General features: G+C 49.7%; 3 protein-coding genes across 4 annotated transcripts; 2 read left to right on the top strand and 1 right to left on the bottom strand.

The window, feature by feature from the left end:
* The first annotated feature begins 4,066 nt into the window (after positions 1 to 4,066).
* On the top strand, positions 4,067 to 5,297 carry SPRY4 (sprouty RTK signaling antagonist 4). Its single transcript, XM_068409633.1, has one exon. The coding sequence runs from the start codon at positions 4,079 to 4,081 to the stop codon at positions 4,976 to 4,978; it is 900 nt and encodes a 299-aa protein (XP_068265734.1). The 5' UTR covers positions 4,067 to 4,078; the 3' UTR covers positions 4,979 to 5,297.
* Positions 5,298 to 30,001: 24,704 nt separating this feature from the next.
* NDFIP1 (Nedd4 family interacting protein 1) lies at positions 30,002 to 48,940 on the bottom strand. The gene is made up of 8 exons (XM_068408900.1): positions 48,752 to 48,940; positions 38,561 to 38,648; positions 37,305 to 37,435; positions 36,283 to 36,370; positions 35,984 to 36,108; positions 34,482 to 34,548; positions 33,780 to 33,885; positions 30,002 to 30,918 (listed from the first exon to the last, which is right to left on the bottom strand). Exons 1-7 carry the CDS (start codon positions 48,794 to 48,796, stop codon positions 33,782 to 33,784), a joined length of 648 nt encoding a protein of 215 aa, XP_068265001.1. The 5' UTR covers positions 48,797 to 48,940; the 3' UTR covers positions 30,002 to 30,918; positions 33,780 to 33,781.
* Positions 48,941 to 55,432: 6,492 nt separating this feature from the next.
* On the top strand, positions 55,433 to 60,577 carry GNPDA1 (glucosamine-6-phosphate deaminase 1). 2 transcript variants are annotated; one of them, XM_068408622.1, is made up of 7 exons: positions 55,433 to 55,488; positions 55,543 to 55,693; positions 55,771 to 55,872; positions 56,940 to 57,122; positions 57,773 to 57,957; positions 58,645 to 58,819; positions 59,102 to 60,577. In XM_068408622.1, exons 2-7 carry the CDS (start codon positions 55,570 to 55,572, stop codon positions 59,197 to 59,199), a joined length of 867 nt encoding a protein of 288 aa, XP_068264723.1. In that variant the 5' UTR covers positions 55,433 to 55,488; positions 55,543 to 55,569; the 3' UTR covers positions 59,200 to 60,577. The 2 variants fall into 2 exon arrangements, with proteins under 2 accessions (XP_068264723.1, XP_068264722.1); XM_068408621.1 differs by having other exon boundaries at positions 55,438 to 55,488; positions 55,562 to 55,693.
* The last annotated feature ends 371 nt before the right edge of the window (positions 60,578 to 60,948 follow it).

Here is a 60,948-nt window from a genome sequence, read left to right on the forward strand (position 1 = left end):
TTTGTGGGGGGTCTTCCAGGGAAGTCACCAGGATCCATCCACATACCCAGGCAGGCAAACCTCAGCCTCAGAACTTCACAGGAGCAGTCTGGCTTCTTGACTTGCTTCTGACCCAGCACAAGTCCTTAACCTGAGAACTTCCCTGGGTTCCTCTTCTTTGCCATGAGAGATGGAGTGCTGTGTGTGAACACAGCAACCTAGTGCCTTTTGCTGAAGTCTTTCTTCTCATGGGATGCAGACATAAAGCTTAAAGCAGGAACAGCTCAGGGGAAGAGGTGCTCAGGGCACACGCCCGTGCAAGCACACAGACACAAAAACTGAAGCAACCAAACCATCAGATATTGTCGTCATCGTCATCTGGGCAGATCCCAGTGGGGGAGAGCCTCCTTGCAGAACGAACACCACCCAGCTCACTCTCTAGTTCAGCACTCGAGATGTTTGACCTGGATCTGTCACCAGCAATCTTATTGCACTGCTGAAACTTCAGGCGACAGGGCCATCAGCAGCAATGTAGTCATGGTCCTTGGAAAATTCCATGAATATCAGAAATGTGTGTCTCTTAAGCGTAGCTCAAAAGGTGAGAGCAGTTAACTGTGGAAACCCTCTGCTCAGGAGTGAGAAGGCAGGGCAGACGTTGAAGGACCATGTGTAGCACCAAAAACCAGCTTGGGTGTGAATCTATGGTGGTTTAAAGGTGATCTTCAGCAAGAGAGACATTGTGCCTAGAGAGGGCTCTGGGAATTAGGAGAGCTGGGTCTTATTTGGCTGTCTTCACCCCAGAGGTTTTATCCAAGTAGATCCTGTGCCCAGATACCCGCAGGGTCTTTGGCTTCGCCATGTCAGGGCTTCCATCCCCCATCCCTGCAGACGTAGTTTGCCTGTTAGACAATTTGAAACAGTGTTATAATGAAAATAGATTATGAATAATTTTCAACATTAACTATCCTGAAGTGTGGTGTTTAGTCCAGGGTTCATCTACTTTCTGTGATAATTACCTCTGAAATCCCGATTAGCATTATCTCAGTTAAGCCATTTTTTAATGTCTGCCTGCATATGGCCGTGTCTGTGCACCAGGGCTTTGCGTGTTTTCAGGGTGCCTGTGGCTAGAATCCTTCTCCAAATTAATCTAATGACATAACTGCCATGTGATGTCATCACTCGTTCTGGACCATTGCAGATCGTGCGACTACAGAGTTAATCCAAAGCCTAAATGCCAGGTCCTGTGCGCTGCTCCTGCCCCGGGGGGCTGCCCTCCCGTGTAGAGCCAGCAATGCAGAACACCCTCAACGTGCCACCCTGGCTCGGAGCTGCCGTCTCGGGGCAATCAGCATCCGATGGGCCTCGCTGCACGCACAGAGGTGGCGGGTGCTGCCAAGGGCTAAACCACTCTCCTCGACACACGTGCTGGCACACGGTGCACCTTGAAATCAATAATGATCCACAGATCCATCCTAAATCTACTGTGGATGGACCAAACTCCCCAGACGTGATAACAAGCGGGACTGAGTTCAGAACACGGGTCCCGCGCTAGAACTTATTACGGAGAGGCGATGAAGGCGGCGCTGCCGGTGAGATGAGGGACCAGACAGGCTTGTAGCATCCTTCAGCGTGTCACCATTTCCTCCAGCTACCTTCCTTCTAATGCCAGCTCTGCTGCACTTACTCTTGGCCAGCCAAAACAGCTGCATCTCTCTCCTTAAAAAAAAAAACCCTGTGAAATCAAAGTCTTCCTGCAAACACACCACCTAGCCCATACAGAACTGACTCTTGCTCAACTCTGGCTTGCAGCAAGTGCTTTTTATATCATGACACTGGACTCTCATGTACAAAAGAAAATCTTTTTTTCCCTCTGCATGCCCCGTAGTTGTCAGAATCATTGCTGCTTTTTATTTTTTACGTACACTAAATAGAAATAGAGGCTTTAAAAACTCTCTTGTTTCTCAAGTCAGGATGTCAATGAGCTGTGAACGATGGAAATACAAATTTTGCATGAATGGCTGAGACCCAGCAGAGAATTTTAACTAGTGAAGAGTACCAGCATAAGGACTGCATTACAATACTCATCATTACTGCTAGATAAAGCACTTCTTCCTGCCCGCCCTGTGCAGCGGACAAAGGAGCCCGGCGGGCAGGATGCGGTGCCAGCGTCCCGAGGCGCATGTGCCGCCCTGACCACACGCTGCTGCCCTGGCCCCCGTCCCCGCCGCCAGCCCTCTCTCCTGTTCATCTCAGGAGAACTGGCAGATTTTCAGCCCCTCAGATGCCAAGTGATCCATCAAAGCAACGATTTACAAATGTAATAGTGGACTCCGGTAACATTTTTCAGTGGGTAATAATGCAATTCCCTTTCTCCTTCCAAAAATGCATAATTAGTTAATGTGCCAATTTTTGGAGCATTGTGTTAAATCAGGGGAGGATGGGCTCTCGCAGAAGCGTGTACATTTCCTCTCACACTTCTCATGGGTGACTTGATTGTAGTTGGATGCAGTTTTTTCCTGACTTCTTTCTTTCTTAAAATCTTTCATGCTGTTGGAAAAGGTTAATTTGTTTGTCTGAACACAACTGGTGATGCCTTAAGCTGTTCACTATTTCCTTTCTCTCAATACCAGCAGCTTTTCCCCTCCTGCAACTTGCTCTGAAGCTTTACTCACCGCTTCTTTAAACTGGTCTCCAACGTTATATTATTTATGAATAAAGGTCACCCCGTGAGGAAATGGCACATCTACTAGAAAACAATGTGCACTTTCTAAATTTGAACCGAGTCGTTTCCGTTCTTTGATTTAAGTTTAGTTACTTCCTGTGGTTTCTTGTCCTACGCCGCTGCTGAATCTTTGGATCGACTCCAGGATAAATTGCACTCTTTCAATGAAACTGGAAACCGCGGCAATAGGCGGCTTAGCTGGTGTAGCCAGTAAACAGCACTTAAACTAAATATTAGTCCACTTAGAGTTTGGAAGAAGAGAGCCCAATTACCTGCACGAGGTGACGTGTCGGGTCCGAGCCGTGTGCGTGCTCTCACAGAATCACAGAATCAATGAGGTTGGAAGAGCCCTCTGGGCTCATCGAGTCCAACCATTGCCCTGACACCACCATGGCAACTAGACCAGGGCACTAAGTGCCATGTCCAGGCTTTTCTTAAACCCCTCCAGAGATGGTGACTCCACCACCTCCCTGGGCAGCCCCTTCCAATGGCTAATGACCCTTGCTGAGAAGAAATGCTTCCTCATGTCCAACCTGACCCTCCCCTGGTGAAGCTTGAGGCTGTGTCCTCTTGTCCTATCGCTGGTTGCCTGGGAGAAGAGGCCGACTCCCACCCCGCTACAACCTCCCTCCAGGTAGTTGTAGACTGCTCCCCATGAGCTGCACCCCTCCGCTCACATGCTGGTTTTCAACCAGCCAAGCTGCTGAGCAAGAGCTTCCACCTCCCGCAGCGGGGCTGAAAGCAGCCTTTGAAACCCGCAGCTCCCGCTGGCCACGGGACGCTGCCCCGCTGCAGCCGAGCCACCCGCCCACAGGCAGATGCTGGGTTGGCAGGGACAAGCGCTCAGCCCCACTCTCCGAAGCATCTTTGTACCAGGCCAACGCTCCTGCGAGCCACAATTTTGTATCAGGATTTTTTAGGGATCGGGGTCAATTGGGGAAAATCCCCAGACCTTAGATAAGTCATTTCAGGCAGTTTACAGACAAAAATACACGTGAATATGCACCGGTAACCCCAAGATGCTCTTTCCCTCAGTAAAAATGATGAACGGGCACTTCAGGAGCCTGCAGTAATGGTAGCCCTCCCAGGACCGGAGGAGCTATAGATGGCCAAGGTTAGGGAGAGGAAAACAGCAGCAAAGGAAGAGTGATGCACTTTATACCAGGGCAAGTGCTCTGACTCCCTTGGACACAAGTTTACCTTGTAAGACCTTCTGCATAATAACCAGCCTCAGCAAAGAGCCCTCTTTGGGCTGGGGTTGCAGGGTAACTCAATAACGATGCACTCTTTCTCTCCCCCGCCCCTTGTCTTTCTCCTTTCCTTCCCCCCAGGATACTTAAGAGCAGATTTTTCACTGTTAATCAGACTGCTTTACCAATGGAGCCCCGGATTCCCCACAACATCACCGTTGTCCCCAACTCTGTGATGGTCCAGCCCTTGCTGGACAGTCGGATCCCCTATGGGCGGCTGCAGCATCCCCTCACCATCCTGCCGATCGACCAAATGAAGACAACTCACATAGAGAACGATTACACCGACAACCCCACCGCTTCCCAGCTGGCAGCCCAGAAGCGTCCCCGAGGCCCCCACGAACTGGTCTTGACCAACCAGCACCTGCAGCGCTGCGAGCAGGATGTCACCCACCCCTGGATTTCCTTCAGCGGGCGCCCCAGCTCCATCAGCAGCAGCAGCAGCACATCTTCAGACCAAAGGCTCTTGGACCACATGGCCCCAGTGCCTGTGGCAGAGCAGTCCTCCCCCAGAGCGGTTCGCATTCAGCCCAAGGTGATTAACTGCAAACCCCTGGACCTGAAGGGGCCCGTGTCTCAGGAACTGGACAAGCACTTTCTGCTGTGCGAAGCCTGTGGGAAATGCAAGTGTAAGGAGTGCGCGCTGCCCCGGACTCTGCCGTCGTGCTGGGTGTGCAACCAAGAGTGCCTCTGCTCGGCACAGAACCTGGTCAACTACTCCACCTGCATGTGTCTTGTCAAGGGCGTCTTCTACCACTGCACCAACGAGGACGACGAGGGCACGTGTGCCGACCACCCCTGCTCCTGCTCCCACTCAAACTGCTGTGCCCGCTGGTCCTTCATGAGTGCCCTCTCCCTGGTGCTCCCTTGCTTGCTCTGCTACCTGCCAGCCACCGGCTGCGTCAAGCTGTCCCAGAGATGCTACGACCAAGTGAGCCGGCCAGGATGCAGGTGCAAAAACACAAACAGTGTCATCTGCAAGGCGCTGCCGGAGAGCAAAGGAAGCAGGGCAGAAAAGCCCTTTTGATAGTTTGGGAGGACGGAGAGTGGGAGGATGCTCCACGGAGGGGGTGGCTTTGGCTCTTTTTAATAACCTGTGTTCTGAGGGTAGCGTTAGCCTTTTGCCTTCAGAGAAAGTAGAAGCAACTATTTCCATGAACTGAAGCACTTTGGGTTATTCAGGGTTTTGGAACTGGTCAGAATTTAAATAGATGGGGCCAAAGGAGGAATGTTAATAATGTAGAGCGAAGGCTGAAAACTTATGTGTATCGTGAAGTACAGCTGCTTAAAAACTCCTGGTTGGGACGGACGGCTGCTCACCATGCCTGCACACCACAGGAACCATTAACTGCTCGCTTGGCAGGCGCGGACGCACAAGCAATACCCGTTCCCGGCTGCAGAAAGCTGCATTGGATCCATCATGTTCAGGGTGGGCTTCTTGTTTTCGCTTTCCTTCCAACCTCTGGTTTGCTACCAGCAGCCTGTGAAGGTGACGGGTTAAGTCCCCCCTCCCTCCTTCCCCACCTGCACACCTCTAGAAGGGCCGGTTGTTTCTCAAAAGTTTCTGTGTCCCTCAAAGATTTTGAGCCAGAGGTAAAGATACAGTTGGTTTGTCGAAGGGTCTCTGAACATTTAGGCACGTTGCTTTCTCTGAACCCACCTGGCCACGTTGGTTTGGACCCTTTTGTTCAAAGCAGGATGGCAGCAGGGTTGCTCCCTCCCCGGGATGAATAGCAGCAGGATGTGTCCAGGCAGTTGTATCAACATCGTGGTGTCCTGCCTGGTCGCTGATCTGTGGCATTGGGTTTCAGTCAGTGGAATAGTAATTTTACATCAACAGTACGGACCCGCTCCAGAAGGATGTTGGGCGCATCCCGTTTCCCCCACGCACGCTCGCTCCCCCCGTGCTGGAGCAAAGGGGGTCTTAACTTACACCACAAAGTTAAGACGTTCAGTGTTTGTTTCTCTAAACCTCTTAAGCTCCATTAAGAAGTCACAAAAAAACGAAGTGTACGATACACGTAGGTGTATTTTTATAGGGATATCAATCCAGTACCTCCTCGCCTGGAACAAGCTCTTCTTTGCTCATTAAATATTAAGATTTTTTAATTGTTTTTGTCTTGGGGATGAATGGCATTGGCTTGAAGTACAGCCCATTCCCCTGTCTCTATTGCTGCTGTTTGACTTTTGCCTCCTCTGTGTAAAAGTGTCTTTTTAAATGTAGAGAATGCTTTTAATGTTTATTTTAGTGTGAAGAAATGCTAGGGAAAGCCAGGGGAGGGATGAGAGCGTATTTAAGAAATTTGCCCATGGTTTTCAGTAAGTGAATATCATCGGCTTTGTGCACTCATCCAGGGCCAGTTCTGCACTCCCTGAGGATGCAGTAACCCCTTTCTCCTGACAACTACAAGGTGCTAAATAAAAATCTTTGTCCAAACATGCAACACTGTAATAAGTAGGTAGGTACTTGTTGCATGCAGAAAACTGATCTAGTCTCTCTCTCTCTTTTTTTTTTTTTTAAATTAGAGGAAATTTCCTCAGTAAATGCACAGCAGTGACAGTGAAATGTCATCCCTAATTAGATAAGCAATAGGCAGAGCTCATGTAGCATTTCCAGGAAGCCCGTTTGCTCGGTTGCAATGCAGTTGCTGCGTAGGCGTTGGCAGGAGCGTACTGATGGGACTTCTGGTGTCTTTGGTTTTCAGAATTCATTTCACCTGGATGACTTGGGGTTTAGTTAAGCTTAATTGTAGATATTTATTGAATGAGGAGTTTAAAAAGAAAAAACCCACAACCTTTCTATATTTACATTTCCTAGCTTGTATATGATAAATCACAGAAAAAGGGATACTACATCTGTCACCAGATACCAACTCCTATAGTTTATTCTCATGTTGACCGTATGGGGACACCAGAAAGAAGGAAGCAGGTGGAGATCCAGAGCTGTAGTTATTATCTTGCACAAATTGGAGGGGAAAAGTTGAAAGGAATACCAACCCCAAACTAGCTGAGCTGTTAGTTGAATGTATAAGGTCTTGTATTTAATACGATAAATCATTTTCCTAAGGTGCAAACAGGCTAGAAAGCGCAGCAGCAGAGGTATTTACCTGCTGCCCTCTTCGGTTGGGACCATACCTATCCGAATGGCCTCCACCCGTGGTTGGTTTGCCTTTTTGACCCTCTGTCCCTGGCTGCTCCCGAGGGATCTGCGCTGAAAATCTGCCGTAGCAAAGCCCCCGGCTCAGCTGCACGGTCCTTGCGTGCGAACGCCTCTGTGCCAATCTACACTCATGTACATACACCCAGCGGTCCCCTGGGGATTGCCTTTTGTTGTACATAGCTGTAAACTACTCTCTGTTGGTTTCTTTTAACATATAAATCCCGCTATGGTGTCAGCCAACCCCGTGCCGGAAGGCTGTAAAGCGTTAGTGGCTGTGTTAGAGCAGTGGTAAATGTGGCAGAGCGACCCTCCCTCTCCCCTCGACCTCCTGGCACCACGCTGGGCTCTGCTCCACCAGCTCCTGCCCGAGGCACGGCCAGAAAGCGCCGAGCTCTGCAGAGCACTCGGGAAGGTTCAGGGTCAGGCGTCGCGGGGCTGGCGGAGGGTACGTCACCGGTCAGTAATGTCCTTGTTCCCCTCTCTCCCCCATCCCAACGCCTCTGTTCCCCCATCCCCTTGTAAGGTACTTGGGTCCCCCGCGACGCACCACGGGCACGGTGCCGCGTAACCCCAGCCCTGGCGCGGGTCGGGTCCCCCCTTGCGAACTGAGGAACGGCTGCGAATCAGCACAAACCGCGGGCACGACTTCACCCTCCGGCCGTGCCAGGGCGGTGGGGTGGGACCACGAAGGCAAGAGGGGTGGCGAGGGCAGGTCCCTGTGGGACCGGCGTGGTGGGCACCAAGGCTCTACCGCCCTGAACTGCTCATGGCCGTAGCAGGTTCCTTGCTGGGTTTTGCCCTCTGCCCACACGCAGGAGCAAGAAGGGGCGACCTTACGGCGTGCTGGCAATGCCACGCTGCCTCACCAGCTGGAGCTCACCATCAGCAGGGTGGCTTCAACAGACAAATACACCATCACCACACCCGCTGTCCCAGTGCCTGCCGGGTACGAGGAGCAGCTCCTAAATTCACGCCGTTGCTCCCCAGGCACCGGCTTTCCCACCCAGACGAGCCCTCACCCTTTCGCAGCACTGGGTATTCCCCCTCCCCTCCCACGCTTGGACACGCTGATAGAGGTTCCCCCTTCTCCTGTTACCACCCCCCCTCCCATATACACCCTGACAAGTTACCACAGAAGGTTTTCTTTGTATAGAATATTTATTTTGAAGCTCTATTTTAATAGTATTTATTTTAGAAAGTCTACTATTGTAAGAGTTCTTCTGTTTGTGAAGAAAAACAAGTACTGATGAATGTACTGATCTAGAAATTATATATATATATATATAAAAATATATATTGTTAAATATATAAGTGGCTGTTGTGGGTTTTTTTTAAAAAAAAAAAAATCCCAAAGAATGTTTGTAGCAATTATTCTAAAAATACAAGCAGAGAGCAGCCCAGCATCGGTTATTTGATACTACACACACCAGGAGCAATCAGTCCCACTGATTTATTCCGGCCGAGGAACTCGGGGCGATGCTGGGGTTGTTCTGGCCTGGCTCATGGGGGTGCACATCACTTAAATACCCCGCAGGTCACGTGCAGCGGGGCAGAGCTGGCTCCTCGGCGAGGAGGAATACACTACTCCGTCCAGCTGTAAGAGCAATTCTCTCCTTCTCTCTGCCTCTAAAATACGCCAGGGACACCTGCGTGGAAGTCAGGCTGCTGCTTCCACAGGGCTAAAGCTCAACCCTTAGTGTGAAAATTTGGATAGAGATTAAAAATAAACCCCAAACCCAAAGTCAGTGGTACCCACTGCACTGAGGGATTTTGCTGACAGGCACGTCCCACAGAGCCTCCCTGCACAGTTCAGACCCACTCCCTGCTGTGTGCTTCTCCTTTCCAGGAGCAGAGCCTGCGCTTTTTGTACCCTGAGCTGTTAGAGACGGGGTCTGCTCGGACGGCACAGCCACAGCGACGGGGTGAGCACGGACGGACCCCGCGGGACAGGGATGGGGGTCAGGGAAAAGGCCCTCCCCTCCCACCACCTTCTCCTGCGCTCGTCCGAATGTTAATGACACAATAAGGACATGCCCTCAGGCAGGTGTAATTCTCACAATTTATGAGTCTCCGGGACAGGAGGGCAGCTCCAGGCTTTGCCGTGTTTGCACGCGTTTCGGCTGCCTGCGTGGTGCTCTGCGGGGCTCCGCGTCCCGCAGCAGAGCATCCCCCCATCGCCCACCCAACCCTGCCACCCATGGTCGGGGCACCTCTGCACGCAGGGAGCAGGAGGGGACTGAAACCCCTCCTCATTCCCCCAAGTCATTAGAAACTCTTCTAACCAATATTAGCTCTCCGCAGCCACAGCCGTGACCCAGCCTCCTCCCAGGGGAGGGCAAGGAGGGGCAGGATGCGAACCCCAGCCCCGTGTAGCGGCGGCACGGGGCAGGACGTGGGGCAGGACGTGGGGCAGGACGTGGCAGCTGGCACCGAGAATCACAGAATCACGGCGTGGCTGGGGTTGGAAGGGAGATCATCCACTCCAACCCAACACCGAGGCGCTCCCGTGCAAATGCGAGTGGCCACTGGCTTCAGCCGCCTCGCCAAAGAGCGGGGCATTGTTTCCTCCACAGTTATATATTTTTAGAGATAAAAAGTCAGAGCTACGTCACGATATGCTGCCAACACCAGCAACAGGCAGCGCCGGGTCCCCGTGGATTCGTGGCACACACAGCTCCCACCCCCTGGCACACGCCACCCTGCCACCCCCAGCTTCGCCCGCTGCCTCCTGTGTCACCAGCATCCCATTAGACTGCTAAAAATAAAGTATCCGGCTTCTTTTCCACCATCCCTGTTATTTATTTGCAGGCACCATGGAGCTGTGACTCACTAAAAGCCATGCCGTGCTCTGTGTCATCCGCAAAGGTAACCCGGGTGCTTTACCTGGCCTGAAATAATATTATTGAAACAATAACGTTGAGTCACTGGAGCAGATAAAGAGACAATAATCACGGCATCTGACGCCAAAAAATTTGCAATAAGGAAAAGATGCTGGTGGTGGTTTTTTTTTTTTTAAACAGACTGAGCCAGGATGTATAAATTTAAATCAGAGTTTGGCAACACTGACTGAAGTCTTGCACATAAAGCTTTAAAAATATCAACTCGGCGTTCACGTCTCTCTGCTGGAAGCGAACCAGAGCGCTCTTGTTGATTCGACTAGGAGATGTTAAAGTAATATATTTTCAATCAATCAGAATGATCAACTTTTTTTAAATCATTTTTTACACCATTTTCAATAACTGACCATTGAAGGAAACCAATTCCGACACCACGAGCACAGGTTATAAGATGGCAGAGATGTAAAGAGCTCAAAGTACAACAGACCTCCCAGTTCGCTGTCAGGTCCAAAGCAACCACAGCTCTTGGAGGTCAGACCAGACTGGGAATTTCTCGTGACTCAAAGCATCCAAAGCACCCGTTAAGCAATGTATTAATTATGAGTGAATGGGCTGAAACTTACAGAAGTGAGACAAAAAGCTAATTTTGAAGTTTCCTTTAAAACTATTTTGCTAAAATATGTCCTTACTAAACATGCTGAGATTTTTCCAAGGGTTTAAAAAACACCCTTGATGAGATGTGAGATTTGTCAGCGTTGCCAGCAGCGGGAGGAGGGGACGGGGAGAGCAAACAAGCGACGCTGGGCAAAAGTTGCCTCCGTCCTCGAAGACAAACACAGCAATAACACGGCCACCCTCGGGGTGGTCCCGGCAGGATCTGTCCCTCCCAGGCCACGTCCACAGCACCGCTCGCTCTCAGCCCTGGCCCCCACGCGCAGCTCATCGGGGGCCGTACCACCAGCCTGCCCAAGCTTCTCCAGTAAGAGGTTTTTTTAATTCTTTGCAATCCTACAAGTGGTTTCCCACCATGCACACACACGCCTGCAGGTGCACAGCGAGGCACGCACGCACACAAGGGGCCGGAGCGGGGTTATTTGGTGCCATTCCCCTTAGGGAGCACCTCTGCTCTGTTTACATGGAAACTAGATAAGGGATTCAAGGTCTGGGCTGTCTTTAAAAAAAAAGTTATTAAAAGTCAGCAGATCCCCATCCATGGCTGTGCTGCTGTTACAGGAGCTTTTCTTTCACTTCTTGACTTCCCAGGTGTGATGCTGGGGCAAGCGTGGCAAGCAGGAGCCCAGCTGCGGGGCAGGAGGGCTGTGCTGCTCCCACACAGGTACCGCCTCCCACGGTGCCTTTTTCCCAGGAATTAATAATTTCTATCAATCACCAGGCTTGGACACCAGTGGTGTGTGAGTGGGCATGACAGCTGCTGTGCCAGGAGGGAGAGCCCCGTGCCCCGGCCGGCCAAGGAGCTGGCTCCCATGGGGCACCCACAGACCGGCACACGTCACCCACGGATGAAGTTTGGCCTTTTGTGAGCAGCAGACAAATGGCCAGGATAAAGATAAATTGCCTCTGCGTTCTGTTTTACTTCCTAACGATAATAACCTCCCGTGTGAGGCAGTGAATCACCGGGCTGCCCGCTCCGACCCCCGCCGGGCGCCGTAAAACTTTAGGGATCTCCTCAAAGAGCCCAGAACAACCGTGACCCTTCGGAGGGCACCTGCGTTCCCACCCCGAGCGAGTGCTTCCTTCTCAGGGAAACGGCGAGATGGCTACAAGGGTCAAGGCAAAGCCTCTCAGCAGGGAGACACAGTCCTCACCCCCCTCCTGCACCCCACGCTAGCTCAGGGTTCAGGGCATGGATCCACCTGCACCCTGAATAGACCCTGGGGGCTCCAGTTGGACGCCGGGTTTTGAGGCAGAAGAGGGGTGAAGCATGTTCATAGAAGCTGCTGGTCATGCCTGGGCCACCAGAGCCCATCGTGGCCCCGGGGAAAGCAGCCCTGGGCACCTGACCCGAGCACACCGAGGCTACTGCTTGCGCAGGGTGGTTATGGCAGGTAAAAAAAATAACCAGCAAGCTGAGAAATGGCAGTCAAAAGCATGACTGGAGGAGATATTCTTCATAAGATTTTTTTAGAAATCAAAAGCCCAAACAGCAATCCTTGGGGTCTGCCTGGTGTCAGCACAGCTGCAGCTACGGCACGGGGGGTCCGCAGTCACCCAGCAGCAGCTCGGGCTGAGGGACAGCTCGGGACTCGGAGCTCACCCCACCAGCAATCCCCACCGCCTTCAAACCCAGAAAACAGCAAAGGAGATCAGGGAGTTTCTGCACGAACCAGCCAGGATTTCAGCTCTATCAGGTTTCTGTCTGCTTCTGCCAGACCATCGCAGGCAGCGGGGCAGCACCCCTGGGGTGCAGCCCCAGAGAGGAACCGTCAGGGCAGGCATCCCCCCAGCATCTCCCACTCCCTTCCCAGCCCGGCTGGGCTCCACAAACCCAAGCAGGTTTGATCTAATACACAAGCACAAAGGTCCAGGAATTTCTCAATAAAAAGCCTGAAAAAATTTACTTTTCAATACACCTGAACAGAGGGAAGACTGAAACGTGTGCTGCCCGTTTGCTCCGTAGCACTGCAGCTTTCATTGACGTTTTTCTCCCCTTAAAACAGGGAATAAATAGAAGTTTATGCATGAAGACATTCTTATGAATAAATCATAAAACCCATTTCTGCTTGATGCCAGGTATGTTTGTGATTATGTGACGCAGTTGCGTAACTGGGTTTTCCTAATCAAAAACATGATATTCTCAGCGCATGAAACTGGGACGTCCTGCACCACATCCCTTCACTCCAGTTACTGCAAACTCCTCCACTAAGAAATGTCCTGCACCGAGCTGGGAAGGAAATGGTTCACATTGACCCTTCATTGGAGCCATCTTGCCCAAAGACGTGGTAAAGCATGAATATATGAATAAAAAAATCCATTACTGTTGATCCAGTATTTAATTGCTTTCCATGAAGAGGGTGAGCTGTTAGCACAGATTCTCCACTTTAGACCCTACAGCAATCTACGGTCTAAGGTGCCTACGGCCCCACCAAACCCACGATTTTTATCATCTCTCATCATTTTATCAAGATGATTTTTATCATCTCTCGTGTTTGAGGACAAGGAGTTACGACCCTGTGTTCAGCAGCTGCCCCCTCCCTCCGCAGCAGCCCCATCACTAGTGCAAACGGCTTCAATGCTGGTATGAATCAGCTCTCCTGCTATTCCTGGAAATAATCCTTATAAAGACAACTACCAACTTTATTTTTTCTTTTACATGGGTGTCTGTATCCACTGCTAAGAAACCTCCAGCCGTATTTCAGAGCGACTGAAGCGCAGCGAAGGGCTTGCACCTGGCCGAGTGGGATTCAGCTACTGTGAGTTATGGACAGGGCAAATCCCAGCTCAAAAATCCCAGACAAAAGTAACGCCACCTCTGCAGCCGTGATGCTCCCAACAAGGTCCCTGCCACCCATGACACCCCTCCTCACCGGAGCCAGGGGAGCATCGGGAATGGCACCCACTCACTCACAGCCAGCAGAGAGGCTTTGGCTGCACAGTTTCGGAGTGAATAGGAGGTGGGGGTGTAAAATAAGGCCAGTGAGTGCTCGCTGAGTGCAGAGGTGAAAAAAAAAATGAGTTGGAAAGACCCCATGCTGCTGGGAAGTGATGGGCTTTGCTGCCAGTCCCAGAGAAGGGAGTGGGAAAGGGGGGTTAGGACTCCAGCGAGGCAGCAATGTATCTTAGCGATCCCTCGGCCGGCTCCGTTTGGGGTTAGCCTGGCTGAACGCTGCAAACTGCAAAGGAAACCCAGAACGACAAACAATTGTAGGAACCTGAGAAACCGAGTTCCTCTGGATTTCATGGGAAGTGCGATTTTAAATACCCCGACCTGTCTGTCTGAGGGGAAGTGGGCAATAAATAGCAGCCGGGTTGTTATCAAGAGGATGTGAGCTATTTATAAAAAATTCTTGGGCTTTTTGAACTCTGTTTAAAGAGGCAATATCCTTCGCTTGGGTAATTGGGGGACTAAAATGCTAAAGCAAACATGATTACTCAGCCACCTTGGGAAAGTTTAGTGCTTACTTGTGTGGTTCTGAAATTTCGAGCGCTGTTATTGTCCCCAAATCCAGAGGAGACCACGCAAAGGTTTTTCAGACCAATGCATACGCAGGGACACACCAACAGCCCAGAGCTGCTCCCAGCACCCAGGGATTTAACCACCGCAGCTCAGCCATCCCAGCTGCTGACAGCTTTGTCACTTAATTAAATGATATCTTATATAAATGAAATCTGCAAAGGGGCTTCTACGTGCCTTGTAACACGCTGGCTCCCCAGCAGGATTCAACTACCTCCAGCTCCAGGACATTAGGAAGCATTTCTTCTCAGCAAGGGTCATTAGCCATTGGAAGGGGCTGCCCAGGGAGGTGGTGGAGTCACCATCTCTGGAGGGGTTTAAGAAAAGCCTGGACATGGCACTTAGTGCCCTGGTCTAGTTGACATGGTGGTGTCAGGGCAGTGGTTGGACTCGATGAGCCCAGAGGGCTCTTCCAACCTGGTTGATTCTGTGAGTGCAGGTACCAACTCACGCACATTGCAATAGCAGAAGAGGGGGTGGTTTCGGAGAGCAAGGGGAAAAGGAAACGGGCACCCGTGCAAGGCAGGAGGCACCCAGAACCACAACGGCCATACAGAGCAATGAAGACCCACGTGCTCAAGGGAAACTCATCCCAGCCCTCTGACAAAGACTTAGAATTATTTTTAAGCAAATTAGGAACCTCTGCCGCCTTCGCTGGGACAACCACCTCCCCGTCCACCTTTCAGCACCACACAGAGATGCATCCACCTTTCAGGTGCTTTCAGAGGCACCGGGGCTGACAGCCATGGCACAGCCATGCTAGGAGGGACGGCCAAATGCCCAGGTCGTGCTGGCCACGGCGCCTTTACCCCCTCCATCACCACGGGAGGGATCAAGGGGTGATGGATTCAGGGTTGTTCAGCTGGGGAGATATGAGCTGCTCCCGTTTGCAAGGCCCTGACCTCCTCGGTGCAAAGCATCGGCTGACACGCGCCAGGGAAACCTCCCTCCCACCCCTCCTCACTGCCCCGTGATCCGCGTGTCAGGATGTGGCACCGAACGGAGCCCTCGAGGGTTTCCACTGGCTGCTTTTTTAATTTGCCTGAGCCCAGCCGTCAGGCAGACAGCGTTGCTCCTGTGTGGGAACCACACACAAAGTGTCCTGACAAAACGATGGCATCGTCTAAAATACACAAACACACTCAAAAGAAGGAAAACCATGAAATTAAGGATAACAAACAACAAAGAGAAACTCATACACAGAATCTGTTAGTGTTTATGAGTCACTAAGACCTTCCTGTCTCCTCTTATAAATTGTGGGAATCCGCTGTGGTCCATCCTCTCCGTGAAAACCACCGAGGTGCTATTTTCCTCACAGCCCCAGCACCCGGGTGGGGGGAGCCCACTGCACAAATAAAAGATTTTCTTTTTTTTTTTTCCTTCTAAGTAGGAAACCAAATCTGAGGAGCAAATGCTGCGAGGCGTGCAAACAGAGGCACTGCAGAAGCCTTCGCGATGAGATCACCGAGCGCCTTGGCCCGGCGCTGCTTTCCGACGGCGGAGGGCTTAACAATGGAATGGATGGGAAACGCCAGGAAAAGTTAAAGAGCTTTGGACACGAGGGCTTTGTCAAAGCTCATTCTTCATTATTAACAACTTCTCCCCGTCCTCCTTCCTTTCTCCCTTCAGCAAATGAGAATTTTCTTTCTTAGATATATTTTTTTTAATCTTAGCATTTTTAACCTCTCCCAGCACGCCCACTCTGCTCCATCCAGGGTGCCCCACCATGGCGGGACGTTGGGACACCACCACCATCACCCCGCGTTGTGCTCTGACTTCCAAGCCCAGGTTTCCCCTCCAGGCTGGCAGTAGGTTTGCAGGATGGCGCAGTCCCTCCCCTCCCTCAGGACAGACGCTGCTCAAGCACCTGGTAACTCCCAGGAGCAAAGACCATCGCCCCCAGGTCAGGCAGAGCCTGTGCAAACACACAGAATCCCAGAATCAATGAGGTTGGAAGAGCCCTCTGGGATCATCGAGTCCAACCATTGCCCTGACACCACCCTGTCAACTAGACCAGGGCACTAAGTGCCATGGCCAGGCTTTTCTTAAACACCTCCAGAGATGGTGACTCCACCACCTCCCTGGGCAGCCCCTTCCAATGGCTAATGACCCTTGCTGAGAAGAAATGCTTCCTAATGTCCAACCTGAACCTCCCCTGGCCAAGCTTGAGGCTGTGTCCTCTTGTCCTATCGCTGGTTGCCTGGGAGAAGAGGCCAGGGGAGGATGCTCACCCTGTGCTTCCTGGCTGAAACTGGAATACACAAACCAGAACCAGGAACAGCGAGATTTTTTGGATTTCTGTGTGAAAGCCTCACACAGCAGAGGATTTCAGACAGCTTCAAGAGAAGCCACCCAGATTCATTCAAACCAGGGCCAGCCTTGAACAGCTCATCCAAGCTGCAAGTAAAACACTGGCTAAACACAGCTGCACATTTAGGGACTTTCAGTACCAACTTTGTATGTAGAGATAAAAATACCAACAAGGTTTGTCAGATGCTCTAGGATGGCATTGGGTAGGAGAACACAATGCCCTGCCTTCGGGAGGAGGCACGTAACCCTTCACAGTGCCTTGACATGACAGTGCTGAGCACTGCCAAAAACTCAAGGCAGATTAAATCTTGTGTGTTTACTGCCCAAATCCCCTCCTTGCCTTTTTCTGGGGAAACACTGCTGGCCACTGACCACTTATGTAGTTTCTAGAGCTTTAATGGGAGGAGAGCCGGGAGCAGGGGCTGTGTCCCCAGCCTGGAGCAGGTCCCAGGAGTGAGCAGCTCTCAACTCTCACCTCCACCAACATTTCTGCTCAGTTCACACAATCCATTCTGTCAGTTCACAAAACCATTTTCCTGCTCCCTCTGGATTTCTTGGTTTCCACACCACAAGCACTGGAAATAAAATTATTATAATAATGATTATGCTACAACAAAAAGGCTGCCCCCAAAATTACATACTTTGGAAGAAACAAGGGAGTTAAAAGCCCTGAAACGTCAACCATAAGTGTTATAATTTTACGTTTGCACTAAGTGGAGGACATGCTTCAGCAGCCCCTTTCATCACCAATAACATCTCCCTCGCCTCCAGGCTGGAGGAGCCCCACGCCCAGGACAGTGGCTGGGGGGAGAGGCAGGGACCCCACTGCCGACGAGGCTGAAAGCACCAACAAAAGAGGATTTCAGAACTAACAGTGTGAGATACGGAGTGGAACCACAACAGGATTTTTACAGTTATTTCGTACCAAATGGCTGCAGAAGGAGCAGAGCATCTCGTGGGCACCGAACCCACCGTGCCCAAAGCGAGGACTGCGCCTCCGAGACGGGCTCCTGGAGCCGAATTGTTCATTCAGATTCAATAATTCAGAAAGTTGTACCCTTCATGTCAAAAAAAAGTCTCTTTCACATGTATGTGCATTGTAAAAACCTGTACCACAGCTCGAGAGCTCCTGGGGGGTACAACTGACTGCAGAAACAGCCTCAGCATCCAGCCTGGTGCCCAAAGGGAGCAGCGATGGAGCTGCCTGGCACCGGGCACCAGCCTCCACCTCCACTTACTTTTAAGCTGTGGGAACACAGTAATTCCCTTTTCTGCCTCCCAGCCTCAGCCAGAGGCAGGGGAGCTGAAGCACTACTCGCACACAAAACAACCCTCCTCTCCTCCTCTTCTAGTTTTTATTTGATTTTTCCTATTTCACACAAAGCTGATCATGCATTAGTCCCACAGGAGAAGTGCCAGGAAACTTGCCCACCCGAAACCACATCTCCTGCTTCCTCAGCAAGCAAGGGGACAGCATCACCCTCACGCTGCAGATGAGGGTGGCATTGCTGGAGACCCTCACCCAAGGCATCGAGATTGTGTTGTTGGCCCCATTGCTGCGCCAGCCTGAAATCAGTCATACCTGCACTCCCAGATTTCTATACAACCCAGGGGAAAGAAAACCTGGTGTAGGTCGCCTGGGATCTGCTGGTGTCTCCAAGCCCCTCTCACATACGGTGTCAGACACATCCTGATTTCAGTACCCCCGTAACACAGAGCATGTGGCAGGCACTGGGAAAGGCAGGGCTGACAGACAGCAGGGATAAAACAATAGGTACCACTCATCGCCCTGAGGGCTTCCTCATACCGGGACTTAATTTCCCCAAAAAAACAAAGAACAATTCCCTGCATCATGTATTGATGGGTCTTGGGTTTGGTCCCCAGTACGAACACACACACACAATTTTCTTTTACATTTTTGCGTGATGACTTGCATGACAAGCCTAATAAAAGTTTAGACTTATAACCCAAAACACACAAAAATGTAATACTGGTTCATATTAACTTCCAAAGCACTTCACTGACTGTAGGAAGAAACTGCACTAAAACATTAGAACAAAAAAAATCAACCACGTACATCCCCCCCAGGGGACCCTGAGGCCACAGGGACACATCCCATTTCATGTCCTGCCTCCCAGCCTCGCTTGACTCCAGCCCAGCCAGCAGCCAACAGCCTCTACCCACCAGCCAGATGGGGATGCTGTCCAAAAAAGGGAAAGAAATTTTAAAAATCAACCCAAAACTACCAAAAAACACCAACAGAACATCTGTATTGTAACAGGGAAAACAAACAGCATGCATGCTTTAAACCAGGAGCTCTCCTCTCTTCCCCCACTCAATGTATTTATAATCTACCTGGGGGTCTTGTAGGCTTTTTTGCTACCCAATGACCCTAATGGCTTTGGAAAACAAGCAGTAAAAATTTAAGTGTGATCGATATCTACATGAACAGCTTCATAGAGAAATAGGAAAAGTTCTTCCAGAAGCTGACAGTGGACTGAAAACAACCTTCTCCGACCCCGATTGTGCCAAGCAGCTGCAAGACAGAAATACCAGCAGGAATGGAAAAATGTTTCTGCTTATTTTCCTAGGCCCCCTGCCACCCCAGAGCCCCGGAGCGGGGCGGGGGGCATGGCGAGCCCCCCCCAGGTGTTTGCACAAGTGCCTCGCTCAGGAGGTAAATGCTTGCGGCATCTCGCTGCGAAGCGGCGGGCGGGCACTGGCAGCCCAAGGGGCAACCTGAGGTGGGGAAGTGGAGACCAGCCCCCACTTTGCAATGCAGAAACCAGTAGCTAAACTTTAAACCACTTCCTCTACCTCCTAACAATGCACGGAGGAATTTCCACAAATCCCAAGGCTGCCCCGACTTCCATTTCTAAACTTGGAAAAAGAAATACCAGGACATTCCTTTGTCGTTCCAGCTCGCTCACTGTTTGATCTGGGGTTTTTTCTCCAGCGGAGCCAATTAAAGAATCCCCATTTCCCCTGGAAAAAAAGCACAAACCGGTACCAAACAATGCGCTTGCTGCTTTGATTTGTAACTAACTGTTTTCGAGTTGGACCCAAACCTGCCACCTCATTCTCCTTGGCACGGTTTGATGCTTAAATAGCATTTTGGCCAGAGAGAAAAGCATGATAGAGGCATTTATAGCTGCATTCCTGCCCTCTGGAAGGAAACGGCCTGGTGCTGCATTTATTGAACAGCGGTATTTTGGGTCACGGAAGCAGGTTGAAAGACATCCCACTCCCCCCAACACCGTCCTACGGTCCCACAGGGGCTGCCGGGGCAGGAGCTCCTCCATCCTTACACGCATCCTTGGGAAACTTTTCTATTCCTTGCTTTTATTTTCAGGGGGTTTGCTCCAGGAGTTTTTAACAGCCATTAGGGAAAGTCAAGGGGGTTTTGGAAGCGCTGTGGATCCGGGTGCCTGAGCTGAGCAGGGATGAACACCTTGACTTGCAGCGAGTGTAACCGCTAATCAGAAACCCCAAACCCAAAAATAACCCAAGCAGCCACCCAACCACAACCACAGAGCAAAGCTGGTAGGGGGACTCTGCCTCAAGTGTAAGGAAGCATCTATTCTTCTGCCAGGAAGAGAAAGAGACGCAAACCTTGAACTTGAGGAGGAAGGACCCGGTTCCTGTTGTTCAGCTGGGGTAATTAATTGCATAGGTATCGAGAGAGGCCAAACGGGGAAACGTGCTGCTCGTGGAAAGCCAGCATGGAGCCAGTGCCACCGGCCGGGGAAGATGCGGCCCCTCCATCGTCTACCAGGAGGCTCCGGTGGCCCTGGACCAGCCCAGCCGGTGGCTGAAGACCATCGCCATGGGCTGATCCAGCTGTGGGCCCTGTGTGCTGGAACCAGCCTCCAAGGATGGGTCCTGTGCAGACAACAAGAAGCCGTGTCCTCAGCAGGCTGGAGCCCAAGGGGACAGAGAGATCTGCTGCAGCACAGCATCAAAGCTGTGTTGGGATCATTATTTTCTTCTCCTGATACAACAGAGCTGAAGCTCAGGCCTCTGTCTTTTTCTTTTTTTTTTTTTCATGGTATCTTATCCAAGAGCTCATTAGCCAGGAATTCCTCACGCTGTTTATTTTCCATTTGTCCATATGCTCCCCACAAACTCGGCCTAGTCTCTGTTTTAAGTTTATACTTAGAAGCAGTAATTGGAAGGGATGAACAAAGGCACGAAGGAAGGCAACACAAGCACAAACAAACGTACCAGATGTTTTGGATTCCTGCATTTCCCCGAGAAGCAGGATCCGTAATGTTTTGATCATGTCATCACAGCACAGAGCTGTTGCAGTCCAGAATACAACTGGCTCCTCTCTTCTGACTACTGGCCACAGGGACAGTAATTCAAGTCACCACGAGCAACCCAAAGCTGCTCTTACCACGAGCAACAGCAAAACCCTGGGACATGCCTATTCGGCATCAATGCCTACGGGCTTCATCTCGCCGCTGCCCCAGAGATGGGTCACCCAAGTCCCTCTGCATCGGGGATCTGCACCCTCAGAGACTGACACCCCTTTGCCTTAAAAAGCAAAAGCAACTGGTTTAGTTGTGGAGGTGTGAAGTCTTTTGTGTGTTTCCTTATTTCAGTTCAAGAGTGCTTTTTTCTAAGTTTTACACCAATTCGAAATCAATTTAAACTTAAAATAAAACAGTATTAACCTGGAACGGGGCTTTGCACTAGATAAATTAAACTGGTATATGTTTGCTTGTAGACAAGGCCTTGTTTTTCAACACAGCTATTGCAAAACACTTGGGACAACACTGAGATACTCTACGGAACGGAAAGAATTGGGGGGAGTGGAAAAGGATACTGGCAGTTGTGCACTGCCCAAGGAGCAGCAGTCGAGAGCTGCTGGACTGGGGAGATGGCATCTACATTCTGGTTCCCAGTCTTCCCTCCCATTCAGAGCGCAGCAGTGAAAACAGGCCGTAAGATTAATGAGAGGAAAAACTGTGACCACAGCAAATAGGATGACTCATGCCCACTCGATGGTCTTAATTTCTAATCTGGAATAGTAATTTTCTGCTGGACCAGATTAAAAATATTTCTCCTCCCGCTGAGCCCATACCCGCAGGGAGCCAGCAGCCCACACTGGGAGCACCGGCCGCTGCTTGGCTTTAACAGCTGAATGAAGCCAGCCTCGAAGTTATCTGAGCTCTGCCTCAGTGACACACCAGGGAACACAGACGGGGGGACAAGGAAGAGGAACGCAAGGCAACAGAAACCCCTCCTGTCTCCCTCTGTTCCCAAAAGCAGCAGAGCCCTTCAGCCACCACCGCTGCAGGCTGGCAGAGATCGACTGAATACATGGAATTAATTACAGGGAGAACACTAAAAACAGACTAAATACTGGAAATCATGTACTAAAGCACAACTTGCATCATGGTCGGAAGGGGAACTTCCCAGTTTGATTGCAGGAAGCCATTTACCTCAATTAGCAGGGACATAAACAGAAGTATTGCATCTCCAGAACAGCAAGTTCCCTGAATTGCATCTCTCCTCTTGGCACTTGATGAACTTTCAAAGCCAGTTTTATGAGAGACGGCTGGAAATAACCCTTGGGTCATCAGTCAGTCCTGCCTGCTGCACAAACGCACCTGCAGCAGGGCAGCACGGGCACGTTCCTGCTGGGAGATGTAAGCTGTGTCCCAGTAAGGAGGGCACACGCTGGGCCAAAGAGGAGGAAGGCAGCAGGCAGAGCCTTCCTCTTCCTCTGCCTCCTCCTCCCTGCACTGCTGTCGGCTGGCTCAGGCTCTGCGTAACATACGGATGAGGCCATTCCCAGTAGCTCTGGGGAGTTTGGGCCCGTAAGGCGCTTCTTCCTCTCTGTTTCCAGCTGGAAAGTTTGGGGTAACAGATCCGGGTTGTCTGATAAATGCCTTTCTATAAAACCAGCAATGAGGCAGGGGCTGTTGGTACTCAATACATCTGCTCTCCACTTCACTGCCCTGCGCCAGAACCCAGCACTGGATTTATCTCAAGTGCTTTGGAGCTGCTTTATGTCCTTTGAGCTGCAGATTGAGCAGGCAGTAAAATTCCTCTAAGGATTTAGGAGCTTTTGCTCCAAACAAACTAAAACCAGCAAGAGGACCCCGACACGAACACCCACACAACCTGTAGGAGTTGAGCACAAGCAGCTCATCCTGAAGTCTGGGTATAGGGCTCTGCATCCCACGCCACAGGAAAACCATTCCCCGGGAACCATTTAAAATTGAAACTCCCATCCGTGCCAAGCAGCAGCCCCTGCCCCGGGCACCCACCGAACCACCCTGGCACTGGGAACCGGCACTGAGACCTTTGCTTTTCAACCCCAATGCCCTGTGGGTCCTGGGCTAAGGAAGCAGCAGCTGGACATGATGATGGGGACCGTCCCTGCCTCACTGCTCCTCTATAATGGACAAAATCACCTAATCAGGATTATCCAGGTCCAAACTCGTGCTACCCAGCCACGATGGAGCAGAGAAATGGATTTTTCACAAAGGACCCAAAGGGCAGCTCAGAGCTGACAACACCAGATCCCGCACCCAGCTACACCCACCACCGCACCTAAGCAGCCCAGCATCTGCAGCTCCAACTCCTCTCAAACCTGGCCCTGAAGCCAAGCCTGGTTTGCCTCGATGTTGACGTTAGCAGAGGCAGCTGCTTGTATGACCCAGACCTTTAGGTCCCTCCGCATCAGTGTTGTGCTCACCTCCATCCACCAGCTCAGCAGGACTTGGCCCAGGCAGGCAGGTCCGCAGCCCCCACCGCCGGGACCCGGCCGTCGCACAGGGACACCTGGAAACAAAGAACTCGTGAAGTCGCTGGCAGCACCTTCAGCAACGAGCACGAGGAGGCTGCCAGGAGCCACAGCTCTGCACTGGCAGCCCACACCAAGCACTGACCGGTGCAAGATCCCCCCCTCATCTCTCTCCTCTGGCAACTGGAGGAGAATTTACCCCCCCAGGCTTCACAGCCCCCCTGTGCCCAGCCCCTGGCCTGATCCTGGAGTCAAGAGGAGGTCTGAGGAGAGCCCCATACTTTATATTTTAACCCACAGCTGTTTCAGTGGTTTGAAGTTACTTTTTTGGGAGGAGTTTTAAAACATCCCCCTGTCAAAGGAAGCTCTGTGTTATGCTCTGCGTTACTGATTGCACCTGGGGACTTCAGCCCATCTTTAGATTTGCTGGGCAGAGGTGGGTTGGGTTCTTTGGGGTTTGGCTTTTTTGGCAAAGCCAGGATTAGGGCTTTAGTTAGAGTTAGGTTAATGTGTTTCTACTCCAGAGCCCCGGGGTGCTGCCACCAGCCGCTCCCCCCAGCAGTCACCCAGCCCCATCAACAGCTCCACCACCCAAAGCCGCTCCGCTGCGGAGGGGCAAATTCCAACAACGCTCCACCTTAGCAGTAAGATTTCATGCTGGTCCCACTTACCTCTATGCATCTTGGAGAAATAAAGAAGCAACTCAAGCTGTGCACATCCCTGCACAACCAAGGAGCACAGCCCACAGCAGAGGACGGTGCCGCTGCGGGTTACAGCGTGTTTGGGGGCCCCAGAGCCAGGCTGGGCAGAGGGGAGCTGCCTTTCCCTGGGCAGGGCTCCCCATCACCCTGCTGCAGCCACAGAGCAAGTAACACCCAGGCTCAGCTGGGGCTTTTGAGTGCTCCCACCCGGGCACAGCTGCGGGAGGGGGTGGGCAGCGATCGCAGCTGCGTCTCAGCCTCCCACGGGGCTCAGGGGGCTCCGGCCAGAGCTGCTGCCCAGGGAGAGCTGCGGGGCTGAGCCAGGGCAGCTGCAGCCGCTGCCTTCCAGACGTGGCACTGCACGGCCTCGTACAGCACCCTACAGCATGGCACAGCGTGGCACAGCACCCTACAGCACGGCATGGCCCTGCACAGCATCCTACAGCATGGCACAGCCTGGCACAGCACCCTACAGCATGGCATGGCCCTGCACAGCATCCTACAGCATGGCACAGCACCCTACAGCATGGCACGGCCTGGCACAGCATCCTACAGCATGGCACAGCACCCTACAGCACGGCACAGCCTGGCACAGCATCCTACAGCATGGCACAGCCTGGCACAGCACCCTACAGCACAGCTTGGCCCCATACAGCATCCTACAGCACGGTGTGGCCTGGCACAGCATCCTACAGCACTGCCCAGTCTCCCACGTCACTGCATGGCATGGCACTGCATGGCCTCACACGGCAGCCCCGCTCTTGCACTGTTCCCATGTTTTGGCCGCTCCGTGCACCCGTCAGGAGGGTGAAGCCAGCAGCAGGAGCCATGCCTGGGATCGCCAGGTCACCGCCAGACCCCTGTAACCACACCAGCACAACATGCATGCGTACGGGGGCTGGCAGGGAGGAGGGCAGCGACAAGGAGCCCGGCAACACCAAAACGATGCGATCTGTAGGCAGAAGTCGCCGGAGGCGTCCCAGCAAGGACGGGCAGAGCTGCCGCAGGGAGGGATGGCTCCACGCGCACCCAGCTGCATCCCAGCCCTGCGGTGCTTGACCGGTGCACAGCTGCAACCCCTTTTCTTTTCTTTTTTTTCCTTTCCCTCCCAGATCACTTTAAAGGCCCAGATTAGGGCGTCATTAGTAAAGCAGTTAAAGTGGCGGCCTGGCGAGGGCAGTGACCTTCGGCGGTGTCAGGAAGCAGCCGCGGTGGGTGGGCTGGGGGTGCAGCTCCGCACAGCGCCCGACCCGCACCCAGGAATCAGCGCTCGTTACAAACGCCCCTTCTCCCACCCCCATCACAGCCTCAGTTTCTTCATCTGCTCAAAGAAACCGGGAGTTTTGGTGCAACGGCTGCGCTGAGCGTCCCACGCGCCATCCCACACGCTGCAACGGCACCGCCTGCTCGGGCACGAGATGCCCCATCTTCTCGTCATCCTCTGGACCAGCTGTACCGGGTCTGTCCCACCGCAGGGATGTCCCACTGGCACCAACACGTGGCCACCGAGCCATCCCTGCCAGCCCCGAGCAGGGGCCGGGTGCGGCAGCGTGTTTCCACGCGGGGCTGTTTGCGGTCCCTTATCGCCGCCGCGACCTTTGCTGGTTGCAGATTAGTGGCTGGAGCCGGGTGGATTTGTTTGGTTTCTGTTGATGGTTATTAGGCAGAGGAAGTGCCAGAAGGGATTTTGACCTCGAGTTTAAACTTATTCCAATTAGAGCCACTGAGCCTTTAATTACCGTACTCCATCCACTTCGGTTAAAGCAACAACAAAAACAAACACAAAGTCTGGTCGAAGATGGGCTTGTCCTCTCCTCGGCTCTGCCATCTGCTGCCTGCTTTGTCCACGTGCTGCGTGACCGCGGGCAAGGGGCATTTTGGCCCACGAAGCCCCTCGTGCTGCCTCTGGACACAGCAGCTGCCGCAGGCGGCACCGCTCGGGGGTGATGCCCATGGGCAGGAGGCACATTGCCCTCACCCACCTCCCCAGCAGCCCACCCACCACGCCGGCACCCACCTACCACTGCCCAAAGGATGCCCCAAGGACCATCTCCTGGTGCCCAGCCAGCTCCAGCCAACAAACACCCAAGGTTACAGCTTAGGGGCCCATTAGAGCTCACTGAGAGATGATGGACATTTTGGAAACACTCATTTCTTCCTTAGCATAACTCTATTGAGTAATTCAATTTAAAAAGCAGTCCAGAGCGCTCTTGTACTTTGCTCCACTTGGCCCCGGGACACAGATGGTGTTTTACTCGCCCTGGGACCACAGCGCCTTTTGGCTCCCTGCACAGACCCTGTCTGACACCCCAGACCCCAGGCAGAGATCCCCACCTTTTGCTATTAGGTTTTATTAACATATTTTAAGCTTAGAAAAATAGAGCTTGTGTCTAAGTCTCACAATTCAGAAACCAGTTTCTAGGATACATCCTGTGATCGATTTTTTACGTTAAACAGTAACCAAACCCTTGCGCTCTGGTGTTGTCCTTCCCTGACTGGCTTTTGTCCCTTCCCCAAAAATTTCAGAAAAAAAAAGCACAATGGAAATCCTCGTCCTGAGCGTCTGGGCAGCACAGGGTGAGCGGCTGAAGTGGGGTGACAGCCCTGCTGAGAGCATCCCTTCCCTGGGGATGCCCAAGAGCAGCTCCCTCTGACCCCCTGCAGCCCGTCCCTCTCCCCTGGGAGAGCCAGTTCATCGAGGCAGAGAAAAACCCAAAGCACAGACACACGCACGGGCCAGATTTTGTATTTAAACACCTGGAGAAATTTGTCACCAGCTGGGTATGGTATGGCACCTCCTTTCCCCTCCTCAGCCACTGCCGCAGGAACTTTATTGCAGAGACGGAGCAGGGCAGGGGGGTCCCACGGTGGGACAGGCTCCACACCCCGACCCGGGGCTGTGGGATGGGGTGGGATTAAACACGTGGGGATGGATGGGAAGTCGCTGCCTTCCCCACGGGAACGCTGACAGCTCTCCAGCAAACATCCCCAGCTGGATAAACTGCCAAAGTAACACACCCAGCTGATAACTTGAACGTGACTTTTGTTGGTTTGAATTAAAAAAAACAACAAACCCACACCAAAAAGTTCATTGGTGTTTGCACACAAGAGATTACCCCAAAATGATACACAATTATTTTGCAAGAAAACCAGCTGAGAACTATTTGCAGGAGAGAGAAACTCCTCATGGTCCAAGGTCACGGTAACTCCCAGCAGGATATTTTCTCAGCAATACACTTGATAAGGATGACTCCTAATACACCCCTTTGGACAAAGGAGATACCTAAAATGAAAATATACACAAATTGACTGACCTACTGTTGAGAAACAGATGCTGAATTGATGTAAACTCCCTCGCTGGAGCAGGGAATGGACTCAGGCATCAACAGGACCGGGCTGGGTGAGTGTAACGACCCTGCCAGTACCTGCATTGTGAAATGTTTTTATGTGATGAGTAATAACTATCAATCACCACTAAAATGGCCTTGTAAATGTTCTGCATTCAAGGAGTTTTTAAAAAGGTTCATTAATCCAACTGCCACCAGGTTTGGCTTATTGTGTGTATCTCTGCAACACATTTGTTTCTCTTTCCTTCCAATTAAAGCTATGCCACCTTCCAAACACGAGGCAATGAAAACAGCAGGCACTATGAAAACTTACTTCGTGGTGTAAAAAGACGGCAGCAAGTCCCACAGCCCCTCCAGGCACGGGCTGGGTACACAGAGGCACTATAGCCGTGGGCTGGGCTGGAGCGTTTGGCTGAATCACATTTTGTGGCCCTTTCAGGTGCTTCCTCCCACCCTCAGCTTCAGGATCCCCAGACCATCCCCTCCGCCCGCAGGAGTATCTGGAAAGAGGAGAGTGCACCAGCCCAGAGAAGAAGGTACGGTCACCCAGCCCATGAATCATTTCCACTAACGAGGCCACCAAAAATGAGTCAGTCGTTGGCTCTGTGTGGCCAAAACACAAAGCGATTAATTCATCGCAGCATTTTTCTTGTGAGAAAGGACGTCTTCAGTAAAGCAAAAAGGTTTCTAGAAACCATTCCTAAATCAAGCAATATTCATCAGCTTCTTGGAAATATATTTGTGTACAGCTAGAGCAAGAGGAGAGGGGGAAAAAGTCTTTTTCTAAGTAAGTGGGAGGTCTCCCATTCAGCGGTTTTATTCCTCAGCTTAATCCTCTGTTTCACGTGGATGCCACCGGCAATTAGCACCAACCTCTTCCCTGGAGGCCGAGCCCCCCCAGGAGCGGGCGGAAGGGCACGGACAATGGGCAGATCCCATTAGCTTCCTCCTTCCTCCTCCGTAGGCAGATTTGATTTCCTCCAGCGCACGCTGCTCTCCCTTTATCCGATCCTTCTCCCCTCGAGTTGCTTTTCCTTCCTTCATGGGAACCAGAAATAAAATCTCAAGATGTGCTTCCTACAATACCTGGAAAAAGAACCTTGGAGCAACTTTCAAATGATTGCAAAATATTTTTTAAAAAAAAATCACTTGTACAAACAATTCTGGTATTTGGACAAAAAAAAAGCAGCTCCTCCGTAACACAGCCGAGCTTTTCTGCATCAGGCAAAATAGTTTAATCATTTTGAGACTTACCGTGTTAACAGCTAACAGTCAGCTAAGAGGAACACCAGAGAGCTCGATGCTTCTTGCATAGAAATGGTGAGATTACTAAATTGAGGGCGATTTGCTACAGAGTCTCAAGCTCTGTTAGCATTTCTTGTTATCCCCTCCAGGGCCAATGGCCAAAGGAGAGGTCCCATGTTCACTCGGATCACTCCCTCGCTCAGAGGCTGTACCCCAGCGTTTCCACCTGCTCATCACAGCCTGACCCGAGTAAGACTCAAGTAGGCAGTCACAGACCAAGAAATCCCGGGGGTATCAAAACATAAGCACATCTAAAATGGAGGGGTGTGGGGTTTCAGAGATGCCATTGCAGTGCAAAGGTGCGATGCAAACTCTCCCACCCAAGCAAGCTCCAGGAAAATCCCATTGCTGTGTCTCCTGCAAAGGTCACCGTGTGAGGCAGCACATTTTAAACCCACCACGGAAATCACAAGTATTGCCCATCGTAAGGGCCGAGCCGACCCAGCTGCCTCCCCTCTCCGGGGAAGGACGGAGCACGCTCTTCTCCACAATCCGAAGATGAAACCCCTTTCTGGGAGATTTAAGTGTGAATCCTGTCTGAACCTGCTCAGAGGTTTACAGTGCTGGAAGGGGAAAACAACCTGACATAACACAGGCAGGAAGGCCAAAGGTGTTTCTGTGGTCACTGCAGATCACCACAGACCCGCCACTTACGTGGTACGAAGTGGCTGAGCTGTCACAGACCCACAATCATTATCTGAGCTTGGAGGCGGCGTTCACCCACGCTGAACACGAAGGCGGGTTTCTCCAGACCCCGTCACCCACCCGCTTTGGGCAGCACGTCCCTCCCCTGCGCTCCCACCACCGCCGGCTGCAGGGGAAGGACGGAGCAGTAGGTGTCTGCAGCGTCAGGCCACCGAAGGAAGAGGAACAGGAATGCCAAATATTCGAGGTCTCTGCATATACAAGACCAAATAAGGCCCAGATGCCAAGGGAGTAAACACAAGGCTGATCTACCAAGTTTGGGCAAATGTGATTCAGAGTTCCCCAATGCTACAGATTTTGCCTTGCAGGATAAACTTCATAATTCTCTCTGTGTGCACGTATTCTTGTTTAAAAAGGAAGCGTCTGTGTAACCTCCATCCACCTCTGTCAGCACCAACTGCTTGTTTGCAAGGACTATATATTTGAGAAGTTCAGCCATGAACCAAAACCACAAACAAACTGTTTCACAAAGCAGGTAAGTTATATATGTGAGACTACAAAAAAAACAACACCCCAAAAACGTATGAACCGCCGTTCCCTGCCGTGCCAGGCTGGCACTGAGGACTGCCTCAGGGTCTGTAAACCTGGGTACGAAAACACAGACAGACACCTTGGAGGGTTGTGTTACACCTTGTTGAAAACTAATGAAACTCCCGCAGATAATCTGCATGTGTAACCAATAACCAGGTGCAATAAAGCATTGAAACTAAAATAAACACTGTTCTACAGCAAAAAATTGCTACATAAGTGACATTTATTAATGTTCTGCTATATTTACAGTTTTAACATAGTAAAACTCCGAAGTAAATTACCACTTGGCAGAAAGCACAAGAGTGCACATTAAATCTACATTTATAACGCATCATAGTCTCTGCTAACACAAATTATAAAAGCGAGAGTTACAGGTATGTCAGGAATTGTCCCAAAGAAAAAAAAAAAAAGGCCTTTGTTTTGCAAGGTAATTTTTTATACAAAGTTGCAACGTGATCCTTCATTTTTACACTACCAACGTGTACTGTGAAAACCCCTATATAGTCCCAAAAGTAGGTAGTATGAAAGTAAAGTATACTACAACACTGAGAATATAGACTATTAAAAAGTTAATACTTGTGCCACCTTCAAAGCAATACTCTCTCCCCACTACCCCTCAGGACTCTGCCCCGCACAGCCCCAGCTCTCCCCTCACCACGGCCAGCCCCGGGGCTGGGTGAGCAGCGTGTGAGGGCGACGCCGTCGCTCCCACCTCGAGCCCACGCCAGCAGCGGAGCGGACCCGCTCCCAGGGGGGAGGAAAGGCAGCCTGTCCCCCGCCGGCTCCGGGGACAGGGTCATGCTACCCACACCACTACAGCAACGTAAGGCTTTATAGCACGCCACAGACTCCACTGCAATAGCTTTTTCAAACATCAGCCACTAACGAGTCAATGATTACAGAATTCTGCATTAATTATTAAAATTTTACACCTAGAAACAAACAGAAAGAAATGCTTCTCCTTTTTTTTTTTTTTCCCAACAGTACTTTTATTTATTTTTTTCTTTTAAAGCAGGTGATTATTTTTACTTCTGCTCCAGAGTCTTGATTCACTTCCTGCAGGTGTCCCGTTGCTTCTTGAGGGAGAATTCACTACGCAGGAAGACATTTGCCAGAAAACATCTGTCGGAGAAGGATATTGAATATTGAAACTATAGTTAGGTTATTTCGGAGAAGAGAAGGATGTGGTTCACAAAGAGTGCAGGATGTCTACAGGCTTACAAAGTATCTCGGCACACAATGACGTGTCTCCAGCAGAACGCTCAGTAGTTTTGTGCACCCTTCACAATTCTGAAGGGTTAAAACTCCTTAGGGGAAAACACAGAATCACACAGAATCCCAGAATCAACCAGGTTGGAAGAGACCTCAGGGATCATAGAGCCCAACCGTTGCCCTGACACCACCATGGCAACTAGATCAGGGCACTAAGTGCCATGTCCAGGCTTTTCTTAAACCCCTCCAGAGATGGTGACTCCACCACCTCCCTGGGCAGCCCCTTCCAATGGCTAATGACCCTTGCTGAGAAGAAATTCTTCCTAGTGTCCAACCTGAACCTCCCCTGGCGAAGCTTGAGGCTGTGTCCTCTTGTCCTATCGCTGGTTGCCTGGGAGAAGAGGCCGACTTCCACCCCACTACAACCTCCCTTCAGGTAGTTGTAGACTGCACTAAGGTCACCTCGGAGCCTCCTCTTCTCCAGGCTAAACACCCCCAGCTCCCTCAGCCGTTCCTCGTGGGTCAGACCCTCCAGACCCTTCCCCAGCTTGGTCGCCCTCCTCTGGACTTGCTCCAACACCTCAACATCTTTCTTGAAGCGTGGGGGCACAGACACTAAACCAGACAATGCTCTTAGGAACACCGGCATAAACACATCCAGGTGTATGAAACTACCCTGCACTAGAACAATGAGAACAGAATTTGACTCGGTCTTTAGCTGCTGCATCCACCCAGGATGATGATGAGTTTTGTAGCTTTCTATCAAGTGTCCTGCTCTGAAAGAGACACCAGCTCTCCCTGCTGTCTGCTCCAGCCACGCTGGCCACAACTCTCTCAACCCACAATCCACCAAAGCACCTGCACTTGGCGTACGCTGAGGTCCTCTGCTGAGCCACTGCCAAGGACAACCTCTGCTCTGCACACGCAGACGAACAGCAAACACCAAGCTTTTGGTTAGATTCATCTTCACCAGTTATTATTTTCTGATTTGCACTAATTATTCCTCTCCTCCTCCCCCCCACCCCTAATTTTCTAAAAATTATCCCTGCCCTAAAATGAAAATGATCATTCACCATGCCCTTTTCATTATGTGCTACAGAGGAAATCTAATCTTAAGAACAATAATACATTGAAAATCCAAGTCTCTTGTGGTTTCCCTGCTCAGAATTTAGGATTAAAGATTCATTTTCAGGGGAAGTATCAAAGTTGTAACATTTAGAAATTATTGTTGTAACATTTAGAAATTCTTGTTGTAACATTTAGAAATTATTCTGGACATTTCCCTCAATATATCTAAAAGAGAGAGTGCTTTTTGAAAGCTCTAGAATGACAAAAAAAATAAACAAACAAATAAATAAAAATTTATAAAAACTCTACACCTCCATTCTCACAAGCAAGGAGTCAAGCAAGGTCTCTAAAACTGTAATGTCAAACTCCAAACGCAGGAAAAACCTGTGCCACAAGAAGCCACACAGTTCCTTTAATAAATGAAAAATTAAGTTTCAGTAAAGAAGCAAAATAAAAAAAATTGTTCAGTGAGAACAAACTACAGATGATACAGCTGATGCTTAAACACTCACACTACGTGACCATACAGCTGGGGGAAGTGAACCCTCTGGTGATTCAGCAGGAATCTGAGAGGATATTACAAACCCTGGAGGAGGTCATAAACCATAACTTTGTTAAACAGAACTGAAACACTTAAATAAATTGACTGAACTATTTTTACACACTATCACCAGTGGAAAACTCAAGCTGGAAAACACTGCACAATGGCTGTTTTGTGCAGCGTGTTTTCATTACAGACTAGAGACGAAGCAGCATCTTACACAATCTGCAGTTTCTAATAAAAGGAAAGTGCATTTGGAAAATCAAGCCTCCGTTTCTGAACAATTTAATGACCCCCAATTTAAAGCTGGGGCTTGTTTGGTTTCTTTATACCACTGTCCCAGCTGCAATTGCTTCAACCCTGTCTTGGGGAAATCTAGTGTTATTATGATGTTTCTAAAGGGAGCATCATGTTGCACTCACCATCTGGGAAGCAACCTATTACAGGATTTCCTTCCCCTCCGGGAGGGACAGTTAATGCAAGGCCATTATCTGCTGTAAGCAGGAAATTATGCTAGAAGGGTTCAACTACTTAAGCCTCCTTCTTTAAAGTCCCATTAAGAAGGCAGCAACGTTAAGGTTGAGCCCTAAAGCGAAAGCCTTTTAGGCATTAAGGTTTTTGAAGGATGTTCAGGCAGGACGGTATGTTCAAGGATGTGGGAGGGGTTTTCAAAAAGCAAAGGTGTGCAAGGGTTTGATTTCTTCAGGAACCTGGCAGAGGATTCAAAGAGCATGCAAAATTCAGACAAATTGTTCTTTCTGGGACACGAGCCAAAGACACTGGCACAATCTTCTAACAACATTTGGTGACCTTTACTCGTGTTCAGGACATACCACGTGTTTCAGGCATGTGATTTATTCTGAAAGACACACCTGCCAAACACAGCGCAGTACCAAGGGGCAAAGATTCTGTTCTTACAATTCAAGTCATGGAATCTAATGACTATTCAATTCCTCAGGAAGAAATGTCAAGTATTCCTTTGCTCCCCTCCAAGTCTGGGCTCTGTAGAAACAGGAGACGCATACAGGATACCAACAAACAACTGTTTTCTGCTGCCTTGTGTTCTAAAAATATTCAAGCAAAGAAAAGTCCAGCCTAAAAGAGTTACTACAAATACAGTTAAAAACAAAACGTAACAAATTCAGGAAAGCAGAAAGTTTACCTTTAGTAAATAAAGAGAACTCTGGTTCTGGGGAGAGTGGAAAAAGTATCTGGCATCTTCCTAACCTTTGCATAATTAATAAATCCTCTGAGAAACAGCAGAAATCCTAGATGGAAGAAACACATTTGTCCAGTTAACACAGGTTTTGCTTCTTCAGTTAGAAAAGGAGCAGTTCAACTCACTGTCACTAGTACGGAGGGACCCAAGTTGCTGGGATGCACAATAGCTGATTGAATACAAGATTTTTTTTGGTATCAGTGACACCCAATCTTTCAATTTCAGGCAATCTCAAAACCAAACTTTCCTTAGGCAATCATAAAACTTTTGACTCCAAATGAGATTCAGTCACTTCCAAAGGAGGGGGAAAAAAAAAGAAAGGACAGACCACAACTCACGCTTCCATTTAAGACATAAGAACAGATACAACATCAGTTACTATGAAGACAAGCATTGTTCTCTTCTTTACTCCTGGACAATAAATAGGGTACTGCCACCAAGAAATGACAACAAGAGGAGAGTGTTTACGTGTACTTTAAAACCTAGAAGGCATTCAGTAGGAGGAGGAGTACTCTGAGGGTTACATTTCAGTTTTACATCTATATGCACATACTTTAATAGCCAGTAAAGCGATGCTCACAAAAGCCCTAACTCTACTTCGCAGAGTTTTAAGCATGCATTCCCTCTTCCCCCCAGAACACTCACCTAGCACAAGGAAGACCCACCAGAGCCAATACTGGCCATCAAAGTAACCAGGAAAATAGGTGGAGAACTAAAAAAAAAAAAATGATACAAGTTAGAGCACATGGCAGTTTCTGAACCCAAATCTGTGGAACCCTCTGACAAGATTTCCTTGGGAAAATTACTGCCTATTGAACGACCAACACTATTAGAGCACTGAAGTTCACTATGTGAGTGCTAAGTACAGTATAATTTTTTTGGTTTCATTCTATTCAAGTTTAAAAACCTAACAAAAGGTAAGCTTGCTATCAAAGTTTAAATCAAATAAGTAGTTAAGGTCACCTGTTTGTCACACGTCTTAATCCAGCAAATAGTTCTTAACAGCATTACAAGATCACCCCAAAAAGCTAAACTTTCTACAGATAAAAGTTAACAGAGGCTGTATTTACAAATTACAGTTCCTAGCCCAAAGAGATGAGGTATGAAGTGTCAGCCCTAACGCTAACGCTCTCTACTTCTACTTATGCACAGCTAATGAGATATTTTTTGCTTGAAATTCAAAATTTGGCCTGCAGTGTCTGCATGCCATTTTCACAGACACCACCTTTTCATGGGCTCCAAATAAAGCTTTTCTGATATTTTTTCACAGTCACTCCAAAAAATAGTTTGACTTTTTTTTTTTATTCCTTCCAGCATCAGCACATCTATATCCTCTTTTTTTTTTTTCCAAAAAGTTTCTTTCTCCTTCTCCAAGTTTTAAAAATACTACATCAGCCTTACTTTGCTCCTGCAGGCAGAGGTCTGCGCCCAGCAGGGGCACCCAGGCTCCCGTAACACAAACCAGTTCTGATCAGTCACCCCCTTCCCCTCCCGGTGCGGTGTGGTGGAGGGGAGCCCCGTGGATGTTTTAACAGCCTGGATACGCCCAGAGTTTATATGGAAATAAAACGGAAAGGCTTTTCCTCCTGCTCCCTGCTGCTTGTGCCGCAGGCATGTCGCACCAGAGGGCACCAGCGGGCTTCTCCCGTCCCTGGGACAAGGCGGTGGCTGCCTCTTCAGCGAAAAGCAAACCTCACACTCCTCATTTTCAAGTGTGTTTCCCTCTCCTCATCAGTCGTGCTCACGGTTATTCCACATTTTAGAGAATTTTTGTTTTTTCAGAGGAGCACCAAAGGAACATCATACTGGAGAGAAACCCCCATGCTGACGGCAGGGCTGGCTTTATCTGGATAAATGTTTTACAAAGATCAGATCGACACACATATTTTGATCCAATACACTGGCTCTGTCAGAAAGCACCACACTTGGGTGTGCAATCTTTATTCTCTTTTGTTACAATAATAATTCCACCATATAAACAGGGCAGAACCATGAAAAAGCTCTGTTCTCAGTGAATAAGGGGCTCAAAATCTGTTTTGTTATAAAGAGCTAAATTTATAACTAACTTCAGTATAAGTGAGATAAAAATGAGCTAGGGAAAAAGAGCACCAGTGTCCATGTACCTGCTTTTGCACTACACAACTTACCCTGACAATAAGGATCCATTTAATAAGAGACAGACCAAAGCCAGAAATGGCCCCGTATCGTCCTGCAGCTGAAGTAGTCAGACAGAAAGACAGGAAAAATCCAATCCAGTTGAAGAGGAATGCCACTGAGAACGCAGGAGAAAAGCAGCACGTCAAGCCCTCTTTATAACCCAAGGAAAAAAACCCATAAAACCCTTGTGCACAGGTTTTTCCTGGTGCTACATAAACGTAAGTGTGAGAATAACTCTAGCTATTTTGGGTCGCTGCCTGAAAAAAGGTAAGTTCCATCATGCACTTACTGAAGAAAGTCAGCATGAAAATGCCATCATTTCCTATCCTCAGCTGGTCAGTGTCGTCAAAGTCATCCCGTGTCACAAAGTCGTCATCCTGCAAACCAAGGGAGACAAGACGTGGATGGATTTAAGCCATTCCAGTCCATACAGCAAGCCCAAGTCTGCATGTGGCTCTTCAAGACAGGGCCAGCCCTCAAAAAGCAGTGTACGATGGAGGGGCACAAAATACTTCATTTGCATTTAAGGAAAGCCCCCCATGGGGGCAGGGGGAAATCCTAAATCTCGAAAGACTCCAAATGCAAGCAGGAAAAATTCCTGCTTCTCATCCTGAGATGATGCAGGACATGAAACACTAAGTCACTGGCAGTATTTATTTTCTTTTAGATAGCCAAGATTGGGCATGTTCTTGTTCTCACTGTAAAGAATTTCCCTACTCATCAAAAAAATTACACTTATCTCAGCAAGGAATTTGGCTTCTATGAAGAAGTATAATAAGCAGTAAACATCTAATGCTAGTAGAGGTGGAGGAAGAGGCTGAAGAATAGAGAAAAACAAAAAGAAATAAAAAATGAAAAAATAATTAATCTGACAGAATGGTTTTATCATCCTTGTACCAGCTACACTGATCTCTGGAAAAGTCAGCTAAGTAAGCAGCAGGACTGTCAAGGGTAGATATGCTACATGGCTGAACAATTCATCCTAAATCTTTTTTTTTTAAAAAAAAAAAAAGAAAAACCAAACAGTGACAGTGCACATGGATACAGTACAGTTCCTCTGTCAGCTTGCCAAACTAATCTGGATAGCACATGCTGGCGTTACTGAGATGTCTTACATCACCATAGCTGCCCAGAGGCAAAAGAAAAAAAAAAAAACAACAAAATCAGCCCCAGAACTCTTGGGAGTGCGTAATATCACCACCCCCAAAACCTTAAAAAGAAAAAAAAGTCATGACACTCGCTGGGCAGGGGTTAAACCAGGAATTCTGCAGAAGGAACGCGACGGACGCAGAGCCAGCCAAGCGCACTCACCCTGCCAGGAACCAAGGGAATCGTGGCTTCAGCCTTGGTTCTCTCTGCCTCATCGTAACTAGGCAGTGTTGTGGCCACGTTGTAAGATGGAGGCTTCGGAAATCCTGACTCATCCTTGTAGTCAAAATAAGCTGCAAAAAAAAAGAAGTTACATAGAAGGTAAGTTGTCAGTTCTGTGTTGGGAATGAAGTGTTTCAGATGACTTCAAAAGACCCCAATGTCCCAGACTGTTGAAGCCTGCCCCTGCTGTCCCCTCCCCACCCTTCCACCCTCTTGCCATCCCGAAACAGAAAGTGAAAAACACGGGAGCACCTTATCTAACAAAGTAATACGCAGAGCACTACTTCAACACGCCTGGCTGTACCTATTTTTAAAACAATGATACATGCCGTGCCTCTCCTGACTTCAGTAAACAGCAGTAGCCATATCTTCAAATCCCAAGTGAGTCACTGCAAGCCTCAGGCCACTGGTGACCAATTTTTCCAGAGACAGACTCCAAACTGTTTTCTGATGGAGGGGAAAGGGATTGGAACAAAACCCAAACACTGCATTTCTGAGCCCCAGTCGCTGAGACACACTATGGAACCAGACCTAATGGGCCAGCTTCACAGCCAGTGTGCCAAGGCAGGACACTCAACAGGCAGCTTGAGAAACACAGTATTCAAACTTCTACCCGAAGCTGGCTGGCTGTGAGAGAGACTGACAGTATGTTGCATTTGATTCACAAATCTTATGTGGAAAATCGAGTCTGAAAGTTCTGGAGGGAAAAAATGAAAAGATCAACCTAAGCCAAAACACTGTGATATACAAAAAAGCTGTTAGCGACATGACAGTACAATGATTCAGAAGTATAACCCTGATGACCAAGTCCTTAGTTATTGAAAACTGCAGAAAGAGCGAATTCTTTAATCCCTTTTAAGTAACGAGTCCTTTCTGGAAGGAGCACAGCATCATCCAAACACCAAATAATGAGAGGGGAACCACAAATCCTCACAGCACTTTGATTTTAACTGTCTTCAATCTTCTAAGAACACTGTGAAATGTAACTCGAACACCCCTTGATGGGATGACATCAGATGAACGTAGCCAAAATGCATCTTCTAAACCACAAGTAACAATAGTCTCTCTGGATCAATTCTGATCCTTTGCAGCCTTGGTAAGGATGCTGCAGTGCCACCTGTCAGTAAGGAGAACAATTAAGGAGGTAGGAAAGAACACGAGAGCAAACCTAGCTACGTCCTTTCAGTTAAATGTACCTGTACTCTCCGCAGAGATGCTGCTGTACGGCGGAGGGGCATCGTTCACCACTGGTGCAGTCTCGCCTGGCTCCTCTTCATTCTGCAGCTGAACAGACCCGCACACAAGAGAGGTTAACAGGGTTTCTCAAGTTCTGGGAAATTACCCCTGTAGTTTTAATTGCACACAACAGACTCTTCTGGAAGACGACCACAGTACGGCACCACGGGACATTCGAGCAGCTGCTCAGCTTCCCTCCGAAGCGCTCCCACTTGAAATGATCAATACACCACCTCAGTTTTAATGTGTTTTTCAATCGCATCTTCACACACCTGGCCTTCAACACAGCACTGATACATCTTTCCATCTCCCTGGCACTTCCTCAGCTCACACTGCTTAGGAGCTGCACTTGCATCTGTTTTAGTCAAGGAAACAGCAGGAGATACCCAACAAAAGCCTCCACTGCTGCCCGTGGCTTTGCTAAGGAAGAGTTTTTTGTGGATACATTACATAACGACACACGTAAGTACGAATCTTGCCATTTCCCTTCAACCTTCCATATCGTATGACTGAAAAGGAGACAGTTTATTTTGTGCACTGTGCTTCCCACAGGCTCTGTATAAATAGCCACACAGCTTATCAAATACCCAGTGTCACTCGCACGAAGCAGGTATGCACCGCAGGCTTTGAGCAGAGAAGCTGCCAACACCAGGCCAAAACCTGGGACTGAACCACTTGCCTGAACAGAGAGGTCCTGCCCACTTTTGTAATCACCACGGAACAGCAGCAACCCCACAGCTTCTTCCTTAACACCTTCTTCCACTATCCCTCCTGCACACCCCTGCTATACTCTTGAAACCATCCACGACATTTTGCTTTCTTTTCTTTGGAGAGACATGTTGCCATTCCAGTCCTTGCCAAGCATTTAACGCAGGGAGGTGGGAAGGTGGGGATATGTTCTTATTTTACTTGCATGTCTTATCAGGAAAAAAAACCCAAAACAAATCAGCTCACACTTCTAAATGAAGGTCTTGTTTTAGACATAACTGTTCTGCACCTTGGGTTTTTTTTCCTTTTGCTGCCTAAGATCAAAGATCAGACTACATCCACGTCCTCTCTGAAAGTCAAAGCCAAAACTTTTTCACATGTTTTAAGTGCAATTCATTGGATGTTTGCATCCAAACCACAGCTGCATGTCTGAACTGAGACAGCAGAGTCCTACAACCTTGCCGAGAAGAGTGTGGATTGTCTGTTTTTCTCTGTCATTAACCCGACAGCCGCACACCTCCATCGCTGCACAGCCCCGAGCGCGCACAGAACGAGTAACGGCGAGTCAGTGGTTCACAGCATCACAGAATCAACCACGCTGGAAGAGCCCTCTGGGATCATAGAGCCCAACCGTTGCCCTGACACCACCATGGCAACTAGACCAGGGCACTAAGTGCCATGGCCAGTCTTTTCTTAAACCCCTCCAGAGATGGTGACTCCACCACCTCCCTGGGCAGCCCCTTCCAATGCCTAATGACCCTTGCTGAGAAGAAATGCTTCCTCATGTCCAACCTGAACCTCCCCTGGCCAAGCTTGAGGCTGTGTCCTCTTGTCCTATCGCTGGTTGCCTGGGAGAAGAGGCCGACTCCCACTGCGCTACAACCTCCCTTCAGGTAGTTGTAGACTGCACTAAGGTCACCTCTGAGCCTCCTCTTCTCCAGGCTGAACACCCCCAGCTCCCTCAGCCGTTCCTCGTAGGTCAGACCCTCCAGACCCTTCACCAGCTTGGTCGCCCTCCTCTGGACTCGCTCCAACACCTCAACATCTCTCTTGAAGTGCGGGGCCCAGAACTGCACTGCGCTGTGTTCACTGCACTGCGGCCAGACACAGCGTCCCCGCTGTCTTTTCCCCTCCTCGGCGTGGAGGCTGCCGTCCTCCCACCCAGCTGTGTCACAGCTCCCTACGCCACTGACGTCAACAAGATTTTAACCACTCCTGCTGTTACAGGAGTTTAACCTCATAAGGTTGAAATGACTTGGGTCAGCAGGCAGCGACACGAGCAGTTCTGCTGGCAGGTCCAAGGGGTCGGCCAAGAGGGGCGAAGGGAAGCAATGACACTGGGAAGCACTGGAAAAAATTCCTCTGTGCTGACACCCACTCCAGCTGTCCCAAACCACCCAACACCACAGCCCTGCCCTGGGTCGCTGTCAGACAGCTCACCTTGCTGCTCTAACAGCCAGCCTCCATCCTCTCCCCGTTCACATTTTCCAAACAGGAGAGGTGGGAAAAAAAGAGGGAGCTGGTCAGCCCCCAGCTTTCTGGGTAAGAACTCCCCACGTGGCACAAAGCTGGACCACTTCCTTGAAGAAGGAGAAATTAAGTGATCCGGCTGAAAATTTAATCTGTATTACCCCCAGAGCACCTCCTAGCACACACGCTTGGCTGTGAGCAGGACACAGCTAAAAATGCTGGGCTCCAGCCAGATGTGAACCCACGCCAAACCAATCCCTCTCTGCGCCCCAGGAGCAAGGCCACGGGGTTCACAGGGTGGAGGTGGCCACTCCCCGCCTCCATGGCTGTACCTTAATTAGCCGCAGGGCACACAAGCAATTAGCACAATAAGCTGCAGCAGCTCCTACAACAGCAAATGCATCTTCATCTTTTTCAAACCAGCTAACTCAGCGTGAGCCCTTGCCAAGAAACAAAACTGCCTTATTTTATAAAGCCCATGGAGTTCAGTCGTTAGAAGAAAATGCAAACTAACTCGTGAAGTAATTGCCTATTAAAATAAGCTTTAAAGAAAAGGAGAGCACTACTGCAGAAATTCAAGAGCAGCCTGCACACAGCATGAGGGGCAACCTACGGGATAATCCCATAAAATGCAGGGACAAACTAGTTGATTCAGTCTCTCCCAGCTCTATAATCTATGAATTCTCAGCAAATGCTCCACCATGCTTATTTTCAGTCTATCCATGAAAATTCAATAATTCTCCCCTTCTTTTCTTCTGTCTATACAGGACTCGGTCTACTAACGAAGCAGGAAAGGCTCCGACACACTAGGAATGCTTTGGATACTGAATGCCCTGCATTACCTGCTTTCCTAGTGAGTGGATGGCAGAAATTAAACCCCTGATGTTTGTAAGAAAAAAGCCATATACAACCTAAAAGTACAATCACCAAGGAGGGGGAAAGGAAAGCACTAGATGTGACAACACTGCAAGAGATGGACAAACGAGGACACAGACAGATGAGTGTAATATTAATCTTTACCACTGGAATTCTTACAAGGCCTTCTTTCAAGAGTAAAAAGCCATACATATTCTTACACCTACCTGGTGTGGGAGAAAGCAAGCTGAACTTACTGCTATCTTCAAACCATTGTAACGCAGGTAATGACACAAAAGATGCACTCAGTTTAAAGCTGAGCTAGAGGCTGTAGAAGGTACACAGTTATAGAAAACAGACTCTTCTTCTAATGGACATGGTACATAAATGCCTTCCAGCCTTTTAGTGATTCCAGGCATCTAAAATTCAACTAAGTGCTTATTAGCAAGGCAGTGAGGGTTCATGTGGCAGGAAGAATGAGTCAGGAGCTCCGGCATGGCCCAGCTCTGCTGCACTGCCCTCGCCCCGCGCAGCCCCGGGTACACGCACGGGGAGGCTGCGCCGCTCGGGTTCGCAGGCAGTTCCCCCTGGGCCGCTGCCGAGAGCCTTCCGAGCCCACAGAACCCGCTCAAAGCCGTGTCTGGCTGGAGTCCATGCTGCTGAGGCCGTGGGGTGTTCTCTCTTTGAGTCACTGATGGGTTTCGGCTTTCAAAGCATGACTCTTGTATTTGTGGTGTTAAAAAATAGACAGTCTGTACAGCCATGCATACGGTTATTAAAACAAAAGTTGGGCTGTTATTTTTTCACCGGATTGCTAAAACAACAGAAAGTTGCCTGGCAGAACAGGGTAAGACCCAGGGACGTTTATTTTCCAAAAAGCACCATCAGAAGCTTGGCTCTGAGCAAGACATCGCCTCTGTCTGCCACTTCCCCTGGCTGAGACATGTCGCGTGTAAACACACACGGCACAGCAGCATTGGAGACCAAAACTTACAAAATGTTCTGCACTATTTCCACGTAAACTTTGAATAAAGCATTTCCAATAAATACATTGGTTAATTCTTCTGAATTTTCTAAACTTAACACAGTTTTGGATCTTCTCTGTTTAATCTCCCCTTGCTCCAAGCCCTTAGGCTGCACGCAAATATTCTTTATACTAAATCAGGATTACCACAAGCTTTGTCTTAGCAATGTATCACCAGTAACACATTAACTCCACGGTGTATCATGAATGTTTACTGCATTTCAGTTCTTATTTTATATTCTGGCACGGAAGGTAGAACTGCACAGAAATCCCACAGGAATCCTAGAATGAAGATAACCCTAACCAGATCTCATTTCTGTTGTTACTATGGTTTCTGTGAGTTTTCAAAAAGGCAGATATTTAGGCTAATGACAGAGAGAGAATATAATATTTTTTTCAAAGGCGTAGGATTTATTTTTTCAGAACAATGAAATCATAACCTTTGCAAGCCAAACGTTAAAAAAAAATTAAAAATGTGTATTATTATTAAATTTGAGAGTACTCCAGCAAGACAACAGCCTGCCCACAAAAAGGTTACACTCCACTCCCATCTCAATGCTCCTTTTCTCCTTCCCTATCTCTGGCCTTCTGGAAGTAAAAGAAAGTTTCTGCCAACTCCAAAGCAGAAGAGAATTATTTTTATCGACTTACACTTCACTCTAAATGTACCCTGATTTGAAATCCTGACTTTTGCCCAACGCTGTTGCAAATTCCTATAACTTAGTATCAGCTTATTAATCAGCAGGAATAATGACAAGCTATTAGACAAGCCAACCCCCGTGCATCAGTGCTCTCCTTGATGAGCAAATCACTGTTTTCCCCCGTCGGCACTTCCAGCTCATTTACCCGGAGGAGTGACAGCCCTGAGCAGCGCCTGCCCCAGCTGCCTGGGCCCAGCCACGCACGGTGGGTGCTGTGTGGCTCGTAGGTGATGCTCTTGGCAGTACCACAGTCTCAGCAAACCTCCCTCTGGCTTCTCTCCTGCCCCAGCCTCGCGCTGGGGACCCGATTCTCCCCAGGGCCCTGAGCACAGCCCAGCTCTAGGGAGTGACCTCCCGACATCTCTGCCAACCTGAGCTACTCCTTCGTTTTAATAAAGGACTGAAAATCATGCCCCAAAAATGCCTTTCCTTTTCCAGACAGACCAGCTCCCTGCACGCAGGCAGAGGGATGCACGGGGCAAGGACCAGAAACCAGCAGGAGCATCTGCCTGAAGGGTACGTTTGCAAGGACCCTCCCAGCTCCCAAGGTAAAAACATAAATCCAAACGGCTTCTGTGTCTGTCCAAACACAACACGAGCTCACGAGGATGTTGTTCTTCACTGACTCACTGCAGTTAATGGCCTGACAACATGGAAATACACCTCGGTCCTGGGAAAAGTGAGGATCTAACTCCCTCGTCTCTGTTCAAATGGGGAATTAGACTGCTCTGGCTAGGCTGTAAACAAGTGCTTGGGCCACCACAAACCTGTACCTAAACCTGTGCCTGCAGATTGTCCTCAGATTTGAGTGCTCAAGGTCTTAACACAGAAGAAGCAGGTTTTAGTTGTAATTACATTTCAAACACTTAACAAAGCATAAGGCCTTACCATAATATTTAGGATCACATTAACCTTTTTTCTGGACATTAAGACATCACAGAAAGAATTCCAGATCTTTTAAGCATTTTAAAATACCATATCTTTTTAAATGTCCTATGAAGAACGTTAAGTATCTTCAATGAAAAAAAAAATCCCATTGTGCCACCATATATCAAATTAGGATATCTCACAAGAAGAGGAAGAAACAGAACGAATGGATTAATATTGAATTTTTCTTATTAGTCCCAGTGACAAAGAAGCAGAATTCACACACACACAAAACTTTTGCAACTTGCTTTCGGTGTGGCTCCTTTTAAAACGTGACGCCAAGCCCACGTAAAGAGGTGCCACATCTCCTGCGAGCCAGTTCACAACCCAAAGGCCTGAGGGACTGTTCCTACATCTGCTTCCCAGATGGGGTTACTGAGCCCCACTGAATTTCAGTGATGAGAGAAAAGCCACCAAAGAAACCCACGTAAGACTCCAACACAATCCTGATACCTGAGATAGTATTTTTTAAAAAGTTTCCATGCAAGGCTATTTTCTGCTGTCACACAAGCTACGTGATGACACCAGACTACTCCTGTTTCACAGCATTTCTCAACTCCTTTGAGTTTTAGAGATGAAATCTATTTTCATTCTGTCATTACTTTTTCACACAGAATCACTGAAACCTTGCAGACTCACCTGACAGTTACTGTTGCCTACAGAAGCGGGTGTTTCAGAACAAAACAGAGTCTTTAGTCACCTGAACACAGGTGGGGCTGGACATGGGGCAGCTGCAGCTGAATGGACGAGTGGTGGCTGTGCAAGAAATGGGACTTTACTCTGCAACTTGGCTTAAATCTTTACTGGTTTTACATCAATTTCCTTACCGTTCTTATCAGTTGCATGTATCTTTAGCAAGCATAGCTTCTGCACGCTGCCAGTACTTCACCAAGGAAACCAACAGCCACTGACATCACTAATTCTACCTGCTGACATTAAAAATGATGGTATATTGTCATCTTTTAGTTTCGATTTGTGTGCCCACTTCAAGTGAAAAATTAAATACAAGCTTAAGGTAAGTACAAGGTGACAACCAACATCTGCCTCCCTATTTCACTCCAGCCTTCCCAGATACTAAGCACTGTGGTCCTTCATGGATTTAAACTGTATCCACATTATATCCTCAGCAATATATTTCTTCCATAGTTTCACTGAAAGACGACCAAACAAACGGAAAAATTTTTCTCCCTTATGTTTCCCATAGACACCTACCCTTACAAAATGATCCATGAAAGCCTTAAGCAACAAGAAAAGGAAGAAATATCACTTAAAAAGGAGTATGTCTTCATTATTTCACACACCCACCCTTTTCTAGGTCAGTTTACATCACTCATGTACATCACATATATTTTCAAATGCCTCAAGTGAAAAGCACACCTCAGTTAACATAGAGTGTAAATAACCCTATGAAAAGCCTGGCTGTTTTTTCCAGAATGGAGGCTAGTTTCTATTCTAAGGACGAAATGCAGTTCTGCCACTGAACTCCCAATCCAGGGGTAATGCTCAAAAGGCCTTAAGCCACCTAATCCTAACAACATCCCTGGGTTAACTGTCCCAAAGGCAGGTCTAAATGACAACAGCCTCCCTGTGTCCCTTTTTGGGACAGAGCACCGCCCAGAATAACGACACCAGGGCATGCTGCAGCCTTCCTTCCCCCAAAACAGGTCCCATTGCCACCCCCAACAAGCACAGCCTGGTCACGGGCCTGCAGAGGAGGAACTGAAACCAGCGGTCTGCCCTGGTCACCCAGGCCTGGCTCCCAGCAGAAAGGGGCTGGGGGAAGCAGAGATCCTTTTTCTGGAGTCTTCGCTTTATCCTCCTTCGGGCTGCGCTTCCTCAGTACGTTAGATCAGGCTGCCACATCATCCAAAGGCGTCATCGCAGGCTATTTTTTATCAGATTATCTAATGCCTGAACAAAGCACAAGGGCTGGGAAGTTAGCTTTAGAAAATAAATCACATGCCACTGTACATCCCTTTAACTCTGCACGTATCAGTGAACAGACACAGGCTGTGAGCTGGCAGCAATGGAGGCTGCTGGGGGTACACGGCCCACCCCCATCTGCGGGGCAGCACAGGCTGAGGAACGGGGCAGAAGGAGGAACACACAGGTTTCAAACTCAGTTATTGACTTCTGTCGTCCTCAGATCATCCTCATTAACAATCACCTTTTTTCCTGAAAACACACACCGAGGGATTCCTATGAATATTTCACACGTTCAAATAGTGCCCACACCTCACAGCGCTGCTCCTACATGCAGGTGGATACACCAACACCACTTCCCGGAGCAGAGCCCGGCATGCTTGGACAGTACATCACATTTAGCTGTACAGGAACCACCCAGTTACGTGACAGACTCCACTAACACATCACCCCTCTCCCCCTGCAAAAAAACCCACCAAGTTTCAAAATTCTCAGTTCTCCTCCGCTGCCTCATAATCCAGTAATTTAAAAGATCAAATGAGCTTGTTCTGAATTTCTACAGGCAGCCTCCACTTACTGGATCCTGTATTCAGCCCAAGCCCTTACGGTTATCAATTCACTACAAGTCTTTCTTCGTTGGCACATGGTACGTCCATTAATTGCACATTCATACACACAATAAGTTTCAATGTATGGAAAAAAAATTAATACATTCGATGCTAGAGACTCTCCCACCCTCTCATCTCTTTACCTAAATATCAATTCTGCATCTTTAGCTCCACAGCTTGCAGGGGTTTTGCAGCAACACAAGCATTAGGAGCCAGTTCAGCAATAACACACTGTACTATAATGTGAATACCAGGGTTCTGGCAGAGGGTGAGGCAAAAAAAAAGCAGTTTCTAAGCAGCTACACAGAAGTAGATATATTTATACACGAGTTTGTACTTCTGTACTCCAGTTACACCAGTCGTTCCACGGGGCCTCCATTATCTGTTTGTCTTTAGCAGTACAAATCCTCTGGGGCACAGCCTGCCTCCCTAATCTCTGCAGCACCACGCAGCTCTGCTCTACAGCAACAGCGGTGTCTGCTACGTGTCTGTCGGATGCACGAGCAGAGCTGGCGAAACAACAGCTTTACACATCTCTCTTTAAGGAAACCGGGATTGTGCTTATCGGCCAGGTACAGAGCCACTGTAGAGCAAGGCAAGAGTGTCCTTCAGCACGTTCTGGCACCTGTCTCCACGGGCTCAAGGCGATGGGACACAATCCCTTTGTAAAAGGCATTTGTGAAGACGTTTGTCGAGGTCAACACCAACGGCAGGATTCTGACGGGAAAGGCGATTAGTGAAGAGACCTGGTTATCTCTGCCTGCCGTTGCCAAGAACAACAAAAGAGATTTGCCTTCGTAAGTGAACACATCTGCTTTGCACAGACCAAAAAGAAAAAGCCTACGTTTTACTTAACTAGTGAAACTTTGTTTGTTTGTATGTTGTCTAGTATGTAAAAAAACCCGACCTCCAGCTGTCATGATGAGACTAATATCCCATCCCAATGGGAAGGTGAATCTCATACTCTGAAGAGAATGAGCTGACCCATGCTGAAAATGCCACCAAGGTAAAGTCATAACACAGCGATTTCTTGTAAGAACCTTGGTTAAGCAGGACAGCTGCGTACCATCTTGAGGGATTTCTCTCCCTTAGTTTAAGTAAAGAAGTCTCCACATCTGCATGTCAGAAACATGCGTGAGCAGGAGCCGGGTCACACAGTGGGGCCCGACCGACCCCAAACCCTTTCTGGGAGGCCAAAACTCCTGACAAAACACGTCCTCTCCTTCAGGAGGCAGGGAAGGAAGAACAACCCCAAATTTACGAGGGAGCTCTTTAAGGGCAGTCTCTGGCCGACGGGGATTTCAGTCTGAGCCACAGGGGACCACATGTAAAAGATGGGATAAAATTAACGCTAATTTCAAGACAGTGCAGAACAAGTTCGCTCCTCAGAAGAGTCCCCGTGAAGCTCGCTGACCTGCGGGCCGGACCCCAGAGCCCCGGAGCGTCTGCAGCATCGCCGGGGCCAGCGAGGGGCACGACCGGCGGGACAAGGTCGCTCCGGCCCCGCCGCCGCGACGCCCGGCCCTGGGGAGAGGCCTGGGGCAGCGCGGCCCCGGAGCTAGCAGGGAACCGCTCCGCAGCCCGAGCCCGGCCCGGCCGCCGGCGGGGCCCACCGCGTCTCGGCGGGCAGCCGAGGCCTCCGCCCCGGGCCCGGTCACCGCCCCGCTCTCCGCGCAGCGGGACAGCGGCCCCCGCGCCCGCAGGCCCGGCCCAGGCCCAGGCCCGCCCGCCGCCCCGGGAGACGCCCGGCCTCGGGCCAGGGCCGAGGCGCTGCCCGGGCCCCGGGGCACGGCCACGGGGGGAGGCGGCGGCGGCGGCGGCAGCGCCCCCGGCCCCACGGCGCGGGTGCGGCGGGTCCCCGCCCGGCCCCGGGCTCCGACCTCCCCGGCGCGGCCTACGGAGCCGCGGCGCTCGCGTGCCCGCCGGCCCCCTCACCTGCTGGTACCGGCCGCTGCTGGGCTCGGCGGCCGCGGCCGCCATGGCGCTCGGCGGGGCGAGGGCGAGCGGGCGGCGGGTGGGGGGGGGGGGGCTCGGCGGCGGCGCTGCCCGGCCGCCTCCCGACGGGCGCTGCGGAGGCGGCGGCAGCAGCACCCGGGTCGCTCCTCGCTGCGAGCTGCGCTCCCGCCCTCCGCCCCTCACGCTCGGTCGCACCCGCCTCCCGCCCCGCCCGCGGGGACGGGCCAGGGGCCGCGTCCTGCCGGCAGCCAGAGCCGCCCCGGGGCGGGGGGCAGCGCTGGGCGGCTGCGCTGGTGGCCGGAGGGCGACCACGGCCAGCCCCAAAGCCAGCCCGGAGCCAGCGGCGGGGGCCCGGCTGCGGCCCGTGAGGGGGAGCGGGGTGCGGAGGGGACGCGGTGCTCCTCTGCCTGTGGGAGCACAGCGGGCCGGCAGCTCGTTCCCTGGCGTTTTGTGGGAGCTGAAAAAGTGACCCCACAAGCTCTGTGTACTAGATATGTGTCACGGAACTTCAGGTATAATTATCCACAGTGAAAACGTTCATAAAAAGTGTTAAACCCAGGGAGTCAGAAAATTGATGTAAACCCAAGGCCGCCTCAGCGAGGACCCACCAGGGTCACAGACACGGGCACTGTCCCCAGCTGGGTTAGCCAAGCCTTGGTCACACACACGACACCCATCGCTGTCACCAACACCCCGTCGTCGTCGTGCCAGCGCCGTTGCCAGCGGCTGTACCCGCGCGGGCAGAGAAGAGGCCTGCGACGTGCGGCGCTGCAGCTGAAGCAAACACGAGACGTTGGCCAACTCCCCCGAAAGCGCCCGCAGATCTTTCATACCCACAGAAAGCAGATGGTGTCGCAGATTCGAAATCCCGTTCCAAAAGAAGCACGTGTAGGAAACCACGCAGAGACAGAAGTTTGTTTATTCAGAGAGTTTTTGTGCTGAATGTTGCATTGGTTAAGAGACTTTCCAGTTTGTGTAACCTTTATTTTCTACGTGCAGAGTTCAGCTATAGTCAGGCTTGGACAAAACTACCCACATCAATCCCTAAGGTTGATGAGCCTTAAACATATCAGCTTTAGGATGAGGAAGGCTGAATCAGCCCCGCTGGGATTCCAAGCTGCAAATTCAGAGAGTCACAAGTGTTTAAACCTGAGGACATGGTTTTGAACAGCGTACTCAGTCATAAATACAGGCTTTAATGCTCATTATTCAGTGCCATAACCAGGTTGGATTTTTTTTCTGTATTCTGCCTTTGCAGGAGTAGATAGTTCACCGATGGCTTAGTGAGATGAATGAACACAGTTCTCATGTTGAAGGAGAGGCAGGAATTGTAAAGGATTTTATCCAGGAATAGCCTCAAAGAGTGACTCCAGCAAAACACTGGAGGCACGAGCAGCATGCAGGTGTCTTGCAACACAGATACCTTTGCAGGAGCTGGAATGAGAGCTGCGGGCCCTGACAGACCGTCTGGTTTCACCTTTCCACAAGATTCCTAATTTGCACTAAGAATCTCCCTGCAGTAAGAAGCTGTCCTGATGACACGCACGGATCTACTTGCTGTTGATGTGGGATTATACCCCTAAGTAAGGCCACAGCCACAGCGATAATTAGCTGTACACTGATTGACTTAGACATCGTAGGGACTAAAATAAGAAGCAACCTGTTATGTGTCCTCAGAAAAGATGCTGCAAAGTATCCTGAAGAAATGGTGAAACAGTTTGTGTCACAGCCGTTTTGGGGCCAGCTGGAGACAGATCACCACCTAATTAGACAACCATCTAGTCTGAGCAAGACTAACTCAGGAGGGGTAATGGCACTTTCCTCCAGCTGCCTTCTGTGTATGCATTTTATTTTCTTGGGTGGGGAAGCTCTCTAGAAAGATGATGCTGTGGTTACAGCGCATGACTGGTTCTGCTTTCATTTCCCACATGGTTTGAGGCAAATCACTTCATGCCTCTTGTGTTTTTTGACTTCTTTCCCCCAGTGCAAAATGTCTTTTCTCCCAAGAGACATTCTGAAGCTTGAAGTCATTGCTTTTCAGTGACTTCCGCACGGGATGTGCTGTGAAAGTAATTGAAAGTATTACAGAATAGCAGTACAGGGAGTCTTCTGAAACCCTAGTGCTGCACAAGTGTTCCTTTAATTGTTGTACATGACTGAGCAACGAAGGGAACACTTCAGTTAATCTACACTTCGTAATAAATATTGAACTCTAAAAGCTAAATAATAAACCTCAAAGGCAGGGCGTTTTAAAGCTAGACTAATAAGAAATAAGGAGGACATTTAAACTAGATTTTTCTTCAAATCTTGTTGTGATAAATGACCCAATTAAGGAAAAAGCAAAGACAAAACGTTCACAGAAGCTAATGGGTCAAACTGTACCTCTGAAGCTCTCCAGTTTAATAGCTTAATCGTACGCAAGCAGGCTGCAACTGGCAGGGTAAGAAAAAGTGACGGCGAAGTGTGGTTCACTAAAAGGCTGGATTTTCCACCCATTCGCAATGCTGGGCTCAAGGAAGATGGAAACTTTATTACGAGTCTGATCCAAAGACTGCTGGTATCAACAGCAACTTCACCGTGCTGCCCACAAAACCTCGACAGAGTGCTGTGAGCCTGGCTGGGAGCTGAGCTGCTGCTGTGGGCTGGTTTCCTTCAGTCCCAGTAGCTGTTTGTAGCGTGCGCTGATTGTTGGTGCATTTACACTCTGATTGCAAAAACATTTTTTGTCATCAACTATAAATAATAAAGTGGGCAGTATTGCTGTGCCCCCAGAGGCACACATACTTAATATGCAAGAAGTGGAACCACAGCGTTTGGATATACAGGTATGTCGTGTCTTGTTTTCACACTGTGGAATGAAACCACATAGCATCCTCACTTGTAGTTGTGTAATTAGGCTGAAGAGATTTGCTAAGGATTAATAAATGCTGTCTAACAGATGTTCCTCCCCAAAACGTCATGAAAGACTTCTGCGACTGTGAAAAATGTAAAGGAAAGACAAGAATCTGGAGATGTGTCTCTCATATGTAGTTAACTTCGATAGAGCTGTCAGTTGTTTCTAGCAATATACTGATATGAGATTAGTTTTACTTTGAGACACCACTATATACCTTGATGCTTTTCAGTTTCATAATGTTTTGTACTCGGTACCATGTTGTATTTGAATCGTCTTTTAGCTTTTTACCAGTTCAAAGCTTTATTGACAGAATACAGTATTATTCGCATCTTGAGTTGGTTTAAAACCACGTTACTGATGTATCTACAGCAGGTCGGGGCCTCACTGGGTCATTCTGGTTTTGCTGCCTCTTCAGAGAAACAGAATTGGAGACGGCCACAGCCTGAACCGCAGCTGTTTCAGAGGCAGCATGGCTTCACGCCCCTGGATGTGCCAGCCTTTATGCTGCCTGGTCAAACGTGCTCTGACACGGCCTCCAAGAGCACCTGGGGGCCCTGAAGCCTCATGACGGCCCCTGGCCAGGCAGGCTGCAGCACACCTCGTCCGACCCCAGCAGACGGCAGGATTCCCAGCACGGCAGACGCAGGCGTGAATCGCTGTACGCAGCTCTGAACATGCACACAGCTGCAATTTTCCGTGCCGGTTTGTTGTAACAACAAAAGCTGCTTGGTCACGTCGGGTCTGCTGTAAGGAGGAGGACCTACACAGCGAGGACAACGGCACACGCTCTTACAGCCCAAGCAGAGCTATTTGTAACCAGTGCCTTGTTTACTGGTGCACAAAATTGCGCCCCAGTAAGCCACAAGTATTGTAAAGAAGGGGAACGGAGGTATCAGCAGCACCGAGATGGAAGACTCTCCCAACAGGACTTTCTTCTCTTCTGAAATTCAACAGCAGAACTGAGGTTCAGGTATTGAGTGATGAGGCCAAGTTTGTGCTGACTGCGAACGGGGCAAGGCAGACAGCTGAGCTCCAAACTGCCTTCATCCAGCACAGCTAACTCTGTTAGAGCTGATTTTTGAAGCCCTAACTCATTGATTTCACCAGTGATTTTTGTCGCTCCGTTATTTCTTCAGCCTACCAGAGAAATCACAATTAACCGCTGGTTAATTTAACCTTGCTGTCCAGATTAAATCCCTTACTGCACAGACTAGCAGTTTTTAACCTGGTGAGGAGTAAAGCTCTGTCAGCTTTCCCATGGGAGCCTCGTCTGCAAAAATGGGCAGGGGCTGGCACGTGTGCGCTCCGGAGCTGCCTGTTCGTGCACTGCCCTGGCACGCTGGCTGGCTCTGACGCCCCAACAAATTACTGGGATTTGGGTGCTGCTGGGAGAGCTAAGCAGCGAGCGGGGCTCACAGAAAAGAGCAGCTCCCCTCCAGATCTATCCGATGTGGAATCTTGTTTCTCCTTTTCTTATGAATAGGGGTGAGAAGGTAAGTGGGACGTGCGGGAGCAGGAAGAGGTGACAAATGATGGATATTAAAAAGACACACTGATTACAGGAATTGGAGAGAGGGTCCTTTATGCAGATAATTTTTTAATTGTTGTTTTTTTTGGGGAAAAAAATCCCAGTGCTCCCAAGCAGTTCCCAGTAGCAAAAGCCCTGGTCTCTGAGCGCTGTTGATTCTAGTCACTTCAACGCAGAAAAAAAGAAAATGCTGTGCTTGTTAGAACCCCTTGGTTAAACTTCAGCTTCTTCTGCAGAGGAGTGTTGTTTCCTTCCATCTGCTGCCTTTGCAAGGAAGGAAAATCAGCCTGTTCAGATACCAGGAAGTTCTTCAACATTTGAACAGCTAGCTGTAAAAGCAGAAACAATAACATGCATAAATTATCATACCTATAAATACCCTGCATGCTAGTCACACATATAACCCAGCCCTGGAGCAATTCCTAAGTAACTTAAGACTGCCTGAAGTATGCAGATCCAGGGGATGTGGGCAGAACGGGGCAGCTGTGGCAGCAGATGCACGTGCCTCGTGCCTGGCTCTCTTGCACCGTTGTAGTTTTTTCCTCTCATCAAAACATGTTTTGCTTTTACTGGGAGCTGCCAGCTGCCTGCTATGTCTTTGTGCACTGTATCTGCCAAAGCCACTTGCAGAGGAGATTAAAGCGAGAACCAGACCCTTTGCAATCAACAGAGACCCACCGCATTGAATTAAAACCAAATCCAGTCCTGACACTGGGGCTGCGGCGTGGTAGGATGCTGGAAGGCTGATGCTCAAATGCAGCAGCTCCCCATAGCTTGGAGGGGGCACAGTGCAGCACAGAAGGCAAGGCAGGCTGCACGGGAAGGGGGGAGGGCTGTCCACAGGCCACTCCGATGGCAGACAACCCCGGCAAGTCACCCCAGGGAGGGACATGGCCCTACAGCTCACTGCTGTGGGAAGTCCAGTGTCTCTTGCAGTCAATTCCTGTGCAGTCTGTGCCTCCAGTGTTTGCTTTCAGAACTCTCCGAGCCCTCGCCGTGTTTCCGTGGTAACGCTGAGCAAGCCGATGCGGGTTATCTGCAGAATCAAGGTGCTGGTGCACTCTCCCTTCCGAGCCCTGCAGCAGTTTTGGCTTTGCACGCCAGAAGATGCAGGTGTGCTGCAATAAGAGAGACGTGTTCTTCACCGCAACTCCCACGTCAGCGCGCAGGTCGGGAGGTGCGCTCACCGGATCCCCTTCGTGCCAGCTGTACCTGGCGAACTGACCCAAGCAGCCCCAGGGTGGGACGCATTCAGCCCTCAGCCAGGTCCCCGCTGCCCCTCCATCCCCATGAAGGCACAGCCCCCGTTTAGCTCAGCTCAGGTCCTGTCACACCCATCATTCCCCATCCAAATGCAAACCAAGCCAGCACCTCTCAGCACCCACAATGAGACAGTATCGGGAGCACTCAGTCTAGCCAGGTCGTTTAAATTATTAAATTATTTTAAATTATTAAAATAAGAAGGAACTGCACAGGCTGGATCCTAGCAAAGCAATTTGTATATTATTCTTTCTTCTAATGAATGTGAAAAGCAGTCTAACTTTGAAGTAAGAGCTTTGCATCTCAACAACGAACCAAGACTTTGCAAGGAGAGGTCGGGCGTATTTCCATCCCAGCTTGGAGGCAGAGCAGAGCAGAAAGGTGTTTCGGGGATACCACTGCTGTCAGGAGCAGCACGAACATCCACGAGCCGTGGTCTGTTCACTGAGCAGGGCTCTGCCCCTGCAGCCAAAGCCCCAGAACGACCCGACATGCCCCAAGCGGGTCCCTATAGAACACCCCAAGTGCAAGAGGGGTTTGTTCCTGCCCAGGACATGGCTCTGCTCGAGGGATCGTGGGTCACTGCTGGACACCCAGAGCGGCTGAGGGGCTGAGTCGGGCAGATCCCAGCAGAAGCATGAAGGAATAAGGACATTTAAAGATCTGGTGCCTTTTTTAACATGTTTGGGGAAAACGTTGGTTCCCAAAAGCTTTGTCCAGGCGTAAAGCACATTTCCAGCGTCCGTAACTTCTGAACAGAGGGTCAGCAGCCCAGGCGCTGCCTGACGGGGTGTATTTAATCGCTTCTTTGAATTCTAACCCCAGATTCTGACCCGGGCATCCCCCTGGCCGCGGGCCCGGCGGGTCCCGCTCCTCCCGCCCCGCGGGGTGCAGGGCCCCGCGCCGCGCCCCGAGCTGCCGTGCGGGGCTGAGCCGGGCTCTCACCGCCCACCGGCGGGGCGGGCGCGGAGGGCGGTGCGGCTGCCTCGGCCCCGCCCGTGGCCGGGATCGCGGCGGCGGCGTTGGGAGCAGGTAGGTGGGTGTGCGGGTGGGGGAGCGGGGCGGTAAGATGGCGGCGCCCCTCAGCTCGCTCCCGCCCTGCCAGGCCCCGCCATGAAGCTCGTCATCCTGGAGACGTACGCGCAGGCCAGCGAGTGGGCGGCCAAGTACATCCGCAACCGCATCGTCCACTTCGGGCCCGGCCCCGGGCGCTTCTTCACGCTGGGGCTGCCCACAGGTGGGTGCCGGGGCTGGGGGGGGTGGCCGGGAGCCCTCCCGGCGCGGCCCGGGGCTGAGGCGGCCGCTTCCCCGCAGGCAGCACGCCGCTGGGCTGCTACGCGAAGCTGGTGGAGTACTGCCGGAACGGGGACCTCTCCTTCAAGTACGTGAAGACCTTCAACATGGACGAGTACGTGGGTGAGTGCGGGCACACAAGGAGCGCTGGGCTTCGTCCTCTGTCTGTACATCGTGTCTGTCCGTCCGTGCGGTGCCGGTGTCCGGGGAGGGAGGCAGGGCCGATGAGCCCCCACGCTCCGCACCGCAGCCGGACACTTGTTAGTGTGTGTGGAAAATCCCACCTGCAAAAGATTGAAGGTAGGAAGGATAAAATTTGCGTTCGCCAAGGGAGTTAAGAGGGACAATCTGAAAATGTATGTAAGAAATATTAAGGATTATCAGGTCTTGCTTGGTGTTACAGACACTAGACACTGCTGTATTTTACCTGAATTTAGGTCTTGACCAGCTAAGGATCCACCTTATCACTGCAAGCCGAGATAGTGTGCAATATTAACTACCACCTTTGCTCTGGGATTATAAAGGTCATTTTAGCTCCAGGTCTCTTACAAGGACTGATGTGATACCTGTCCGAGTGCCCTTCCATAACCAACGAGCGCTCCTGTTAAGATACCTAAGATAAGTTTCATTTATGAAGCTGTTGTGAAATAGCCTCTTCATAAGAAAGAGTACAGAGAGATTAGTGGGCAAGCCTAAAGCTCCAAAGGTGAAGAACATACAGGCCAAATATTTGCTAATGCTAATTTTACTGTGGTCAAGAAGTTTTTTCTGTGAACAATCCAAATCAAGCAGCATTAGGGAACAGGCAGTCCAGTGTGGGTTTATAGTATTCAAGGGGAAAACATGTACGGCGTAAGTTATTTACCCGGCTTCTGCAGTTTTTTAATTGTCTTTGCTAATACAAACTGGGAGGAAGGCTGGAAAGGTAGTAACAGATGAGGCACACTGCACGCCTGCTTTTATGGAACATCCATCACGTTAATATGAGCACGTCTTACAGGAGCTATCATGATTTATTTTAATTTTCCTATTTAGGAAATAAAAACAACTCATGAAAGTTGAGGGAGTCACAAATGACAGACAGAGAAAGCAGTGCTGTTACCAAAGCCACTGCAAGGGCGTGTAGGTGGTTTGTGTTGTGTGTGATACTCGTTCAGTTGGTCTTAGTCCCGTGCATGCTCTGTCACCAGGTCTCCCGAGGGATCACCCGGAAAGTTACCATTCCTTCATGTGGAATAACTTCTTCAAGCATATTGACATCTCGGCAGAAAACGTTCACATTTTGGATGGAAACGCACCTGATCTACAGGCAGAGTGTGACGCGTTTGAGGATAAAATCAAAGCAGCTGGAGGGATCGAACTCTTTGTTGGAGGTGAAAACCCGAAGGACTAGCGGTGTCTAAACGCTGGCAGGAAGCCCTGCCTTTCCTCCCCCAGCTCTCTAGCTCATTTGTCATCAGGAGAGTTCATTTTCAGTGCAGTTCAGTGGATTTGCAGTGCAAGCCACCCCCTACGCCATCACCCTGGGCACTCGTGTGCTGGCAGCCTTGTCTTCCAGCGTACCGCTCCCCCAGTTTTAAGTATTTCAGTCCAGTAAGTGAATTGTTCAGGAAACAATTAGCAGGAGAAACAGGCAGGGCTGGAACTGCACCGAATACAAAATGTATTACAATTGCCAGTGCTAACAGGAAACTGCTAGGAGTAGTCAGAGTGCTCTGAGCCAAGAGGAGCTCAGCGCAAGCTTTTCCCATCAGTTTGCCTTAGGGTTCTGCCATCTACTTGTTGTCTTGTTGTCCGAGCACAATGAGGGGAGAGTCTCTGTTGGCTTCAGAGGGGGCTTTTGCTGTCATTCCTACCAGAAGCAAATTTGAGCTTGAGCAGAAAAATTGCACGTGTTTTTTTGTCAGATTTGTGTCTATTCCTGGAAGAGTTGAGTGTCCTTCTAATAGGAGTGCTGTTGGCTGTGCTTCCTACAGTAACCATTCCAGCCACTGACCTACCTCTCAAACTCTCTCTCTCACAGGTATTGGCCCAGACGGTCACATTGCCTTCAACGAGCCTGGATCAAGTTTGGTATCCAGGACGCGAGTGAAGACCTTGGCTATGGACACTATATTGGCTAATGCCAGGTTCTTTGATGGTGACCTCTCCAAAGTCCCCACGATGGCTTTGACAGTTGGAGTAGGCACTGTCATGGACGCCAGAGAGGTCAGGAGAAAAGCAGTGACTTCCTAGAGTAGCTCTTGAGCAGGGCTTCCTGGAGTAGCTAAAGATCATCCAGTCCTGGAGCAGCATTGCACCCTGCTGGCGTCAGCCAGCTTATGCTTTTCCTGCCACAGACGGCTGAATACCTGATCCTCCTCTTCTCTTGCATCCTGCAACACTGTGCAAAGGCTCTTGCTCTGTCTTCCATTTTTGCTCTTCTAACACCACTTATGTTTGTGTAACTCTGCAGTACAGTTGTGACCCACGGGGAGGTAGAAAGGTTTGGGAGGATGTCTTTGATTAAGAAGCTCATCTGGGGAAATAAATGCCAGGATCACTGGTTGACTTGATGTTACACCAGCAGACGATGAAAACCATATGGGATGGCTTTTAATTGAGTCTATACCTTGATTTATGCTTGTTAAGTCTCAGTGTACAGGTTCTGAACAGGGGAGCTCAAAGTATCTGAATCATTACAATGACCCACCAGACTATGATTTAATTGACAAATAAAATGCAGCCAGAGCAAACAGAATTGTGGTACAGTGAAATGCCTCTGGGGAGGATGATGGACATCGTCCCCTGTTAGGGACCGGGGCAGCTCTCCCAGAGCTGAGCAGAGGGTGGGTGGGCTCTCTCTGAACGCGCTTCTTAGTCCCTAACTGCCACCCTCTGTGTCTCGGTGTCCAGGTGATGATTCTTATCACAGGAGCCCACAAGGCCTTTGCTTTGTACAAAGCCATCGAGGAAGGTGTCAACCACATGTGGACAGTGTCTGCTTTCCAGCAACACCCCAACACTGTGTTTGTGTGCGATGAGGATGCCACGCTGGAACTCAGAGTTAAGACAGTGAAATACTTCAAAGGTGAGTGTCTGACCAGACCAAGCAGCTGTTGTGCTTAATTTTTAAGTGGCCCAAGCCATGCTTTGCATTAGATGTTTTCTGTTTAATGAGTTCCCAAAGGAGCACATTCCTTAAATACAACAGCTGAGATGTACAGTGATAATAACAGTGCAAAGGGAATGCTTAACTGCATGGGAGCAAAGGAACAAGGACTCTAGTAATGCCTAATTTCATTAGCATCCAATGAATGAGAATTTTGCTTTATTATGTCTACTTAAGTCACCTTTTTACTTGCTACATCAGGTTTAATGCTGGTTCACAACAAGCTTGTGGAACCCTTATACAGCATGAAGGAGACAGAAGCAGAAAGAAGCCAGTCTAAGAAGCCATACAGCGATTAATCTCGCTGCCCAGAGTAACGCTGAACCAGCTTTTCTGTTGAAAACGAGCTGTGAAAAAAGGGAATTGCTGCAGAAACTCATTTCTTCATAAATTAGCAAAATAATTATGTGCTTGCTTCTCTCCATTAAAAAAGATGGATGCCAAACACCTGCCTTAATTAACCAAATGAGGATGGGATCCAGTACACTGCATTCCACAACCTTCCACCACTAGCTTATTCTCTGAAGGAAGAGTCAGTGGAGAGTGAATTGTTTAATCTATGAAGCAACTATAATCATGTGGACTGAAGGCCCCAGAACTGAAATGTGAGGATACATGGAAGGACAGTGTTGCAGAAAGTGAATGGGTAATCGCTTTGGGATCAACTCCTCGCAGTCAGAACAAGTGACATGTGTGTCATTCCCCCTCCACAAAACACATCATTTAAAGCAGGAACTGAGCTTGTTGAGCCTGGAGAAGGGAAAGCTGCAGCTGCAGAATGGTAGTGTGCTTCACAGCTGCCAGGAGGTCATCAGGAAGGTGAAGCCAGGCTCTCCTGGGCAGTGTGCAGGGGGAAGATGAGAAGAGACAATGGGGCTTGAGGTGAGATAAGATGGTCAGGCTGGACAGAAGGAAAAATCCTCCCCCTGAGGACAGTGAAGCAGTGGGGCGGGTTCCCCAGAGAGGCTGGGCAGTCTGTCATATCACAGACTGGTTTGGGTTGGAAGGGACCTTAAAGATCATCTAGTTCCAGCCCCCCTGCCACGGGCAGGGACACCTTCCACCAGACCTGATGGATAAAGCCTTGGCTGAGCCTCACTTTGAGCCAGCTACTAGACTTGAGACCATGTTGGCAAAAGGGAGGCTGCAGACAGCATTCATCAGTGCTGCATTAATAATGCAGGGCTGTTAATGCAGTTCATTGTTAGTTTACACAGCTATATGATTTTATTTGTCACACAAGAAGCCTTACATGTTGGGTTTCAGGGTATCATTTTCTATGCCCTGGTGCTTTATGATGTACTGCAGGAGGGTAGATTTGTTCAAATTAAGCACAAATCACTTCTGTCTGTGCTGCTCAGCTTCAGGCTCTGCGCTGACACAGATAACAGAGTGCTTTACATTGCTACAAGGAAATGCCAAACCAGCCTCAAAGGAAACGCTCTGTCCCCTCTGGCCTCAGCCTGTTTAATTACAGGAGCCCCACAGAGGTGGACATCAGCCTGTACTGGCAAGACCCCACCAATTCTGAGACACGATGCCTGAGTTTCCTATCAAATGCTATCACGAAGGGCAAGACAAACTGGGGAGCATTTATTTTCTTTATGCAGAGATTTTGTAAGCTGTTGATCTGTAATGTAACTTTCTACATATATGTCTTAATTTTTTCTAAATGGTCACCTTGACTGTTATCTGCTGCTTGGTCTCACTGTGCTAGCAAAACATGGACTAGTCTGTGTGGCTGAACAGAACCCCACAGCCTTCAAAGCATGAGAAAGACCTGTTATTTTATTTTTATTCTATCACCTAGAACTGAAAGCAGTTCGGTAGAAATAGCTACTGCTGCTCCCTGCTTCAAGAGCTGCCTGTTTCCACCAGACACCTGCTATGGTTCTGTCCTGATGGGCAGCAGCCACGTCACATAAAGTGCAGATCTTTAAAGGAGAGAGAAGGAGGTCACAGCTCTCCGCCTGGTACCACAAAGTGTCTGCAAATAATTTAATGCTACTTCTGTGCATGCACAGAAATGGAGAAAGTGAGGTTTGTGA

This window comes from Nyctibius grandis, chromosome 10 (assembly GCF_013368605.1).
Source record: "Nyctibius grandis isolate bNycGra1 chromosome 10, bNycGra1.pri, whole genome shotgun sequence".
NCBI classification, from domain to species: domain Eukaryota; kingdom Metazoa; phylum Chordata; class Aves; order Nyctibiiformes; family Nyctibiidae; genus Nyctibius; species Nyctibius grandis.

Bases quoted from the DNA above. Each gene is read 5' to 3' on its own strand.
- GNPDA1 (XM_068408622.1), top strand. From the start codon at position 55,570: ATGAAGCTCGTCATCCTGGAGACGTACGCGCAGGCCAGCGAGTGGGCG. The intron at 57,958-58,644 runs GTCAGGAGAAAA...CTCGGTGTCCAG, and splicing joins CTGTCATGGACGCCAGAGAG to GTGATGATTCTTATCACAGG. The intron at 58,820-59,101 runs GTGAGTGTCTGA...TTGCTACATCAG, and splicing joins GACAGTGAAATACTTCAAAG to GTTTAATGCTGGTTCACAAC.
- NDFIP1 (XM_068408900.1), bottom strand. From the start codon at position 48,796: ATGGCGGCCGCGGCCGCCGAGCCCAGCAGCGGCCGGTACCAGCAG. The intron at 38,649-48,751 runs GTGAGGGGGCCG...GGGTCTGTTCAG, and splicing joins GCAGCGGCCGGTACCAGCAG to CTGCAGAATGAAGAGGAGCC. The intron at 37,436-38,560 runs GTACATTTAACT...TTTTTTTTGCAG, and splicing joins CATCTCTGCGGAGAGTACAG to CTTATTTTGACTACAAGGAT.
- SPRY4 (XM_068409633.1), top strand. From the start codon at position 4,079: ATGGAGCCCCGGATTCCCCACAACATCACCGTTGTCCCCAACTCTGTG.